This window comes from Alexandromys fortis, unplaced genomic scaffold, assembly GCF_014885135.2.
Source record: "Alexandromys fortis isolate MF-2015 unplaced genomic scaffold, M_Fortis_MF-2015_v1.1 scaffold_123, whole genome shotgun sequence".
NCBI classification, from domain to species: Eukaryota; Metazoa; Chordata; class Mammalia; order Rodentia; family Cricetidae; genus Alexandromys; species Alexandromys fortis.
The window spans coordinates 1,241,029-1,308,393 of record NW_026068003.1 but is presented as its reverse complement, the minus strand read 5'-3'; the positions used below and the strand labels follow the sequence as shown (position 1 = coordinate 1,308,393).

General features: G+C 45.0%; 2 protein-coding genes and 1 long non-coding RNA gene across 8 annotated transcripts; 1 reads left to right on the top strand and 2 right to left on the bottom strand.

Moving 5' to 3' along the window:
* Positions 1-6,617: 6,617 nt before the first annotated feature.
* Positions 6,618-18,537, bottom strand: LOC126513019 (uncharacterized). 2 transcript variants are annotated; one of them, XR_007595231.1, is made up of 3 exons: positions 18,353-18,537; positions 17,920-18,182; positions 6,618-7,365 (listed from the first exon to the last, which is right to left on the bottom strand). It is a non-coding gene; the product is annotated as an uncharacterized lncRNA (long non-coding RNA). The 2 variants fall into 2 exon arrangements; XR_007595230.1 differs by having other exon boundaries at positions 17,920-18,531.
* A 68-nt stretch (positions 18,538-18,605) lies between these two features.
* On the top strand, positions 18,606-49,102 carry Acox2 (acyl-CoA oxidase 2). Of its 2 annotated transcripts, XM_050161108.1 has the most exons (15): positions 18,606-18,699; positions 20,658-20,878; positions 21,475-21,637; positions 21,840-21,991; positions 22,340-22,447; positions 24,116-24,235; positions 24,999-25,114; positions 25,672-25,844; positions 27,539-27,701; positions 29,426-29,616; positions 31,279-31,458; positions 34,865-34,970; positions 38,221-38,438; positions 45,644-45,776; positions 48,782-49,102. In XM_050161108.1, exons 2-15 carry the CDS (start codon positions 20,719-20,721, stop codon positions 48,842-48,844), a joined length of 2,046 nt encoding a protein of 681 aa, XP_050017065.1. In that variant the 5' UTR covers positions 18,606-18,699; positions 20,658-20,718; the 3' UTR covers positions 48,845-49,102. The 2 variants fall into 2 exon arrangements, with proteins under 2 accessions (XP_050017065.1, XP_050017066.1); XM_050161109.1 differs by lacking the exons at positions 45,644-45,776; positions 48,782-49,102 and adding an exon at positions 35,730-35,839 and having other exon boundaries at positions 18,610-18,699.
* Positions 49,103-51,043: 1,941 nt separating this feature from the next.
* Kctd6 (potassium channel tetramerization domain containing 6) lies at positions 51,044-60,969 on the bottom strand. 4 transcript variants are annotated; one of them, XM_050161113.1, is made up of 4 exons: positions 60,710-60,969; positions 58,373-58,520; positions 54,459-54,530; positions 51,044-52,382 (listed from the first exon to the last, which is right to left on the bottom strand). In XM_050161113.1, the coding sequence occupies exons 3-4, from the start codon at positions 54,483-54,485 to the stop codon at positions 51,696-51,698; spliced, it is 714 nt and encodes a 237-aa protein (XP_050017070.1). In that variant the 5' UTR covers positions 54,486-54,530; positions 58,373-58,520; positions 60,710-60,969; the 3' UTR covers positions 51,044-51,695. The 4 variants fall into 4 exon arrangements, with proteins under 4 accessions (XP_050017070.1, XP_050017067.1, XP_050017069.1 ...); XM_050161110.1 differs by lacking the exon at positions 58,373-58,520 and having other exon boundaries at positions 60,710-60,968; XM_050161112.1 differs by lacking the exons at positions 58,373-58,520; positions 60,710-60,969 and adding an exon at positions 56,198-57,505.
* Positions 60,970-67,365: the final 6,396 nt, after the last annotated feature.

Sequence of the window (67,365 nt, the reverse complement as noted above, 5' to 3'; positions counted from 1 at the left end):
TGGATTATATAGAGAAGGGCAGTTGGGGAAAGGTCAATCCAGCTCCTGGGCTGGAGTTTAGGGTAGGGATTGGTATGCCAGCCAGGAGGACCCTGTAACAGGTAGGGACTGAGGGATACAGAGAGAACCTGGCAGCCAGGTCTGCTTTGATATGTTAAAAAGGCACCTGAACCAATTGTCCCAGGTTTGAAGCCTAACAACATTCAGGTGGTCTTTATTTGCCCTATAACCCATTCTGATACCCATATGCACTCTCCACCCTTCTGAGAGCTTCTCTCTCACCGGGCATGGTGGCGCACGCCTTTAATCCCAGCACTCAAGAGGTAGAAGCAGGTGGATCTTTATGAGTTCGAGGCCAGCGTGATCTGCAGACTGAGTTTAAGGACAGTCAGGGCTACACAGAGAAAACCCGTCCCAAAACAAAACAACAAAGAAACTACACACTTCTATCTGCTCCCTCCTCCTTCCTGCTAGCCCACTCCCCTCTGTGTGGGCACCTGGCCTGGTCCTGGGCTGCAAGCGGGAAGAATTAGCCTTTGCTTCTCCCACTGAAAAATTCCATGCTCACGCTAACTGAAGTTCCTCCAGGCCCGACCTCTAGATCAAAGTCAGGACCAAATTCTGGGCCCTGTGCTGAGAGATTCATTGCTGACTTACAGCTGTTTAAAACCAGGTTTTACTCCCCACAACAGTCAGACCAGGAGGCAAAGTCCCTCATTCCTTAGACCCCAGCCCCAGCCTGAGTTGCATTTTTAAAAACTAACCTATATGAAATTCTCAGATTTCTACAATGCTCCTCTAACATGATAAACTCCTTCACCCCTGCCTCTTCGCCTCCTCTCCCTACCTCCAAAGCTGAGTACCTGAGATGGAAACTCCAACCTCACCCTGTCTTCTCACCTGTAGTACAGCTCTTAGCCAGAGCACAAAAGGCTAAACTGAGCAGCGGGCTCCCAGCCACCCCCACCTTTACAACAGAACTCTGGCAAAGGTCCAGTCTGCCGCATGAGAAGTAGCAATCTGTCCTTCACCCTTCTCAGTGGCTCAATACATTCATATTATATGTTACTCCAAAGTACTGGCCAGCTGCCTTATGTCTTCCTAAGGATTTCATGTGATCTCTGTCATTTTACATTCAAAAAGCTGAGAGGCCTATAGCCACTACACAGTGACTTGTGTTTCTATTATTTTTAAGATGTATACATATCGTATATAGGAGTATGTGTTTATATATAAACTTTAAGGTATTTTAATTCTTCATTTTATTATTTTATGCACATGAATATTCGTGTCTTATGCTTGCAGAGGCCAGAAAAGGGTGTCAGATCCCATGGAACTGAAGTTCCATGTGGGTGCTAGAAATCGAACCTAGGTCCCCTTTAAGAGTAGGCAGTGTTTCTCACTCACGGACCCATCCCTCAGATTCGTAATCTTAAAACTATAACCTGTTTAAAGATATACAGTTCTTTTCACAGAATATTTAAGTTGATTACCATGCCCTGCCTGTACTTAAAAATGTTAAGATATTTGGAATACAGTATTCATGTTTCCTATGTTTCAAATACAGTTTATTAAGTTATAATTCAAAATATTATTAGTTTCAAGACATATAAACAAAAATCAAACATAAAAGTCATTAAATCAAAAATAAAAAAGGAGTTATGAGTATAGAGTGCATAGGTATTTAAAAATATTTAATAGGGGCTGGAGAGATGGCCCAGCAGCTGAGAGCACTGGCTGCTCTTCCAGTGGATGTCGGTCCGATCCCCAGCCTCCCCATGACAGCTTACAGTCCTTTGTAACTCCAGTTCCAGGGGGTTCAGCACCATTTTGCAGACTCACTGGGCACCAGGCAGGCAGGTGGCACACAGACACATGTACAAACAGAGCACCACACTTATGAAATAAAAGTAAACGTTTAAAAAATGCAACTAAATAAATTCTACCTTAAAATGTGTATATAGGGGCTGGAGAGATGAGTCAGCAGTTAAGGGCACTGGCTGCTCTTCCAGAGGACCTGGGTTCAATTCCCAGAACCCACACGGCCGCTCATAACTGTCCATGATTCCAGTTCCAGGGCTTCTGACCTCACACAGACAAACCTGAAGGCAAAACACCAATGCATTTAAAATAAAAGTAGACTATAATGGGCTGGAGAGATGGCTCAGAGGTTAAGAACACTGACTACTCTTCTAGAGGTCCTGAGTTCAATTGCCAGCAACCCACAAGGTGGCTCACAACCATCAGTAATGTGGTCTGGTGCCCTCTTCTGGCCTGAAGGTATACATGCAGGAAGAACCCTGTATATATAATTAATAAATAAGTCTTTTAAAAACAGTCGATTATAAAATAATTATATAAAATTGATTAAACTATTACAAATAGTGATTACATATTATATATATTACATAATCAATATATTTTATATAATTATAATTCCTAAAATCAATATTCTAATTGTAATTATAATTACATTGAGGGAAAACTGATGCCTGTTTTATATTGACAATGGTAGGTTTTCTTAAATATTAACCTTGTTTGATCATCGTACTAAATAAGATACTTAAAGCCTGTGCTTTCACCAAATGCTGTATATATATATTATATGTCCCTGTTGGGGAAAGCCTCCCTCGAGTCATAAAAATTGTGTTAGTACTTCTACTCGGGACATGCCTGCTAAACTACATAATAACCAGAGAACTTACATTGGTGGACAAGACTTAGATCTGTTTCTAAGCGTGACACATTATATACATTTCGCTGTGCCCATGACCCTTAGTTCTCTAGATGAATAAATAAGCCACTATCACTAACTAAAAATATTTCATATTAAGGCCCTAAAAAGTAAAGATCCACATTAATCTAAAAAGACTCCTTCCTGTTCATGGAGGAAGGTACCGCACTTTCTAAATCCTGTTAAATGTCAAAGGTATTTGAACTTTTACTGAATTATTTTTCAGTATAAAAATAATGCTGATCTTGATTCTGATAAGACTCAGATAAAGACAACATAAGATGCTTCTGTAACAATGTTTTTTTTACTCGGACTACCTGCCCCACTTAAGCCATTTTGGGGGTATGTATATTTAAACTATTCTAGACTAGAGTACCTATCTCCCTTATCTGTTATCTTTGCTTCTTTAAAACACACTACATTTTTATTATTTAAATATTAAATTTAGTTTGCTCAGGTCTAATGGAAAGATCCATCTACTGGCTTATAAAGGGGTTTCAACTTTGTTTTGTATGGGGAGAGGGCATGTTTATGTTTGCTCACAAAATAAAAATAAAACTCAATTGGTACAGTGTATAAAACAAAAAGATATTAATCCTGATGTTGCTGATGATAATCCAAAAAAGCCTGAGTTAAGACCAATTGAGCCTATGTTTCTGATCTACCTATTTACCATACTGCTGTTTGGAAAGGAAAGGAGATTGTGGTCACAGTCAACAATACACGACTTTTAGATCGACCTGCCACACAAGAGGCAGCTCAAAATTTTCTTATATTGGGTATGGTAAAAAACAAATTCCTTTATGTTTTGCAAAGAATATTGCTTTGGAGGAATGTCTTGGAGTGTTTCCAAAATTAATTATGGGACATGATAAACAATGTACTTATTTTACAAAGTTATTGCTTCCTCAAGGTAATTGGGTAAATGATATTTCACCCCTTCAAAGATTTCCTCCATGCACAAAGGAATCAGAGTCTAATAAAACTTTTTGTAGAGACAATACACTGGTATTATCCCATTAAAGTACAGCATCACATAGATATCATAGTATGTTCTTTACTGGTCTAAAAATCAAGAAGGTTATAGTGACTCATCCTTTGTCTACAGCATAATCTTGGGACCAAGGACTGCCAGCTGGAATTTGGTGATCCAATACAAAATTTCCACAGACTTATGTTTGGAAACTTGCTGCTGCCATAGGAAAAGTTGCAGGACAATCCATTCTTCAAAACCTGTTTGCCCCCTGAAAGAAACTGTTTTGGCTTGTATCAAAATGCCTTATGTTCTTTTGGTAGAAGAGATAGAGTTCTCTATAAATGGTATTGTGTTTAATGTATCAGGCCCTGATTGTAATTTGACTAATTGCATTTCTCAAGTAGATGATGATACCCGTGTATTGGTGTTAAAATAACATTCTTTTGTAATGTTACCAGTGCATGTAAATGATCCGTGGTTTAATGACAAAGGGTTACAAATAATTTTTTAAAAATTTTAAAAGCTTGAGGTAGACAAAAACATGCTGTTGGATTAGCTGGAGCAAGGATTTCAGCTCTTGTTATTATGCTTACTACTACTGCTAAAGTTGCTTCAGTGGCTTTGTCTCCGTCTATTCAAAATGCAGGGTTTGTTAATCAATTACCTAAGAATGTTATTCTATGATATTAGAGATACAAAAAGACAAAGATGTACAAACAAAACATAATTTAAATGCCATGCATGATGTGGTACAATCTTTAGGGGATAAGCTCCAAAGCTTAAAAACCAGAGTCCAGTTAAAATGTCACGCTAACCTAAATGGATTTGTTTACATCTTCTGCATATAATAAAAGTGTTATCCATTAAAAAAGAGTTAAAGCACATCTTAAGGGAATCTGGCATGATTCTAATGAGTCCTTAGATTTGGCTAAATTACATCAAAAAATACTAGATTTTAAAAAGGCTAAAATGGATTTTAATACATCAAAAGCAGTTGAGATATTTTGGAACAGTTTTAAAAGGCTGTCCCATCATGGTCAGCATTTATTTCACTTCTTAGTAGTATTGTAATTGTTGAAGCTTGTGTTCTTTTGGGCATAATTTGTTGATGACCTCTAAAACAACAGTAATTTACATTTCCAGAACTAATGCAACTTGTTTTCCTAAATTCTTACCACCCACTGAGTCAACCCCTAGTAAAAGACAGGAGAGAAAGTTGATGACCTGACATTCTTTACTCACTACCTTACCCCTGGTTACACCCAGCAGTCATCAATATCAGACTGGAGAGGAAAGTTTCCAATCTCCTTTCCACCCCATCATGAGCTCCATCATGACATAAACACAATGGTGGAACATGCCTGTAAGCCTAGCACACAGAAGGAGGTAGCAGGATATTCAGAACTTCAGAGTCAGCTTCAGTTACACAGAGAGATTTAAGTTAGGTTGGAGTACAAAAAAAGAAGAAAGGAAAAGGAAGAGGAGGAGGACGAAGAGGGAGGGGGAGGAGGAGGAGGAGCAGGAGAAGGAGGAGGAGGAGAAGGAGAAGAAGAGTAAGAGGAAGAGGAAGAGGAGGCATACCACTAGAGATGGAGAGATGGCTCAGGGGTTAAGAGTACTTGCTACTCTTGCAGAGGATAGCGCTGAAGACCAGCCTCGATGAAATTCATACATTCCAGGGTAGGAGTGTGAGGATTAGAATTATTAAGCAAAGGGAGCAGAGATATAAGAGAAATAAGAGATAGAAACACAAAACAGCATCGGGAAGAACAGTCAGTGAATACTGAATCTGCCTTGCTAATTTTCCACATACTTATATACTTCACTCCAAAAGGGGCAGAGAGAGAGAGGCAACAGACTTCATTAACATGATATAAAGAGCAGACTTGAGTTCTCTGACCTTTGGTCCAGGGGGAGCAGATCCACCTCGATATCCAAAACACTAACTAACCAAACCCTAAGTCAGAATCCCTTGTTTGTAGCCACATCTGTTGTCAACAACTCTGAAAGAACAAAAATAAGCTCAAACTGTGACCTCCAGTCAAGGTAGAACAGGCTCACATCTGCGGGCCCCCTCAATTCCTCCCCTCTGTGCTTTATTATTAAATAAAGGACCCCGGCTTTGGGGGTCCTTTTCTCATTTTCCAGACTTACCTGCCTTTTGTACATACATTTCATAATGTCCATTCTGTCTTAGATTTCCTGAGGGGAGAAAGATTTTACCGTCTCTGACTACCAACCTCTGTGAATAAAGGATTAAGAGAGAATGCATCTCTAGGCCCTGTGTACCTTGGAGCTAATTTTCTGTCAAGAGAGCTAATTATATGCAAACAGATAATATTTTGGGATACATATACTCCTATAGCTACAATATCTCCTAAGAAAGGAGTGGAGTGTGAACAGAGGTGGAACTGCCTTTTGTTAAATGGTCTAAGATCTCTTTAACAGTTTTCAGATACAATCTAAATCCAAATTTGTCTGATTAAAAGTATCAGACCTAAGGATTTATGATGTCAAAATTGTCTCAGACAAGCTCCAATCTTTTTCTAATCAGTAACATCTTCATAATGAACTAAAGCACTCACAAACATTAACAGATCAATACCATAATTTCAGCATAGAGATTAACAATAAATACAAAAAAATGTGATTTTTCAAATCACAATTCTCTTAAATCTATTCTTATCAAAAGACAAGAAAAGGTTTCTGTGATGGGTGAACTATGAGTCTTTTTCCTTTCCTATAGTCCAACTGCATTGCTGCTTCTAAGTTTTAAAGATAAGTTTGAACCGTCCCAGTCTCTGAGCAGCAATACATTGTGCCCCCTCCTCCTCATCTCTGAAGACAGGCTTCAGATGCTCTTGTAATGAGTCTTTTTTCCCCTAGAAGGAAAATTTTTCTGAGGTCTCAGTTCTCAGGCCCTTTATTTCAACAATAAATTGAACATCATACTGGCAAAAATTGAGTTCTGTGTCTCAAGATATAGTGTGGATAAACTGTCAAACATTCAGTCAGTGTTCTTGGGCCAGTTCCAAAGTAAACAGGACTCACTAAGGTCTGGAAGTTTGTGCAGTAGGTCCACCAAGAAATGGGAATCACCAACCATCACCACGATCTTCCTTCCCTTCTCAGACTGCAGCATTGATGTGGGAGTTCCCTCTGTGTGCTATCATTGCCATTGATGAATAAAGAGACTGCCTTGGCCTGTTGATAGGGCAGAACTTAGATAGGCGGGGAGGACAGAAGTGAATGCTGGGAGAAGGAAGGGTGGAACCAGAGAGACACCAGGGATCTGCCGAGACAGACCCTAGGAAGTTTACCTGGTAAGCCACTGCCATGTGGCGATACACAGATTAATAGATGTGGGTTAAATTGAGATGTAAGTAATCCAATGAGAAATTAAAGCTAATGGGCCAAGCAGTGATTTAATTAATACAGTTTCTATGTGGTTATTTTGATTCTTGGTGGCCAGGAACAAAAGAGTGGCTCCTCCTACAGATGTTAGCGGCCTTCCTCCTACAGATGTTACACAGTCAGGAACCTCACTCCAACTCTCCTGTGGGGGCATCAGTGGTTACCATGTCATCAGGCCTGGATCCTTCTGCTGTGCACATCAGACTAGACATTCTGAAAGTCATTGTGCTTCACCCTCCTTCTGTGGAAAAAAAAAAACAGACATGTCCTTGACCCCATATTAAGACAAGGTTATGTCCTTTCCATAATCAGTACTAAGGTCTTTCCACCTTGCTTTCATCCGAAGATGACCTTGGTGTTATCATGCCAAAATCTGCCCATGGCAGAGTGCTCACAGGCATCCATATTCAAGAAATTTAGATTAAAAGGGGTAGACTTAAGACATTATGTGGTGACTGGGGGTATATTTCCCCCACTTTTATCTTTTGAAGTTGTGATTTCAAGGAGCCATAGGCACGCTCCAAAATTCATTGTCCTTGAGGATTATAAGAAGTGCCAGTTTCGTGTTCAATATTCCATTGGGAACAAAATTGCTGAAATGCTTTACTAATATATCTGAACCTGTTGTCTCTCTTTATAATTTTAGAGGTTCCCATATATGAAAAGCACTTTAAGCATACCTAGTGGCTTGTCCAGTTTGTGTAGAGGCCATTAAGAAACCTGACTATGTATGGATTATCACATACACATATCTTAATTTGCTAAATTCTGCAATATGAGTAACATTCGTTTGCCATAAATGATTAGGAAGGAAGACTCAAGGATTTACTACCAAATAAGGTACAGGTAAATATTACAGTTTTATATCACATTGCTTAACAATCTGGCAAGCAATTTCTCTTGCTAATCTAAATTGCTTCCTTAAACTATTACTATTCTGATTATATAAAGCATGTGATCATTGAGCAAGCTCAACTGGAGAAAAAGCCATCAACTTTGTAAACTTATCGACTAAAACATTACCTTCAGCCAATAGACCAGGAAAATTTGAGAGTGCTCTGATATGAACCACAAAGCATGGCAATTTCCCTGATGAATGGCATCTTGACTGTGTTGGAACAGCATTTTAACTTGCTGATTAATAGTCCCTGTGCATGGAACAGTTTCCAATATCTGAAGAGCTTTAAAAATGTACTGACAGTCAGTATATAAATTAAATGCCTTATTTGCAAAAAGCTGAAATACTCTAGCAACAGCTCACAGCTCAACTATCTGAGCTGAGGCCAGTTCTGTTTGCACTACATGTCCCTTACCATCAATATACTGCTCTTGCCGGGCGTTGGTGGCACACGCCTTTAATCCCAGCACTTGGGAGGCAGAGGCAGGCGGATCTCTATGAGTTCGAGGCCAGCCTGGTCTACAAGAGCTAGTGCCAGGACAGGCTCCAAAGCTACAGAGAAACCCTGTCTCGAAAAACAAAACAAAACAAAACAAAACAAAACATATACTGCTCTTCCATGGGAAGAACCACAGCATCCTTTAAGGGATCTTTCACTACAACTTCAGGGAATATAATGGAATATAGTTGTATGAATTGCAGTAATCAATCATCTGGGAAAAGGTTATTAATCTGACCTTCAAACTGAGCAAACACAATTGCCCAAGATTCATTATTTTGAAATAATCTGTTTCTTACAAATCAATCTGTTGCTTAATATAAGGAACAATTAATCACAGTAGGTTCCCCTGCCAAAATATTACCAGCTGACTCTCACACCTGGACTATCCCATTTCTAATAATGTGTATAGCACCCCTAGGTGCGCTTACTGGGAAGATTCTAGCCTTCGTCCATCCTGGGTCGGAGCTTCATCGATCGCGTCTGCCCGGGAAGAGGGGAGCATGGCCTCTGAGCTCACTTCCTCTTTCTCCCAGCATTCTGTTCTGTTTACTCCTCCCACCTATGTTTTAAACTATCAGGGCCAAGCAGTTTCTTTATTGCTTAACCAGTGAAATCAACAGATTGATATATGACACTCCCACATCACCTAATCCTACCCTGGGAGGCCTTTTGCAAGGTATGATAGAATCAATTCTTCCTTCATTCTCCTTGTCCTTGATTGGGTAACAACATTTGCTGAAACATTTGATTAGCAACAGCTGTGTTGGGGGCACATAAATATACTCCCATTTGGGTCATTCTGTCACAGCCCCACAAATTTACAGGTAAATAAAAACAAGGCATAGCTGAAAAGTTCCTTCATGACCCTCTCCACCTTTTCCATCCAGGAAAGAGCATTACTACTTTGTTCAGGATTTTGAGTTTGACCAACCCCTTATAATTGTGTAATAGTCTCCATTTTAGGCCACCTAGAAGGCCATTGGCTGGGAGTTATAACAGAAATATCCACACCAGTATCCAGAAGACCAGAAAAACTTTTTTTGTTTATAAACAAAGTAAATTCTGGTTGCTATGAACCTATGGCTTATAAACAACAGGTATCAGTTGAATCAAATCCAGTCTTTCCTCTCTTATCTCCCTTAACTTGGTTTCTAGTTTGTACCACTGGTAGTAAAATTAATTGCGCAAGCCTCTGTCCTGTCTTTACTCCATTAGGAACTCCATTAGGAAACTCCATTAGGAACTCCACAGAAACTCCATTAGGAAAGTGAGTCTTAACCTTGATTTCTCCTTCAAAATGAGCATCAATTACTCCAGGAGCAACAAGGATTCTTTACATGGTGGTGCTACTTCTCCCCAGTAATAATCCTACAGTGCCTTCTGGTAAAGACCCATAAACTCCAGTGTGGAGACCCTGAATCCCCGTTTCAGGAGATAAAACTGTGTAGATGCAAGAGCTGAGATCAAGCCCTGCACTGCCTGGGGTTGCTCTGCAAAAGTCCTGATTTCCTTGTGAGGGAACAGGCTGCTGGATCAGACCTGAGGTGCGCCCTTCCTCTCATTTCCTGCCAGGGTATTCCCTTGATCATCTCTCTTTGATCTGCACTTGTTGGTCCAATGTTTTCCTCTCCTGCATCTCCAGCACATTTTGTTCTTTGCTTGCCCCTGGGCTCACTCTCCTATTGGGTCACTGCCTGATTTGATACCCCATTAGGCCACATCCGGAGCCTCCAGGAGGCCCTGTAACCCTCCTTATTGTATCTCTGTATATCAGCAGTTATAGCCAGTCCTGTGTATATGAGAGGCCAGTATCTGAACAGAACTGAACAGAACCGGAGATGTTAACTTTCTTTCTAAAAGACCTTAAAGCAGCTTTACATATAGCATTAGCGTTCTCAAAGGCTAGCTGTTTAACTATCAAAAGTCCTGCTTCTGCATCTCCAATCAACCTGCTTGCTGTCTGCATCAGCCTGGAAACAAAGTCCTGAAACAAGTCATCAGGTCCCTGACTTGTAGGCAATTCCTCAATCTGCTCTTTAGAAGATGGAAATTTATTCCCGGCATTTTTGGCAGCTGTGATGATTTGGGCATAGGCTGCTATATCAAAGTTTAACTGCTGATCTGTCCCTGGGTGCGGTTCCTCACCTAGAAGCATTTCATAAAAGATAGGAACCTGTTGAGCCCTATTTCTCTCAGTTGTGGTCTGACATTGTTCTGCCAACACAGTATCCCACAACAGATAACCCCCTTCCTGGCCAAGCAAGCTTTGGCCAACTGCTTCCCATCCCCTGGGGACAGAGCTTCCAGAGACGTATTTTCCCAGAGCATCTGGGTAAAGGGAGCCATGGGACCGTATTGCGCACAGGCAAAACTAAAAAGTTGTTTCTTTGAAAGAGCATTGATAATGTTGGCTAGATCGAGAAAAAAAGAAACCAGAAATAGAAAAAGGGGTCATGACAACTGAGATCACAGAAGCAGGAAGGGTCACGGGAGACAACAACAGACATGGACACTCTAACAAGTTACATAATCTAGGAGGAATAAAGATGTTTCTGCAAACAACACACAGAGGCTGGGTCATGAAGAAACAGAAAATCTAAACAGACTGTTAACGAGGTAAGGACAGTGAATCAAAAATTCGCAGTTGGTAGCACACACCTGTAATCCCAACAGCTGGGACAGCCGGGTGGTGGTGGCGCACGCCTTTAATCCCAGCACTTGAGAGGCAGAGGCAGGAGGATCTCTGTGAGTTCGAGGCCAGCCTAATGTACAGAGCGAGTTCCAGGACAGAGGAAACCCTGTCTTGAAAAAAAAAAAAAGCCAACAGCTGGGGGGAGGGGGTAAGCTATAAAGTAGACTAGATGAAAAGCATCTTAGGATCTGGTGCTCACCTGTGCATTCTGACAAATACTGAAGAACTAACTTCAAACTGTGAACGCGGTATTAATTGTTAACTCAGAAGACCACGAGTCACCTAGGAGACCAGCCTCCTGGGACACGTGTGAGTGATGATTACATATTTAGGCTAGCCCCTGGAAACCCCCCTGAAGGAGTAGCTTGACTAGATGAATTAAGCTGGAAAAACTCCCTAAAGGAGGGTGGCACCTGCCCTAAAGGAGGGTGGCACCATCCCCTGGACTTTGGATCCTAGGCTGCAAAAAAAGGAGACAGTCAACTGGGCACAAACTTTGTCCTTCCCTGCTTCCTAACCACGGACGTGTGGGCCAGAGACCGCAGGCTCCTGACACCAGGCTTTCCAGCCACTGAACTACAGCCCCTGTGAGCTAAATTGTACAGGTTTTTCTGGGATGAGACATGTAACTGATGCAACTGCCTGTTCACAATCAGGTGAATGAAACAAGGCCCTATGTCACACTTTACACAAAAGTCAAGTCAGAATAAATTAAGCATTTATGCACAAATCCAGAAGTTGCCAGAAGAACACATGAAGAAGATCTGTAGCACAGGTCTGGACAACTAAGGGCAGGGTGGAATGTGTAGTGACTATAAGCACGAACCAAAAAAGTAAAATAAAAAGCAAAAAATAGAATAGAACACTAATAGCACAGGCACCAAGAACAATTAACAAGTGGGCGCACATGAAACTGCAAAGCTTCTGTATGGCAAAGGACACCGTCTTTCAGACAAAGCCGCAGAATGGGAAAGACCTTTACCAAATACACATAAAATAATAAATAACAAAATTGGCTAATGCTAATATCCAAAATACATAAAGAACTCAAAAACGACATCAAGAAAACAAATATCCCAAGTAAAAAAATGGGGTACAGAACTAACCAGAGAGTTCTCAGAATATGAAACAGAAATGGCTAAGAAACACTTAAATGTTTAATATCCTTAGTCATCAGGGAAAAGCAAATTAAAACCACTTTGAGATCTCATCTTACACCAAGCAGAATGGTCAAGATCAATAAAATAAATGACAGGCAAGGATGGCAAGGAGGTGAGGAAGCGAGAACTCTCCTCCACTGCTGGTGGGAGTGCAGTTTTGTACACTCACTGTGGATATCAGTGTGGCTGTTCCTCAGAAAGATGGGAATCAATCCATCTCAAGATCCAGCTAGACCTCTTGTGGTGGTTTCAATGAAAATGGCCCCCTTAGACTCATTATTGTTCAGCCTCGTTGCAGGAAGTGTCACTGGAGGGTGAACTTTGAGGTTTCAGAAGCTAAAGCCAGTCCTAGCGGTTCATTTTCTCTTTTTACTGCCTGCCGATCTGTATGCAGAACTGTGAGCTACCTCTCCAGCACATCTGCCTGCCTGCCACTGTGTTTCCCTGCCTTCACGATAATGCACTAAACCTCTGAAATATAAGACAGCCCCGATTAAATGCTTTCTTTATAAGAGTTGCTGTGGTACTGGTGCCTCTTCACAGCAATAGAAACCCTAAGTAAAACAGCACTCTTGGGCAACATACACAAAGGCTGCTTCATCCTACTACAGAAACTCTGCTCAAACATGGTCACTGCTGCTCTATTCATAATAGCCAGAAATTGGAAACAACCTAGATATCTATTAACAGATGAATGGGTCAAGAAAAGATGGTATATTTACACAATGGAGTATTACTTGGCTGTTTAAAAAAAAAAGAAATAATGTAATTCACAGGCAATGGATGGAACTAAAAAAAAAAAAATATTCTGAGTGAGGTAACTCATGTTGGGTCCGGGGTCGCACAACGATGGGGCACAGACCACCAAAGTCCATGAAGCCAGAAGAAAACTTTATTCCAGAAAAAAAAAAAATATCACTGCAGGGCACAAAAAGCTTATCAAGTTAGTGGAGACCGTAGCCAGAGCTCAGGCTTTGAAACTGTGGCAATGAAGCTGGGCTCTGGCCCCCTTTTTACAGCAAGAAGTAAATGGTAAACATGGACAAAGGAATTTTTACGATTTCAAGGTAAAGTTTAGAGACATTTTGCATTTTAAGATTTACAATTTTTATTAAAAAGGTTTCAGTTAAAATGGTGTTTACAGAGGCCTGCAGATTTTCTTCATAGCCAATAGTATTTGTAAAGAACTTCACAAGTTTTCTGGCACAACAGGTTTCCCATAGCAAGGAAGGATACAAAAAAAACAAAAAAATGTGAAGCCGAAAGTCACATAGGAATATTTGGCTAAAATTTATGGGATGGGGTCTTGCACAAACCTTTATTAAAAGTTAACTTTGGTCGACAGAAGTTGTCAGTTATAAGTGGCAGGGGTTTATGTTAAAAGTTAACCCCTGGCTGTTGACAGAGGTGCTAGCTGTAAGGGTTTTAAAAGCCTTGGTTAAAAGTTAACCCCTTGCTGCTGACAAAGATGACGATGGTCTGTTGCCATTTCTTTTCGGTTTATATTTTTATGTTCCTGTTCCTGGACCTGTCACTCAGACCCAGAAAGACAAACACAGTATATATTCCCTTATAAATGGATGCTAGTTGTTAGGTCATTGATAAGCAAACTACAATCTGTAGAAGCACAGAGGTTAGGTAGAGAGTAAGGAAGTATGAGCTCTCTGATCTCTCTAGGAAAGGGAACTAGAACAGATAGTTATGGTTGGATGGGGTGGGGAAGGCTGAAATGGAAGGATCAAATAGAAAGAGGGAGGGAAGGGGAGCCAAGGAGAGGTTACAGGAAGGAGCTATTAAAATGAAGGGCTATTTGAAGGGCTGTATGGAAATCTAACATAGTGCAAGCTTCCTGTAATATATACATGTATGAAGGTGGTCTAAATGAAATTGACAAATAATGGGGGAGACAGAGCTCCAACTAGACATCTCTCATCACCAAATGAAACTTCTAGTACCAGGAATGGTTTATATCCAATCAAATTGTTGGCCAAAGGGGTCCCATGAAAATCTCCAAGCAAACCAGACTATTTCCAAGGCTCTCCATAAATTGACAGTAAGGTCCTATTGCTGAAGAAAGCGCCTACACAACTCACTGAACATGGAGAAGCTGAGCTAGTGCCTACCTAGAGCCTGCACAGGTCTGTACCAGATGGGGTCCTACGTTAAGAGAAGTGAACGAATACCCTCACCCCTGTGGTCTAGTATTCAAGGTACTAGAAGGCACTTTGTGTTCTAACAAAGGAGAAAGATAAACACCAACCTAGCTACCAACCCTTAAATCTACAAGAGTGACCTGCCAGCAAAATATGCTGGTGCAAAGCTTGTGGGAGTAGCCAAACAAGATCCCATTTAAGTGAAGGCCTACAGCATGAAATGGAACACATACCTGACACTGCTTGAGTGACCAAGACTAGATAGGCCAGGGACCTAGGAGAAAACCAAGAATGGAGCAATAAAATGATTCCTAAAGACATTCTGCTGTCCTCAAAGATCCATATCTTGTTCAGCTTCTGTGCCTCGCTGGTTTTACATTAACTTGACACAAGCGAAAGCCATCTGAAAAGAGGGAACCTTAAGAAAATGCTTCCAGCCAAGCGGTGGTGGCACAAGCCTTTAATGCCAATACTCAGAAGGCAGAGGTGGGTGGATCTCTGTGAGTTCAAGGCCAGCCTGGTCTACGAAGAGTTCCAGAACAGCCAGGACTACAAGAAAAAAAAAAAAAACCTGTCTAGGGGGTTGAGGGGGAAAACGACACACCTTCCATAAGATCAGGCTGTACACAAACCTGTAGAGCATTTCTTAATGATTGTGATTGATGCAGGAGGGCCCCGCCCATTGCGAGTGGTGGCATACCTGAGCTGGTTCTACAGGAAAGCAGGCTGAGCAATGAACAAGTCATGGGGAGCAAGCCAATAAAGCGATGCTCCTCCATGGCCTCTGCATCACCTCCTGCATCCAGGTTTCTGCCCTGCTTGAGTTCCTGCCCTGACTTCCTCCAGTGACGAACAGCAATGTGGAAGCATAAGCTCAATAAACCCTTTCCTCCCCAACTTGCTTTTTGGTCATGGTGTTTCATCACAGCAACAGAAATCCTAACTTAGATTAGTGACTACCCTAATTGTCATCATAGAACCTACATGCAGTTAACTGATGGAGGCAGATGCAGTGACCCACGGCCAAGCACTGGGCTGAGCTCCTGGAGTTCAGCTGAAGAAAGGGAGGAGAAATAATATTAACAAGCGGGGTCAAGAAGATGATGGGAAAACCGCAGAGACAGCTGACCCCAGCTAGCGTGAGCTCACGGACAATGGACTGACAGCTGACCTACATGGGAGTGAACTAGACCCTCTGAACGTGGGTAACAGTTATGTGGATTGATCTGTTGGGGGAGTGGGGCCTGACAGTGGCACAAGGACCTATCCTAGGTGCATGAACTAGCCTTTTGGATCCCATTCCCTATGGTGGGATACTTTGCTCGGCCTTGATACGGGGGTGGGGGAGGGTGTTGGTCCTGTCTCAAGTTGGTATGCCAGACCTTGTTGACTCCCCAAGGAAGGCCTTACCCCCTCTGAGGAGTTGATGGGGAATTAGAAGGGGTGAATGAGGGGGAGGGGAAGGGAGGATCTGGGCCTGGTATGTAAAATGAAAAGTAAATTTTTTTAAGGAAGAAAAAAAAAAAGAAATCCTAATTAAGACAGACTTTATCAGAGAAGCTTCCTCCTGCAGCAGACAGCAACTAATACAGACATCGTGCAGAGAGTGAGAGACCTTGAAACACTCATCCCTGAAAAGCTCATCTCAAATGTGCCCCCTCAGGGCTCAGGGAAAGCTGCTGAGGAGGAGACAGAAGCGTGTGAGAAACAGAGGGGTGGAGGACAAGGAATGACCACTTCCTAGCCACACAATAGGGCTGGCACACTATGAAGTCATAGACACTGCAGAGGCCTAGAGTCCTAGAACTGAGAGAAGCAGACTCACGCCCCCATCCCTAACTCGGAAGCTATCTCCAGCTGATAACCACTTGCAAAAGAGAAATTAGTTTTCTCCAAGGGCGTCTCGTTAGGAAAACAAACTACTCTTAGCAGTAGGCTTAACCCAGCAGTAGGACAACCAACACAAAAATAACTCAAAGGCATCTCCGGAGGCTCTTTGTGTCACACTGCTAAGTCAGAGCACTATTCTGTTTTTGTCTGTGTTTTTGTTTTTTTACTTCTAACTTACAGATCCTTTGGATATATATTATGGCTTCTGGTTTGAGGGTTTTATGAGATTTCTGTGTGTGTGAATGTGTCTCTATGTCTACATGTGCTTCTTGTACTTTTTCTTTGGATCTTTTTCCTGTCTTATTGTTTTGTTATATTCCAATATGTATATTTTTATTTATTTATTTATCCTATTTTATTCGTTGGGTGCCTATTTGTTTTCTAAGGAGAGACAGAAAGGGTGTGGATTCATATGGGAGGCGAGTTGTAGAGGAACTAGGAGGAACAGGGGTAAGGGAACTATAATCAGAAGATACTGTATGAAAAAAAAATCTATTTCCAATAAAAGGGGGAAAAAGCAAATAGGATTACATCACACCAAAAAGCTCCTGAAGAGCAGAAGGAACAATAACAGAATGAGAGACCATATTTGTGAATCAAATATCTAATAAGCAGTTAACATATAAAATATATAAAAAAGTACAATTCAGTAGCAAAAAAAAAAACCCAAATTACTCATTTTCAAATGGGAAAAGAAACTGAAAAAAAATTAAAAGGAGACATAGAAATGGTTAATATTTGAAAAATGCTTGACACTACTGATCATCAGGAAAATGAAAAAACTATAATGAAGTACACTTTTATCTTTTAGAATATCTATTATCAAAATAAATAAATAAATAAAAACCAAACATATTTGTTCAACAGAGAGTAACATTCCTGTGTTCACTGCAGCAACATTTAACAACTAACATACAGAATCACCTGAATACCCCGTTGATTGATAAATAAATATAAATATATAGCGAGAGGATTATCGCTCAGTTCTTTTATATTATTTTATTCTTATGTGCATGGGCATTTTTTCAGCATGCATATCTGTACACCATAAACACATAGTACATATGGAGTCCAGGAAAGGGTACTGGATCTCAAAGAGGATTTTGGATACTTTAGGATTGAAGTTACAGATGACTGGGAACAATTAGGTGCTGGGAATTGAACATAGAACCTCTGGAAAAACAGCCTGTTGAACCATCCCACTAGTCCTGGTCAAAACTATCTAACCTGAAACCATCACCTGTGTGTAGCTACCACCAACAGCCAGGGGTCCAGGCCACACAGTCCCATTATGACAGGTTAGGGGACTCTGGGTCACAGGAAACTTCATCTTCCTGTAGAACAAACTGGGCGCCCTTCTTGGGGATACACTGGGGAGCTGTACAGTCCCTTAGTGTGAGACTATACATGCATATGAACACACTCACACATATACACACATGCACATGTATGACCACAGAGAGGGAGAATGGACAAGGTCCCAGATGGAAAGACACCTACCCAGAATCAAGCTTCAGAAGTCCCACCAGGAGACCTGGCTCTTGTGCCTTCTTTCCCAATAATATACAAACGAAGCCAAGAGTTCGTCTTTGCCACCCGACATTCCGTTCAAACTTCAGGCTGGTAATTTACTTATTGCACCACCTGGGCACGCGGCATTATCTAGTTCTTCACTCAGAGCAGGAAGACTCCACCCTACCTCCCCCAGCAAAGGGTGGAGGTATAGGGCAATCTCACTTGTAGAGACCCGTTTTCCTAGGGACCTGAAATAACATAACTACAGTAGTCCTCAAATACTGAGCCAGGGTGTGTACACCAACGGTGAGCAAGACACAGACAAGGCCACATTTAGAGCGAAGCCATTCACTTGACAGAGCAGTCTTTTCCCTTAAGAACCACCTGGAAGCCTGCTCAGCTCACGTGACTAACTCACCTCCCTGCATACAGGACAGTGGGGGCCACTAGGACGGGTCCGGGATTGTCCTGTGGGAACACCACCGGGAAACATGGCTTTAGGTCATAGCACCTCTAAGGGAGCCCTAGCCCTGAGACTGCAGCCTGAATCTTGCCAAGGCCGCCTAGTACCTGACGCTGCACACCCCACTGGCCCTGGGTCGCTGGCAGGAAAGGGCTGGACTTCAAACTGTCCTCTGACTCGGCCTGTAAATCCCAGCCCTTGGGGGCGGAGAAAGGGGTGGAGCCAACAGTCTAAAGATTGGGCTTGTAGCAGAGACGCGAGGCCGGGCCTACAGAGCTGCCCCAGGACAGAAGTGAGACAAGGTGAGTCCCAGAGGGCTGACAGACCCTAGCAAGGGTTCAGGAGGAGCTTAGGCGTCCTTCAAGGCTCTGAGCGCTGCCTTCTTCCCTTCAGTCTTATCTACAAGCACCTCCTATAGGCAGCCAGTTTACACTGGCAAGGGGAAACCGGCAATGGCAATAAAAATGCAATGAGTTATTTATCCTGCCTCTTAGACGGTTAGGGAAAGGAGGGGGTATTAGCAATGCAGGCAGGAGCTTGGGCTGCTAAAGGGGGTGCAGGGAGCCATACTGAGGCCTGAAACCGAGGTGAGACAGAGGAAGCCACAGTGACATCTGAGGAAAGGGTGTCCAGGCAGAGGCAGAGCCCTGGCGAAGGCTGGCCATGGCAGAAGGCTGGACAGTTGGGGAACAGCAAGAACATCTGACATAGAAAAAAATAAAAAAAGCTAGAAGCAAGAAGAGGCAGCTAGGAAGCCTCCCAGGAAGGCAGGCAGACAAAGAGTCCCTGTACATGCCAGACCCGTCAGTACCCCACAGCCCCGCTTCAGAAGCTTGCCTGAGCTGTGGGCTGACAAGGGTACCTCCTTCCTCAGTCCTGTCCTCGCTAAGAAATGACTAGGCCCTTACTGTATTCTCAGGATCAGGAGAAGAAGGAAAAGAAAGCAGATGAGAGCCAGCAGGGAAGGTGGACAGCCACACTCTGGGATCAGGGAGACACAATGTCACCTTCCTAGCCCTCACTGCTTTGGGCAAGAGTGTACCAGAGGGATGCACAGTTCTTACAGGAATGCTCAGTTGGGAGGGTTGCGTTATTGTACAGTCACAAGAGGCTGGAGCTCACACTAGGGCACTGGGAAGCTGAGCCTTGGCCAGAGGGAATAGCAGGGCAAAGGTCAGGAAAAGAGGGCGTTGGGATTAAGGTGGCAGAGCAGGCGGGCTAGTTAGCTGGTGGGAAGTGTGTGGTCGTGCAAGGGCTCCTTTCTACAAACTGGACACTGAGGACCCATTTACAAGCAAGAAAAGAAAACATGATAAGAGAGACTGAGGCCAGGCGAGACATGGAGGTGGCTGAGCAGTGGCCAAGGAGATGGCAAGGAACACAGTTAGGATGCCCAAAGAAAGTAAAGGGATGAGTCTAAATGTTGACTCGCTGTGGGAGAACGGGGATTTCTAAAAGGCCAAGGGTTTGGTGTGAAGGAGGCAGGGGTCACCTTAGCTGTGGGGGTTACAGGGCCTCCAGGGGAACACTTCACAGGAAGAGAGCAGGCTCTATCCCTCTCTTTCTTCCTTCCACAAGCTTTCCTTCTTCCTCCTCTTCCCCTCCACCCCTTTCGTCTACAGTAATGGGAACTGGATCCGGGGCCTTGTGTAGGCTAGGCAAACACTCTCCCACTATTCCGCTACGACTTTGAGGCATGGTCTCACTAAGTTACCCAGACCATCCTAGAAACACGTTCTGAACTCCAGGTGGGTCTTCTGATCTCTGCCTCCCAAGTAGATGGAATTACAGGCCTATGCCAGCAGACCCCATTCCACAGTGCTCATTGGGTATCACAGAAGTAAAGATAAGAGGTGAGCGGGACCACAGAGTCCCTGCAGTGAGCCTCCCAGTACGGTAAAGTATGAACAGGGTATATGTTTCATGTCCGACCCCAGCCAGCTCTCAGCCACCTCTGGTGGTAGCCCCTCGCTCAACCTTCCTAGGACTGTTCTCTTCTGCTTGGTTCCCACTGACTTTTCATGAAGACTGTCCCAGGCATTGCAGTGACACAAGCCGCAGAGAACAGAATAGGAGCTCTGTGGTCAAATCATCCTGGCCTTGGCTACTGCAGACAGAGCAACGTGAACTGCATTCACTCGTGAGCAACGTGTGCACCACAGTCAGCAGCCATGAGGACAGAGTGCGAGCGTGGTGACCTTCTGGTAATCAAGTCAGCTTCTGGCTGACCCGAGCCCTGGGCAATGCCTTTTGTACGCAGGTTCTTGGCCCCTCCTAGTGCTCAGAACAGAGACTCGAGGCAGACGCCAGGCAGATCCAGGATGGGGAGCCGGGTGCACCGAGTGTCACTGGGGGACAACTGGAGCAGGCAAGTGCACCCTGACATAGACAGCGAAAGGCGCACACCATCCTTCAGCGTGGATCGGCTCACCAACATCCTTGACGGAGGCGTCCAAAACACTATGCTGAGGAGGAAAGTTGGTAAGCTGAGGCGGGAGGCCAAGGGCTGGCTTTGGACCCACATGTTTTTTTTTTTTTTTCTAGAACAGCCCGTTAACTAATTGTGTACTCCTTTAACTAACGGTCCTTTAACTAATGCTGTTGCTGTTGTTTTGAGACAGGGCCACGTGTAGCCCAGGCTGGCCTCAAACCGCTATGTAGCCAAGGATGATCTAGAACTTCCAATCTTCCTGCCTCCACCTCCCAAATGCTGGGATTGAGGGTGTAGGCCGGTTTCTGTAGTATTGGGGAACTGGTGGTGTGGATCAAACCCAGGGCTCTACGCATTCTGGGTAGCCATTCTACCAAATGAGCTCCATCTATAAGCTTAGTCTCTCTTTCAAGTAGCAAACTGGTCCTTGACACCAGACACCAGAAGATTCACATCCTGGTTCTGGTTCCACCAGAGCATAGTGGGAAAAGCACATTTCTTTCCTCAGAGGGTCTCACCTGTTTCAGCTGTTAAATGACAGTGACATGTGACTTCCTTCCCAAATCCATGAGGCCAGTGGGTGGGAAAATCGGAAGGTGTCAGGAACCTTATCCAAGCCACCGAAATCCTCTGTTCTCTGTTGCAGAGAGCATCCTCCAAAGTGACCCAGTGTTCAGCTTGCAGGACCATTACTTCCTGAGCCAAGATCAGCTCTATGAGGCTGCAGTTCAAAAGACATTCCACCTTGAGATGCTAGCCCGGCATCTGGGCTGGTCAGAAGACAGTCCTGAACGCAGTTATGCTAACAGGTGCTCATCCAGGGTAGACCCATCCACCAGAGAGGCTTGCCTGCAACCTCCAAGCCCAAAAGACATTTCCCTCAGCAAAGGAGGACTTACTGGAACCCTAGGGTGCCAGATGCCCCTTCCCTCCTACACCCCAGCCAGTTTGAAGGTTTATGCACCCATCTTCCAACAGGCTACTCATCTATAGCATCTCTTTCCCCCACAGAGCACTTTCTGGATATACCAACTTAAACTTGCATGGTATTGCCATGAACGCTCTCACAAGTCTGGGTTCAGATGAGCAGATTGCTAAATGGGGCCAACTCGGCAAAAACTTCCAAATCATCGCAACATATGCCCAGACAGAGCTGGGACACGGTGAGCCAGAGCTGCATTGCATTGCAGTGTTCAGACTGTGCAACTCCAGGGGGGCCCATTCATAGCTCATAGACATACATGTTAATTTGGAAACACCCCAGCAGATGGCAGTCACGGGTCTCGAGGAAGGAGTTCCTTTTCCTAATGTGGATACATACATTGCATGAGCTACCAAAGGAGCAAGACATTCCTTTTGGAAGCATCAGTATGCATTCCTATGTCCTCACACAGTCCACAGATAAAAGGGAGATAGGGCTGCAGTCCAGAGCTCACCTTGTCCCTAGGAGCTACTCCCCAGTGAGTACCCCACTTTGGCCCAAGAGTCTAACTCTCCCCCTTGATCCCAAGGGTCATATCTGAAGGGCCTGGAGACTGAAGCCACCTATGATGCTGCCACCCAGGAGTTTGTGATACACAGCCCTACAATGACTGCCACCAAGTGGTGGCCTGGGGACTGTGAGTATCCTCTTTCCTACTTTCCTGTCTCTCTGCCATGAAGACAAAGCTGGGGCTGAATAGCACTAACATTGGTGCCCAACAGACACCAGGTTGATTTTCCTGTTCTAGGCTGGTCACCTTGAAACCCACTGAAATAGGTAGGATGTGAAGAGTTTACTTAGTAGGTGACCGGAAGGTCCCAAGGGAACTTTGAGTAGATAAGGAAATGCACTCAACCTGTGGGTGATGAGGGCCAAGAACATCTCACATATGCACTGCCCCACACAACACGTGTGATGCGCAGAGCACACACACACTATCCCACAGAGAGCTATGCAAGCCAACAACATACACACACACTATCCCACAGAGAGCTATGCAAGCCCACAACATACACACACACACACTGCCCCCTACAGTCACAGATAAACACAGCACACACTGCCCCACAACACAAACTTTGCCCTGACCATCATGTACACCATTGCTCATACATAGACACCCTGTAGATGCAAACATACACATACTGCCCCTCCACATACATGCATGTACACAAGACACACTGTCCTCATGCAGACACACCTGTGCATATACATGCCACACACACACAATGTGTGTGCACATAACACAGACAGCCATTGGTGGGTACACAGCATAAAAACACATCTGTACACATACACAACACACAGACACTGCCTTTATTAGAAACATGTACACAAAAATATGCACACTGCCCCATCACAGACACTCATCCATGCATAGAACACATATATTGCTCTCCCAAGACAACATGTGTGCATATACACAATATACTGATAGTCATATACACACCACCTAGTCTTGTCCCAAGAGCTCCCCACACATCCTATGTTCTAGCCTCCCAATTTAACAATAAGCTTGTCACCTACAAAAGCACATGTCCTGGTACTAGTTAGTGGCTAAACATCCTCCCTGCCCCTGCCACTCCATACTCGGGCAAGCTCCAATCACGTGGATATCAGGTAGCAGCCACACAAATGTCTGTGAACTCAAAGACAGGGTTCTGCCGAAGACCCCTTTGAGAAATAATTTCTAAGGACTTCGCTGTAGCCCTTGGAGACCCAGTGAGAGAATGTCTGGTATGGGCATTGAATAAACAAATTATTTGAATTCAACTAAAGCAGGACAGGGAGCAGAATGGGGAAAACAAGGCAAGAAAGAGGAGGGGGCCAGGGAAACAAAGATGACTGGGTGATCAATATCAAATTTGCAGGCAAAAGAAATCCATCTTTAAGATCAGGCTGATGCGGTTTGAATTCCAGCTCTCCTCCGGGCCAGTGACAGTTTCCCTATCTGGAAAATAAGACCTGTCCTGCAAGAACTAAGAGACCTCAGCCAAGAGCTGGGCCCTAGCCGGGTTTTGACAGGGGATGGTTGTACTCAGTATGGGGCCGACTGACAGCAAGCAGACTGATTTATTAGCTGTTGTGGTAGGAAAGGTACAAAATTCTTTAAAAGTTGGTTCATTTTGAACTCCCTTGACAAGTCACTGTTGTACTCTAGCTGAGTTTTTTGGTGGCAATTCTTTCTGTCATCAGTGACTTTCTAAGAACTCAAAGGTGTCTATCAGCAACCCCAAGCCCAGGAAGCAGAGGCAAGACAAGGTACATAAGCTTCCTGTGATGGGCCTCTCATCTTTCCGCTCAGTGGGACGGTCAGTCACCCATGCTATAGTCTTTGCCCAGTTGATCTGCTCAGGAGCCCAGCATGGTATGCATGCCTTCATTGTGCCCATTCGGAGCCTACAGGATCACACCCCACTGCCAGGTAAGCTCTACTGCTTACTCAAGAACCCCTCTCCTACTGCTGAGAACTCAAGAACAATGGCACTGGGTTTTGATCCTACTCCACGTACTGGCTGTGTGTGAGCCTAGGCTGTTTGGATGTTCACCTTACTAGACCTGGAAGGAGGTGGGAGGTCCTTGGACTCCCCACAGGGCAGGGAACCCTGACTGTTCTTGGGGCTGATGAGAGAGGGGGGCTTGGTTGGGGGAAGGGGGGGGAATAGGAGGCGGTGACGGGAGAAGACAGAACTCTAATAAATAAATAATAAAAAAAGAACCCCTCTCATAAGATGCTCCTAACAACTTTCCCTGTCCTGAATCCCCTAAGAGAGATGTACAGAAGCTGGGACATATCCCCCTTGGCTAGAAGGAACCCAATTGACAGAGCTAATATAGTATGAGCTGGCTGTTTGACTGGTACAAGATTCAGCATCTGCCTGACTTTGGCTTGCTTACCTGAAGCCTGAATACCATGGTGTGTGTGTGTGTGTGTGTGTGTGTGTGTGTGTGTGTGTGTGTGTGTATGCCTTTGTGTCTCTGCGTGTGTGCCTATATGTGTCTCTATGCATGCCTGTGTGTGCACCTTAGTGTGTGTCTGTGTATACTCTGTGTGTGCATGTGTGTGCTTCTGTGTGTATAAACCTGTGCGTGCGCACGTGTGTGTGTGTGTGTGTGTGTGTGTGTGTGTGTGAATGCATACTGCATACACTCAACTGACAGGCCTTCTCATCTCTGCCCTCTTCTAGGAATCACAGTTGGGGACATAGGGCCCAAGATGGGCTTGGAACACGTAGACAATGGCTTCCTGAGACTGAACCACGTGAGGGTTCCCAGAGAGAACATGCTGAGTCGCTTTGCAGAGGTTAGATCCTGGGAAGGTTATGGCCCCAGACCACCTAGGCACTTACCCTTTGCATAGCTGCCACAGGCTCTGGTTTGCCTCAGCAAAGCTGCGTTTGGACTCCAAACCCCTTCCCCCAGAAAGAGGCTTAGGGGTCCCACAGATAAGGATAAGACCCAGCTTAGGAGCACAACAGTGTTGGGGAAATCCTGTCACTTTAAGCCTCAGACTCCCGATACTTAAATATGGTTTTAAATACTTAGCACATGGTTTTCAGAGTAGATCCCCAGAAGGGGAGGAGCTGAGGGTGAACATGCTATTTCCCTACAATCCATCGCAGAACAGGTATGGCCCAGGTGTTGGCAGAAGTCCCCAGTTAGCCAGCCTGTACCTGTTGAGGTGTAAAAGGTGGGGGTTTCTGGGGTGTCTCATGGAAGCACTTTCACGTGTTGGCAATCATGCTGCACAAGGGGTCTGCTTTCGGCGAGCAGAAGAGGGATGCCTGCAGGGATGGAGGCTCATGGGAGTGCAGCCTGGTAGCCTCGGCTCCAACCCAGACCTGTCTCTGTTACACACAGGTCTTGCCAGATGGTTCCTACCGGAGGCTCGGGATACCACAGAGCAATTATCTAGCCATGCTGGTGACACGGGTGTGGCTGCTGTTAAAAGGAATCCTACCCCACCTCCAGAAGTCGTGTGTCATTGCTGTGCGCTACTCGGTCATACGCCACCAGTCCCCTCTTCGGCCTAGGCAAGGAGCACCCGAAGGCTGATCCTGACAGAGACGGCTGACATTCAGTCCCACGGTGTCTGCATGGACACCACCTCTGCCAGAGTCCTGGTGCTGGGGCAGATCTCACACACATGCACACACCCACACATGCATGCAGTCCAGGTGGCGTCTTTAGTTCTCTCTACTCCATCACTAGACTGGCTGGTCTAACCTGTTTGTTAGTCTCTTATCAGGGTGTGGCCCCATCAGGCTCTGGGTGACCACATCTTCTACCCTGTGCCACCTGCTGTGACTCAGGCCTTTTGCTGAGTTCCCATTTGTCCTGCATGGCTGTGACTTAGCTAGTGAGTTGGTGTCTGCCAGTTGTCAAGGCTGGTTGGTTGTTGTCAAGTTGTGTCTGGTAAAAGCCAATTGCCCTAGTCTGCATGTGACTAAACTTGTGTTGCCTGGCTCAAACTCGGTGCCTAGCTGTGAGAAGGCTAAGTCTAGACCCCTTCTTTTCATTGTCTGTTGCATCTGGTTCCCATCCTCTCCATTCTATGACACAGAACAGCAAGGGCGGCTATATGACATCTGAGAGTATACGTGTGTATTTCCAGAAAGAATTTAAATCCAGGGAAACAAGTCTTTTGGGATAGGTCCCAAATGGACACACACTCTCAAGATGCAGCAAACTGCACTGAGAACAGGAAGCAGCGGCAGGGCACATCATAGCCTAATGGGGCTAAGGGGAGTTTCCATTCCCGCCCTACTGACTGGCCCTGGGCTTGAGGAGGCCCTCCCAGGTTCATGTCGGACCTGTGCATAGTGAAGTCACCAGGTCTGAGCATACTTGACGTGAAGGGCCCCAACCTGCCATAAACACGCTAAGGACTAGATGCCAGGCAGACCTGGGCATCACACACTTCTTTCTCCCTCAGCTTCCATGTCTGCAAAATAGAGGTAACAGGGGCAGAGTTTCAGGGTGGTGGTAAGGGTGGAATGTGAGAAGGGTAGCAAGCTTGAATCTCAGAGGCCCTTTAAAACTCGCAACAGCCTCAGAATGAGGCCTGGGCTTTTGAATTCCAGGCGGGGCACATCTTCCCTGGAGGACTGAATACTGGAGGCAAGAGGTGATAGTGCCTCTGTCTGGGCAGCAGAAGGGTCCCGAGGCTGGCTATGAGTGCACGCTGTGTGAGGAGGAGATCCCAGGTTCCTACCAACTTCAGCCGACTTTCCATGCACGCACCCTCTCCCAATCCCAAGACTCGGGTCTCCACATGCTGGAGGTAGCCCCAGGTACTGAAGACGCAGCAACGGACAGGGAAGCCACAGTTCCTTTCTTACATTATCTGTGGGCCCAAGTTTATACCCTAAGAGTTCTCACGCTCAATGCATTTCTCGTCACGCAGCAAGCACCTGGTCATGGGGCAGAGAAAGGTTCCCAACTCTAGTCATCAGTGGGGCAGGGCCACACCCCTTCACCTGGCCTTTGCGTCCAGACAACTTGGAGTTCAGAACCTCTCAGATTTTCAGATAAGATATTGGATGTATACGCTGAGGGTATTTTTAGAGGAAATTGAGTGAATGTTGGTGATGGGTGGGACTTAGAACATAGTAACCTCATGTTGGCCTTTCAATGGTCCAATGTTCCTTTCGGCTTTGACAGTATTAGGAATATGGAAAGCTGGCTTGGAGTGAAATTCTAAACCTTTTGCTTCTTTTCCCCTCAGTGAGCCAGAGGCAAAAATCCTGGACTACCAGACACAGCAGCAGAAACTCCTTCCCCAGCTTGCCATGAGTTACGCCTTTCATTTCGTGGCCACCAGCCTCTTAGAATTCTTCCACGGTGCCTACAGTGCCATTCTGAAAAGAGACTTCAGCCTCCTGCCTGAGGTATTCTGTGTGCTGAGAGCTGCTCCTGGCGGGTGACTAATGCTGTTCCAGTTGTTGGGAAGTGGCTACAGCCCGGCTCCCATAGGCCCTCTGTCTCCCAATGCCCCAGGACGTTAGGGTGATATGTAGATCCACAGACACCCGGCCCCTAGAGCGCTCCAAGAACGTTAGCAGTAATGTGAGCGTAGGGGGCACCGAGCCACAATCCCCAGTGCATGAGAGGAACCAAAACAACCCCAGACAAAGCCAACTGAATTCATTGGATGGCACAGTTTCACCTGGACTAACCTGATTTATTCTACCGGCCACAAAATAACAGAACCATCCATGTGTTCAATCAGGAAGATAACACACCTCAGAGGCTCTGCTTTGCCTTTCAAAAGCCCAAAATCGTATCCGGTCCAGAGAGGGCACCATGGTCCCAAGCTGTGCATTGATTCAATACTCCCAGAGTCTAGGATGAGGCTATGACTCACACACCTTCCGTCTGTGTAGGTCCTGGGCTCTCAAAGCATTGTTTCATTAACCCTCTCCATAGCATACACCATTTACATTCTTATTTGGCAAGGAAACTGAGATGGAAAGGGAAAAGGAGGCCTTCCTCCCATAGATGTGAAGATCTGAAAGGCGGATGGGGGCTTTCAAGAACCAAAACCTTAAACTAAGCCACTGCCTGACAACTTCTGCCCAGTTGTTCTGTCAAGCGTCTATGAAGTCAGCGGCTTGTGCACAACAGAAACTGATTTCTCACTCTTCTGGTGATATCCAGCCTCTGTCGTGGTGCTACTGTTTGCTAAGGGCCTTCCTGCTGTGTGGTAGCATGGCAGTGGATATCATACGAAAAAAGAGCGGGCAGGCACTGAGAAAAGGGACTCAGGTTCATAGCAAAGCAGCTTCCACAATAAGGAACTCAGTCCTACAAGGGCATGAACTCATCCATAACACAGGAACCCTCATGGCCCAGTCACCTCTTAAAACAGTTATGGTGGCAACTGTAGGACCAGCATGTAACATGGCTCGTGGATAAAGGCACTTGCTGCCAAGCCTGATGACCTGATTTCAATCCCTAGAACTCCCATGCTAGAAAGAGCAAGTTGGCTGCTGCTAGCTGTTCTCTGACATCCATAATGCACTGTGCCCCCCCCAACACACACACAGATGGTGGGGTGGAACGAAAGCTTTCAGAGGTAGCAATTGTTCAATTGTACTTCAACAGAAGTTTTGGAGAAGACATTCCAGCCATTGCAGCCACTAACATGCCTCATGAAGATTTCACCTTATGACACCATCCATGCCAAAGGTCTGCCTCCTGACACCATTGCTCTGGGATTCAGATTTCAACATAGGAGTTTGGATAGACAGTTGAAACATGGCACCCTCCTACAACCTGGGAAGATATATGCCTTCTTTGGCCACCTTTCCAAACTTCTGCCTGCTGGCAAGCGCCCATGACTCTTGTAGGATGGTGGACCCAATCCAGGAAGGCCCCTCTTCTGGAGATCCTGGAGACACTGGCTAGGACAGGTTTTCCTTCATTCTTACAGTCACACAGTCACACTAACTATGTGACTTTGCACAAGCCATAAACTCTGATTATTTGCTTTGTCTGATACCCTGAGAAGCAGTGGGCTAAGAACAGCATCAGCCGTGGCCAGCATGCAGCAGATACCAGGTGACAAGTCTGGACGGTCCTATAGGACCCTTACACTGCTTTATTCTTGCAGCTCCATGCACTGAGCACTGGCATGAAGGCCATGATTTCAGACTTCTGTACGCAGGGGGCAGAGATATGTCGCAGGGCCTGCGGTGGTCACGGCTACTCGAAGCTGAGCGGTCTGCCAACACTGGTCACTCAAGTGACAGCTTCTTGCACCTATGAGGGCGAGAACACAGTGCTCTACCTGCAAGTGGCCAGGTAAAGTCCAGAGTTGTCCAGACCTCTGCCCCTATCCTGGGGGGTCCCCTTAGCTTCCGCTTTAACGGAGGCTTCTGTTTCATGCCATGGAAGAAGAAAGCTTTGGAAAAGTACCATTTGAGGGCTGCCCAAATCTCAGTGTGTGCCTAATCTGCCCACTTTCCCCAAATTCCCCACTATTCCCAGCAAGGCCATCCCTCTGTCTTACCCAGAAAATAGCATCAGGTTACTGCCTGGGATCTTGCTTCTCTCCTGTCCCCACTTCTCCATAGGCACAGGGGGCTCTCTTCAAAGCCTAGAGAAAAATTACATCTTTGTTTTGTTTAAAATGGTTTATTAGCTTCTCTCTACTTGAAGGAAAATGCCACAGTATACACTATGTTCTTTCAGCCCTTATAACCCAGATGCTGCCTGACCAACCTGCTCTCAGGTCCTCCTGCCTCCGCTGATCATACTCTTCTTTCCTTGGCCCTCTGCCACTCAAAACCACATGTTTCCTTTGGAAGCTATCACAATCCATAATTGTCCACAACTTCTTGCTTAGCTTTCTTTTTTTTTTTCTCAGTTTTTCAAGACCGGGTTAGATAGGCTTTCTCTATGTAGCTTTGGAGCCTGTCCTGGAACTCTCTCTGTAGACCAGGCTGGCCTCAAACTCACAGAGATCCACCTGCCTCTGCCTCCAGAGTGCTGGGATTAAAGGCGTGCGCCACCACCGCCTGGCTTATGCTTAGCTTTTTGGTTCTTCTTCCTAGTTAAACCAGGATTTCCCTGAGGGCAGACACTTTTCTGCCTTGCTCATTGAGGAAACACAGAACAGGCTGTACCCTGAAGGACAGTTAGGCCTCACCAGCCTCCTCCAAATAGGCTGCTTCTTGCCAGCTGCCTCTGATGACTGACATTTTCATACTCATTTATTCTCTGGCAACTGAACAGAGTAGATGCTTCAGCATCCAAGAAAAAAAAAGGACCTCTCTGGCAAATATGACACATAGCGTTTACCAGGATTGCTTTTTCAAGTTATAAAAATGATACAATAGCATGCATTAGGCAACCTGCACCCGGCATTTGGCAACCAATTTGCGAGTATCTCATTCAGCTCCACGCACCCACCCTGCTAGACAAGAAAATTCATCCCCATTGTCATGAAGAAACTGAAGCCTAGGGAAGCGCAGACAATTGTAGAGCATCCCACAGTGGTGTCAGAAGAGCTACTGGGAGCCCAGGGTTGTCCGCGCACAGAACTCGTAACCCCTGGATTGTCGCACACAGGAGCAGCCTGGAGTCACTTTCCTTCTTCCTTATGTCGGTACTCTTTCACAGACGCTATACTTACATCCTAAGTCCCCACTCTATCCTGACGGTGCCACATCTGTTGGCACAAACCTCAAAAGGACTTGTGTTTAGGATCTCAGGGAGTCTAGCCCAGCTTTGCATGCTCCCATCACCTGCTAAAGAAATTAGTACTTTTGGTACATTTCACCGAGGGTCCTACAGAAGACGTGCGGGGTGGGTGAAGAGTGACTGGCGGGCAGAGGCCTGGAGCCCCTGGTTCTCTCCCCACTGGAGCACAGCGTGAATATGTGTGACCCTGGTAGTAAGGGAGGGGCTGAGGGTCCCACAGAGTCACACACTGCCTCATCTGTCTCTACCTTCACCTCCCAGGTTTCTGATGAAGAGCTACCTGCAGGCTCAGGTGTCCGCAGGCTCCACACCACAGAAGCATCTCCCTCCATCTGTTATGTATCTTGCCATACCAGGGCCAGCCAGGTGTGCAGTCCAGACAGCAGCTGACTTCCTTTGCCCCGACCTCTATACCACAGCCTGGGCACATGTATCTACCAGGTAAGCCAGTATGGAGAAGTCAGCATCCCACCCATGGTGGGTTCCTTCCCACACAAGGACAGCTGGACGGTCACTAGCAGACAGTGCTTTACCAACCACGGCCATCCCCTGCCTCTCCAGACCTCCAGCTCCTATGATTGTGGGTGTAGAAGAAGGAACACCTTACCCTTCAGCCATTAACCACCACCGTTTCTTTATCCCAGTCACAGTGGTAGAAATGTATCCCCTCTCTGGCTAGTGAGAGGAAGCCTTTAAACCTTTAGGTGCCTATGGTGAGTTCCAATCTAACAAATGTGCTCATACATGAATCACTGTCCATGAACGGATGTACAAATCAGTGCCATCAAGTAAAGTAGTGTTTTAAGTCTGAACTATCCCACAATCTACTAGTAATTTTCAGAGTCAAGTTGCTATCTGCACCCCTGTAAAACAGGCAGGCACAAGTTGTAAGTACTAGTAATGCCCACGCTGTGTGGGACAGAAACAGGGTGATCCCTGGGGCTTGCTGGCTGCCAGCCTGGATCCAAGTACACTGAGAGACTCTATCTCAGGGGAATAGGGCACAGATTGATAGAGGAGGATTTCTGACATCCTCTGGACTCTATGCAAGCACATGTACCTGCTAACATATGCATACACACATGTACATATATGCTACATACACACATATATATCATACACATTAAATAAACAAAGAAAGCATAAAGGCAATGTTCAGAAGTGTAGTTATACCTCAGAATAGAACTGGTTTAGGTCCAAATCAGGAGCAGAAAAAGAGAGAGCATGAGCAAGGAACTCAGGACCACAAGGGGTGCACCCACACACTGAGACAATGGGGATGTTCTATCGGGAACTCACCAAGGCCAGCTGGCCTGGGTCTGAAAAAGCCTGGGTCAAAACCGGTCTCGCTGAACATAGTGGACAATGAGGACTACTGAGAACTCAAGAACAATGGCACTGGGTTTTGATCCTACTGCACGTATTGGCTTTGTGGGAGCCTAGGCAGTTTGGATGCTCACCTTACTAGACCTGGATGGAGGAGGGTGGTCCTTGGACCTCCCACAGGGCAGTGAACCCTGATTGTTCTTTGGGCTGAGGAGGAGGGGGACTTGATTGGGGAAGGGGGAGGGGAAGGGGAGGCGGCGGTGGGGAAGAGACAGAAATCTTAAATAAATAAATAAATAAATAAATAAATAAATAAATAAATAAAGAATAGAACTGGTTTGTAGTCAGGGTCTAGTCAAGTCCAAGGCACATGATCAAAACTAAGGACTCAAAGCTAGAGAGAAGGCGCAACCATTAAGAGAGAGCTTACTGTTCTTGCAGAGGACTCAGGTTTGGTTACCAGGGAAACTGACATATTCTTCTAGCTTCCATGGGTACCTGCACATACATGGTACACATAAACACACACAAGTACGAAATACATGAAAATACATGGTTTTTTTTTAGAAAGAATATATATTATACTTTTGGTTGTGAGCCTAGCCTTTAATGGCTAAGCCATCTCTCCAGCCCAAGAACATATATTATTTGTTGTTCCTTTCTTAAGTAAGGGTCTCACTACGTAGTCATGGCTTGCCTGGAACTCACTGGGTAGACTGGGCTGTCCTCAAACTCATAGAGATCTACCTGCCTCTGCCTCTTGCCTCCTCAGTGCTAGAATTAAAGATGTGCATTGCCATGCCTAGCTTAAAACATTAATTTTTTTATTATTGATTTTAATTTTATGTGTTTGAGTGCTTATCTGTATATCTGTGCACCATAGAGAAGAGGTGCCCATGGATGCCAGAAGTGGGCATTGAATCTCTTGGAACTGGCGTTACAAACAGTTGTTAGCTACTGTGCAGAAGATGGGACTTGAACCTGGGTCCTCAAAAAGAGCAGCCAGTGCTCTTAATTGTTGAGCCATCTCTCCAACCCATAACATAAATTCTATGAAAAAACAGCTAGGCAGTGGTGGTGCACACCTTTAATTCCAGCACTCAAGAAGCACTCAAGAGGCAGAGGCAGGCAGGTCTCTGTGAGTTCCAGGCCAGCCTGGTCTATAGAGCAAGTTCTGGGACAGTCAGAGCTGTTAAATAGAGAAACCTTGTCTTGGAAAACTAAAAAACAAACTAACAAACCACCCAAGAATGTGCACATTCTGCTGGGCAGTGGTGGCGTCCGCCTTTAATCCCAGCACTCAGGAGGCAGAGACAGGCGGATCTCTGTGCGTTTGAGGCCAGCCTGATCTACAGAGGGAGTTCCGGAACAGTCTCCAAAGCAACAGAGAAACCCTGTCTCAAACTCCCTTCCCCCTAAAAAAGAATATGCCCGTTCTGTCATTTAACAATTACCACCAAATACTATGTGTCAGAAATGACTAAGTATTCCAGAGACTGGAAAAAGAAACACACCCTAACCAACCAAATACAAACACCATCACTGAAGAGATTTAACTATCTAGAAGGGAACTTTCTGAACTCTGTCCCAAAATGGAAAGCCAGAACCTGGAGAAAACATTTCCAGCATTTACCAAGAAAGCTTACATTCCAACTTGTGACCCGAGGAGGGTAGCAGCTTCCTTAGGATCAAAGGCAACTTGAGACATTTGCTTATTCATTCCACAGTACTTTTAAATGCCTGTAATATGCCAGGTAGTATGTTTAGAAATGGGGATCTATCTGTAAGCTAGCCTGATAAACACACAGGACACACAGGGCTGGGAAGGTTGGGGAAGGGAAAACAGGCTACTGGGGGATTAAAAGGCCATTCTGCATCTCCTACCTTGGAACTCAATGTACCATCTGCTTATCAAGTCCCTGACAAAGCAAACTCGGCATTGCTTAATAAACAGTTTGTTTTATGCCAGAATCCCAAAGGCCAGATAAACACTGTAGAAAACAGACTAAAGGTTATTATAACGGCAAACGGCTAAGTTAATGCTCAGAGGTCAGGAGGTGGGTCTCTGTTTTTGTATCTAGGTACCTCAGGTAGGAATTTGCAGCATGATTAGCCTTAGAAGAATAAACATTCTCCTTGCCCTGGCCATAAGAAGTCTATCAACAGGATGGCCTGAAGTAGATCTAAAGGCTTAAGAACTCCCGGAGGCTAAAGCAGGAGGATTTAAAGTTCTAGGTCACTCTGGACTATACAGCAATACTGTCTCAATGGAGAAAAAAAATATTAGCCCTATTCCTTATTAGCTGTGTGATCCTGGGCAAGTTAATTAACCTCTCTGGGACTCAGTTTTTCCCACTGTAAATTGGGAATGCCCGGAAATTAAAGAGATGCTTCTGAGTCTATAGCTTTATGGCATATAAGACATCAGTTGGATCATTTCCATTTTTGAGAGACCCCAGCAGCCCATCAGTTCTCTTTCCTGCTCATTCAGGATACTGAGCCTCTTTTCTTTGGTTCCCAGGCTCATAAAGGATGCAGCACACCACACACAGACCCTCATGAGATCTGGGGTTGACCAGCATGACGCCTGGAACCAGACTGCTACCATACACATCCAGGCTGCTAAGGTGAGATGTCTGTCAGCTGTAAGGGGCTTGTTCTGTTTCCCAGGTAGGCCACCATGCTATGAGAACACTCAAGGTCACATCCTTACCCACGCCTGCTCCTCAGAGACTGCCATCATCTTGCATCCAAGGCTGTGGTCCAGAGAATTTTAATGAAAGGACTTAACTCCAAAGCATCTTGCTGGCAGCCTTTAGGAAAATCTAATGAGGCATTGCTACTGGATTTGATTCAGGTCATTCAAATAGCTCCTCCCAGAGAGAAAAGCAGCTCAAGTCTTCCCTTAGCCCCACGGGCAATCCTAGGATGTCTGATCCAATTTACGTTCTCTTTTGTGTTTGTGCGTGTTTCACCACCAGTCGATAAATATTTGACTCTTCACCAGCCCTGGATACTAAACAGCAGAGACGCCACCGACAAACAGCTATAATCGGGGAAGCGCGGGAATGGGATGGGAAATGCCTGCTGGTTACACTCCCTGCAGAGCCCAAAAGATTCTCCAGAAGAAAGGGGTACAAGGGCTAAGATTTCAAGCAGCAGTTGGCGGTCTGAGGGTTGTGGCAGCTTGGGAGAGGTTTCCCAGCAAAGAGCGCAGGTGTCATCAAAGCAGGTAGGAAAGGCTAGTTGGCGGAGAAGCCAAAGCAAGAGAACTGAACTAAGGTGAGGCAGACAGGGGAGGGAGAGCAGGAGGGGGGGGGGTGAGGCCTGAGGCCTTAGGCCCTTCTAGAGCTTGGTAGGATGGCTGGTTCTTCCTTCCCTTGCAGGGGGAGAGTGCCACGCTTGGAAGGAGTAAAAAGAGTTTCCAGAAGAATCATGCATGCTGCAGGGGAAAGAAAGGGCCGGAAGCCAATCAGAAGAAAGCAGAGACAGTCTGGTCCGTCCTGAGGGTGACTCTACCACGAGCATGGTAGAGACAGAGTAAAACCGGAGAGATGCAGAGAGATACAGGGCACAGGTTACAGGACTCAAGGTCACGGGGTGGGGAGCAGTAAGAAGGCCTCCTAAGCCGAGGCAGCTGAGATGTTTCGCTTACCAACAACTGGAAGACGGGGAAGTGTTCATTCCCATTGTCAAAGTCCAGGCCTGAAAAGGGCTTTCTCAGAACAGGAGTCCTGAAAAGTACCTGCAGAGGCACGCCTAGGTCAGGCTGACAGGCAGACTGAGCACGAGCGCCACCTGGCGACCCAGCATTCAATCACACGCAACCGGGGCTGGCATGGAACCCTGCAGACCTCCGCCTCTGGGCATCGGAGTTCCACGTAGTCTTCAACCCGCTGTGCTGAGACCCCCTACCAACCACAGGGTTAGCCAGATCACAGGAAAGGAGACACACTTGCCCAGTGTCCATTTGTCTGTCTTTAAACCTTAGTGCCCTGACTTTAAACACACCAGCCAGGACTCCATCAGTTAGCATAGGGGAGGCTAACAGAATCCTTTCGAAGGTGAAGGAGAGAAACAGTGGAGACAAGACACCTTCATTTCCCATGTGCCACGGAGGCACAGATATGTCCGTCCTCAGGAAGGTTCCAGGAAGAGACCTGCCGCTGGCCTCTCACTCCCTGGTAGAACTCACTGGAAGAAAGCATTAGGAGAACCTTGCCGTAGTCCTCCCTCATAAAGGGATTCCTCCTGGCAGCAGCCCCACATTCCAGTCATCTAACAAACAATAGGGGCCCTGACGGCTTCCCACGGAGGCAGGCATCATCCTTTAGTTGTTGGGGTGAGGAGAGAGGGAGCCCCAAGGAAAACGCTCAAATGTCTAAGGTTAGTAGTGGTCATCTTGCTTACTGATCCCCACTCTTTATTAAGTGGTTATGAAACACAGTGTCCGGCCCTCCTCCACGGCACCGCGGCCTAGTGAACAACAGCACTGCTTACAATGCCCGCTAGTATACATTGCACACATACATTCCTCAGTGCACACATGTGCACACACACAGCCTTAACATGGCAGACAGTAAATAGCTGTTTTCTTGAGAAAAGGGGGGAGGGGGGCTGACACCCTCCAGGTACCCCAGGCTAGCCTTCAATCCTCCTATAGTCTTTCTACTGTCTTTTGTTGTTGTTTTCTGTAGTAAACAACAATTCTTTTATTTTTTTAATATCAAAAGGGAATACAATCACTTAAATGCATTTTTCAAGATTAAGCCATGAATAAGCCCATTTTGGGTACTCTTTGTTGTAGAGTCAGTGATTCTGACATAATCACGCACTTGACATCAGTGATGGAACTCTTACAGGTAGCAGGAGCGTAGCTGGTTTGATCTTGACACTGGGGAAATTTCCTAGCATTGCTGCACTTTATATGTATTTGAATTTCCTCAGACTTAGTACCATTACAGTCTGTGATATAACTAAGCACCTTCCCGACACACTTTCTAACATTTCAAAGAGCTCTGAGAAGAGGAATCTAAGTAAATATCAAAACACGGCAATTTATTCCTTCTCAGCGTCCTGCTTTTCATTTATTTCTTTATTCTGTTTTCCACATCATATATCTTGATCCCATTCATTCCCCATGTTTGCATCCCCTCTCAACCCCTGTGTACCCCCCAATAAAATGAAATTCAAGAGAAAAAAAAAGGAAGAAAATAAAATGAGAAAAATAAAAATACAGAAGAAATTAAAAATCTCGTAACGGAAGCTGCAGTGCAGTTGTGACACAAGTCATACATACATCTCTGCTGCTTGCAAGTGTTCATTGCAAAGAATCATTTTTCTGGTTTGAGGCCCCCGGGTTCACTACCTGTTTGATGCTGGGCCCCCACCAGGACGCTTCCTGGACACCCGTTAGTGCTCTGTGTTGTGGAGACCTGTCTGCAGCTTTGGGTGTGCGGGTCAGATCTTTCATATGATGGGGTAGATTTTGGAGCAGGCCAAGTCATAACCCTGGGTCTGGGCCTGGGCAGCTGGAGGGTTGGTTCCCCATAAGGGAGCGAGGGACAGCTCTCCTGGCCTTATGACCACAGGGCCAGCTCTCCCACCTGCCCCAGGAGTTTCTTTCTATTTTCTAATGCTCTTAAAGATAGCTCACCTAAATGAGGAATCCAAAGGCCCAGTTTCACAGTCCACCTCGTCCCCAGTACCCATATACAGAGATGCATATTCACACCACCAAAAAGCTTCCATCAGACAAGAAATAGCCACCAGTCCTCTAGAAGGCACACTTACTCCAAACATCTTGCCATGCCTCCAGAATGACCCATGGAGCTGGGAATGAGAGTTGGTGGCCTATGCATCTTTGTGTCTTCATAGGCCCACTGCTACTACATCACTGTGAGGAATTTTAAGGAAGCCGTGGAGAAACTGGGCAACGAACCAGAGATTCAGCGGGTGCTCCAACGCCTCTGTGACCTCTATGCGCTACATGGTATTCTGACTAACTCAGGTGACTTTCTTCATGATGGCTTCCTGTCTGGGGCCCAGGTGGACATGGCTAGAACAGCCTTTCTCGACCTGCTTCCCATGATCCGGTGAGTGACTGGGACTTGAAATCATGTTAGACCCTGGTGTCCAGGTTTCTTCCCATTCTAAGACCTTGTAAACGTGGGGTCTAGACAGGCTAGTGCCCAGCACAATTATACCAACAGAAAGCACTGGGCTTAACGAAAGAATCATTAGAGGAATTAGGAGAAAATTAGAATAAAAGTGCTAAAGAATAAATTAGCTACCTCAGTTGAACTCTCCAACACTGGCAAGGATCAGTGTCTAAGAAATGTGTCTAAAATCAAGGTTCCTATATATGGGCATGTTAATAATAACAATTTCAATCATAAGCAGTGTTTAATGAGGATGTGTGTGCTAGGAGCTTTTATATGCATCATCTCGTTTAATTCATTCAGCCTTTGAATTGGATTTTATCTTCCTGTGCAACTGAGCAAGCTTAGGTGTGTGAGAGTGAACTTTTGTACCTTTGCATGATTAGGCAGAGGAGGAGCTGGGGACATTCAGAGCTTCTGGCCACTGGGCATGCTCTCTTCACCAGTGTGGTAAGGAGCCCAGGGAGTTTATTATCATGTGTGTGGTATGCATATCCAGGTCTTTGTTGACTTTGCCTTGAGCAAATTCTCACCAAGTTTCAAAAGTGTATTTTATTACTCCTTTACATCCCTTAAAGATGATTTTTTAGACTCAATAATTTATGTTTTGTAAAGCAATAATACAGATACTTTTTAAATGTAGAGCTGATCCTGACATCTAGAGTCATGAATACTAGTGACATTCATCCTGCTGTTTTATACATAAAGTAAATATTGCTTTAAGAACACATCAAAACTAAAGTCTGTCCTGACCAGATAACTAGAAGAAACAGGTATTAAAACACTATGAATTATTTATTAGTGTCATATATATATGCATATTTTTAAGGTAACTTGAGAACACAATATTTTTTAAACCTTTCTGGGCAAGCTGGGCAGTGGTGGCGCACGCCTTTAATCCCAGCACTCGGGAGGCAGAGGCAGGCGGATCTCTGTGAGTTCGAGACCAGCCTGGTCTACAAGAGCTAGTTCCAGGATAGGCTCCAAAACCACAGAGAAACCCTGTCTCGAAAAAAAAAAAAAAAAAACCTTTCTGGGCAAAAAATATGATGCCTTTATGTGTGGAGGGAAGTGACTTTTCTCCTGGGATCTTCAGTAGTTCTCATTATTAGTAAAAAGATTTTAAATTGGTGCAGGGTTTCATAAGAGGCTAAAAAAATTCAATCAAATGTTTTTTTTTGTTTCTAATATGCAGTATTAACATGCCCCTGTGGCTATATATCAGCACGTGACAGATAGCTAGTCGCTAGTAAATGTTTGTTCAATTAAACCATCAAATATGGGGCCAGAGAGATGGCCTGTGGGCCAAAGTGTCCCCCACCAAACCTGACAATCTGAGTTTGATCCCAAACAGCAGAAGGCTAGTACCAGCTTCTATAAAGGTATCCTCTAACCTCCAAACACAAACCATACATCCCCACCAAAGTAAACGAGTAATAATACCAACAAAAATGGTCAGATGTACACTGAATACACTTATACCAGGTGTTAAATTTATCTTAATGCAGGATGATCCAGTATGGGACCTCTAAGGGTATAATTAGTACTACAGAGGGCAAGTTGCCTGTCTTTCTGAAATGATTAGCATTTTTAAAACACACGAAAAAAAAAAAACACTTGGGCCTGGCTGGTGATCATCATACATAAAAGAGAACCATAACAGCCATAACACCTCATAAGCATGGTATGTGCATGCGTGCGTGCGTGCACGCATACGTGCCTTGGCTCCACAGACATAAGCTCCCAACACACACCTCGAAACCACAAACTGATTTATTTACATTGGGTCCTAAGTTTCCTTTCCTACTGCAGTAATTGTTTATGAAACAGACCCACGCTCTCATCAGTTCAGAGTCACGGTTCTCTGCCTAGATTAGCCACTATCACCCTCAGCTTTCGGAGATGACAAATCAGGACAGGACAATTCTAAAAGGCACCAAAACTAGCTCTCACTGTGAGGCCAATGAACTGCCTGGCTCAGTCGGAGTATCTTAAGTGGTGCTAAAAACCTCCACTAGGGACTTCTGAGTAAAGGTGGCAGATTCAACACACACATTCATTTCTGAAGCCCCACTAAAACACCAGGATAAACATCAAATATATACCTGACTTGAGACTACATCTCATGTAGCACTGGCTTTGAACTTGCTATATAGCCAAGGATAGCCTTGAACCTCTGGTGGCCCTGCCCCTATATTCCCAGTGATGGGATTACCAGCATTAGCCAACACACCCAGTTTTTATGGAGTGCTCCAGTTTGAACCCGGGATTTTGCTTCACACACACTGGGCAAGCACTCTACCAACTGAGCTAAGGGCTACACCCTTAGCCCTGAAAACACTCAAAAACTTAAAGGTATCCACCCACAAAGAGGAAGACAGAAGAAACAGGAAAGTCGGAGGACATGTGGACACGGACTGGCAGACAGGTTCAGCAGAGAACTTGGAAGGACATTGTGTTTCCGGCAGTGGGGTAAAGGTGAAATGACAGAACGCACTGGATTCCCAGTTTCCTCCTTCCTCTTGACCCAGTTCTGTGAAAAGAGTAAACAGCAAGGCAGCGTACTGGAGAGCACTGCGCACAGCCCAGGATGAGACCATCCTACAAAATCACGTTACACGCCCTTCCCAGCACGTTTCCCATTGGCTCCTTGAAGGCGGGCAGCCTGTATGTATGAAGATGACAAGACAGTCCCTCAAGCAGCCAAAGAGAAGGAGCTAAAGATGCAAACCACTTATAACCCATCCAGCTCACCCCACAGTGACCCCACTAAAAAGTAATCCCAGGCTTCTCCTAGTGTGGCTAGTTAACACCCCACTATCCGCTAAGATTGGACACCCAGGTACACAAGAACAAGACGATGTGAAGGATACAAATAAACCTGCAGAGAAAAATCAAACTTGAAAACAGAAAAGAAACATTTTTTAAAAAAATCACCAATATCTTCAAAGAGCTAAGAAGGTCAAGATATTGCCATCAGCAGTCAGAGGGCAGAAGAAAAAGGTTCTGAAATTTTAAAAATGATAATAGAAATGAAACATCAGTGGATGGATTGGAAGATAGAGTTGTGGTGACCTTAGAGAAAGTCAGAGACAAAAATAAAATAAAATGATTTTTAAAAAGAGGACCAAGCAATAAAAATTTTTTAAATATATTTTAAAGAAAACCCATATTCTCACTGGCCTGGAACTCACAAGCAAGCTAGATAAATTGGCTATTGAGCCCAGCAGTGATCTGCCTGTCCCCACCTGCCCAGTCTAGGATTACAAACACCCATGCTAAATGGTGGTGCATACCTTTAAACCCAGGACTCAGAAGCAGGTGGATCTCTGTGATTTCTAGGCCAATCTGGTCTACAGAAAGAGTTCCAGGACAGCCAGAGCTGTCACACAGTGAAACCCTCTCTCAGAAACAAAATAAAATTAAAACAAGACATGGCTGGCTGGGTTTGGCTACAAAGAATGCTGGCTAAAGCAGCCGGGCGGTGGTGGCGCACGCCTTTAATCAGCAGGCAGATCTTTGTGAGTTCGAGGCCAGCCTGGTCTACAAGAGCTAGTTCCAGGACAGGCTCCAAAGCTACAGAAAAACCCTGTCTTGAAAAACCTAACTAAATAAATAAATAAATAAAAATTAAAACAAAACTCAACATAACACTCAGTACTACACACACACACACACACACACACACACACACACAAATAAATTCTAGGAATCAAACTTAGGTCCTCAAGCAGTTTATCAACCAAGCCACCGCCATATATATATATATATATATATGAATAAGATAAAGCAGGGGCTGGGAGTACAGCTCTGAGGTAGAACACTTGCTAAGTGTGCGGGATGCCATTGGTTTAACCTGTGTCCCCAAAATGAATCATTATAAATAAATTAATAAATAGCACCAAGGAGATGGATCTAGAAGCTAATGCAATAATCCAGGTGAGAGATGACCACAGATTGGACCAGAGTGCAGCACTAACTGCTGTGGTGGGAAAGAGGCAAATGGGGACATGCTTTGAAAACAGAATAGTGTTTGCTGACAATTAGATATGATACAAGACAGAAAGAAAAAGTCAGGCCATTTATCATAAAGGGGAAATCTATAGGAGGGCCAGGTTTGTATAAGACAGACAAGATCAGGAGTTTGTTTTAGGAATTCGGTGCAGTTGAAAAGCCTGTTAGCAATCTAATACAGAAGCCAGCAAGCAGGTGACATAAAGGAAGGATAAATTTGGAAGTCAGTGGCATGTGGCTGGTATTTAAAGCCATGAGAAAGATGATGTCATCTAGGAGTGAGTGAATGAGAAGGGTTAGGACCCTCCAAAAACAGTAAGGAGACACAGACAAGAGTTATTTCAGGGAAGTGCTTGAGGTAAGAGCAAAGCGAATCCAGTCCTCCAGAAAGAGCAGAAGAACTGGACATAAACAAACAAAATGCTCCCAAATTCAGTCAAAAGAGAAGCCAAGATCTAGGGTAGGTGAGGGAAATGAGGGGAGCCAAATGCCTGTTTGCTTTTAAATTTTTTAAAGTTTTGCAAACATGCCTCCATATATGTAAGTGCGCAATGCCTGGGGAGCTAGAGACAGCTGTGAACCACCCAGTGTTGCCAGCTAAACCACGGTCCTCTAAGAGCAGCAAGTGTTATTAGTGCTGAGCCATCTCTCCAGCCACCCCCACCAGCTTGTCTTAAGAGAGGTGATAGCAACACCAATGGAATGACCCCAAAGGGTTTCTGACACCGCACAGGAAAGAAAATGTATCCTTCTCCTGTAGGTAAGGGGTAGAAGAATCTAGCAGACCAAGGACTGGATAGACCAGAAGCAGGAGTTGGAGCTGACGGGTGTAATGGAGGGCTGTGCACAATGCTCAGAGGTGGGAGCTAATGGGAAACCTGATGACTTCCACCTGATCAGTGAAATAAGATGCAAAGTCACTCTGGGAAGGAAGGGGAGGTGGGTGCTGTAGACTTGAAGACTGAAAAATCACAAGGTGAGTGAGTCGGTGAAGCAAAGCAATGGAGCACGATAGCTAGGCTGTGTGGCTCAGCTGCCTGAACTCTTAGGACAGCAGCGTGTAGGCTGGTTTTTCCAGTCACATATAGTCACACAGGTGGTGGCAGAAAAGCCCTGCAAACAAGGAGTGAGCTGGGCTCTACATCAGCATGGCAAAAGAAGAAAAACTGCTGAATGTTATTTTCAGGGGGGAGAATATAATGGCCTATGGAATTTCAGCTGACTACAGAGAAAGCTGAGACCATCAGGGTCATTAACAGACTTTAAACAAGAAGTACAGCTCATTAGCTCTTGTCAAAACAGGAGGCTTGCTGGGCACTGGTGGCTCACGCCTTTAATCCCAGCACTCAGGAAGCAGAGGCAGGTGGATCTCTGTGAGTTCGAGGCCAGCGTGATCTACAGAGTGAGTCCCAGGACAGGCTCCAAAGCTACAAAGAGAAAATCTGTCTTGAAAAACCAACCAACCAAACAAACAAACAAAAAACCCAGAAGGCTCATTAGTTGTCAAAACAGGATTAAAGGCCAACAAGATGACTTGTTGGGCAAACATACTTGAAGCCAATACTGACAACGTGAGTTCAGTCCCTAGGATGATGATGTAAGCTTGATCCAGAGACCCACAAGTGAAAGGACTGACTCTGGCATCTTGTCCTCTGACCTCCATAAGGACTGCACAGTTCTAGACCAGCCGGAACTACAGTGACACAACCAAGACCAAGCTGATCTACGCAGACCTTCAGAGCAACCAGACTTGACACAAGACCTTACCTCAAAACAAAACAAAAAATTAAAATACAAAATATAATTAGGTTTATTATCCTAGCCACCTCAAATGTTTTGATGTCACACAGTCATCATAATGTCAACACTGAACATTACCTAATCTTGTCAAAATTACAACCTGGCCAGAAAGCCAAGGGGAAGAAACCTGGGGATTGAGGAGACAGAAGCAAAGAGAAAACTGTTCAGTCCAGCCAACTGTGTGGAATGTGCCTGTAATCCCAGCATCAGGAGTCTGGGGATGGGGCACTGAGGGCAGTGTTGCATGCCAGCCTGGGATGCAAAGAGTTCCAGGCCAACCTGGACTGCGTGGTAAAATTTGTCCCTTTTACTTGCCCAAAAGGCAATTCTCATTTTTATTACAGTGAGTAACATCTAAAACCAAAGCATCAAGAAGTTACTAGCGTTACAAAAAAATTAGGAGATATTTGTGCAAATATCAGCTAAAAGACCAATTATGTCTCTAAGGAGAAGACAGGAATGGAGAAGCAAGGTGCATTCTATTATAATAAAACACTGGGCAAAACCAGCTTGGTGAGGAAAGGGTTTATTTGGTTCTCAGGTCATAGTCAACCATTGAAAGAAGCCAAGGCAGCGTCTGGAGGCGGGAACTGAAGCGACCATGGAGGAATGCTGTTTACTGGCTTGCTCCAGTTGCTTTTTTATACAACCCAAGACCACCTGCCCAAGAGCACCACCCACAGTGGGCTGTGCTCCCCACATCAACCCATTAATCAGGAAAATGCTCCAACACGTCTACCCGTCAACCTGATGGAGGCAGTTCCTCAATTGGCGCTCCCTCTTCCCAAGTGGCTCTAGTTTGTGTCAGCTGACAAAAATCAACTAGTACACTGGGAGATTAGGCTTTTTTTTTTTTAATCCAATGTTGGGAATTGGATCCCGAACTTTACACCCAGTAGACAAGGCCTAATTTTTTAAATAACAAGTCTTAAAGAACTTAATGATTCTTTAAGATGTATTCTGTGCATACATAACTGATAAAAAATAAAACCCAGGGGGCTGGAGAGGTGGCTCAGCAGTTAAGAGCACTGACTGCTCTTCCAGAGAAGCCAGATTCGATCCCCAGCACCCACATGTCAGGTCAGATGTCTTTGACTCTTGTTTCAGGGGATCCAACACCCTCACACAGACATACAGGTGGACAAAACACAACATAAAATATAAACAAAGTTTTAAAAAAAGAATGGTTTATAAAAAATAAAACCCAAATAATAAAGATGAATTGTTCAAACAGCAGATTGTGATGCAACCTATAATTACTTCCTGTGGATCAATTCGATTCTTAAGACTAAGGTGAAATGCTCACAGTTTGTCTCCTCTCCCAGGAAGGATGCAATCTTGTTAACTGATGCTTTTGACTTCACGGATAATTGTTTAAATTCGGCACTCGGCTGTTATGATGGACATGTCTACGAACGTCTGTTTGAGTGGGCTCAGAAGTCACCGGCCAATAATCAGGTAGTTGAGTGGAACTCATTATAAATTATGTAAAAGGGCAGAGAACAAGCAGTAAATACATCTCCATGTTTTCCCATTTTAATCAGTTCTGCTTAGGTTGAAAATTACTTGGCATAGAGCATCTGCTTAAAACACTTGTAGAGAGCACATAAAAGAAACCAAGGGTGCAGTTTGGCAGGAACTGAAATCAGCAAAATACACAGTTCAGAATGTAGAAAGGACATTAAGAGAAAAGCTTGACATACACATACAGCAGCAAGCAAAACTAAGATAAATCATAGCAGTGGTAAACCATCTTACTTTCAGCTTTTTAGCTCCATCCTATGTAGACCCAGAGGTGATTTGAGGTACTGTCTTAGGTGGGCAGGAAGGCACATATATTATAAGGGGGGGTGATAGCAAGACTGTCCTCAGAGGGAAGACGAGAATTCCAGTTATCCCAGCCTCACTGGGCAAAGTTAAGAATTCAAAGGACTGTACTTTGAATTTAGGGAGCCTGTAGTAAAGAGCAGATTTGACAAGGACAACCCCAACAAAGGACGCATCTATCTATAGGCACACACAAGGCGTTTCACAGTGTTGGGCGTATTAGACTTTATAAACATGTTTTTCAGGTGGTGAAACTTTCTCTTTAGTCCCCCTTCAGGAAGGCATCTTACAATGCAGTGGCCAACACTTGGGCTTGCACGCATACTTTACAGGTGTTATTAGACTTGCTCTTGGCAGGATGTATCCTGCCACACATCAGAGCTGAGCTTCCCACGATCATCTAAAGTCATAACCTCCAGAATGGCTGCCAGACAGGTCAGCCCACTTCAGTCAAGAGCCATCCACAAGATGACCTGGTTTTAGCTCAAGGAAATATAACTAATTTTCCTAGTCACTGTTCCTATGGTTAACCTGCTTCTAATATGTTACTTATCTAATGATCATTTCTCTGTCCTTGCTCAAGTTTAAATCCTGGCATAAAAGCAAAGCAGTCCTTCCCAAAACAGCCTGCTTCCATGGTCTCGAGAGAGACCTGCGTCCTTTGGTGCTCCATAGAGCTGCCGCACCTCTCCCTGTGCACCAGTCGGCAAATGCCGAGACACAGAAAATATTCCACTCCCCTAGATTCCTCAGGATCACTGAAGACTGTAGTGGGCCATCTTGTCTTTCTTCATTCTTAAACACTTTAATCTGGAAACCATAGCAGGTTTGTAGAAACGAGACGTGACTGACCCGTCATCTCTCTGATTCTGTAAAATGCTGACATACTTCAAACTGTTCTTCTGTCTCTACTTCCTTCTACTTGACCAAGGATAGAGCTTCTTAGGACCTAAGAACGATACGAAAGCAGTCGTGACAGACACTCATCAACCGGCCGTATGTGACCTTGTTAAGTCACAGGTGTGGTCTTTTCACACAGGGAAGTTTAGGAAAGGGGGTCAAAACGATAGCTGGTGGACCGGTAACATACAGCCACGTGATCTTATACTTTCAACTCCTTTGAAAAGCTTCAACATTTTTAAAGTCTCTCTCTCTCTTTTTTTTTTTTTATCTGTAATAGTTCTGAAGTGCAGCAGACATTTTAATAGAAAAAGGCACATTGCGGGTATTTTAAATAAGTTAAAACAGCAGCTATACTGAAACATGCCCTGCGGACACAAAAGTACAAATGAGAATATATGTACAGTGTTCTCATGCCGGAAGTAAAGTGCTATGTGCTAGGCTGCACCTCTTAGCTCCACAGGAGTCTCTCCTGTCTGCAGCAGGTTGTGCTTGAGACTTCTCCTATCAGGATGACACGCTACCCTGGTGTACTCTGTGATGTCTGCTTTGGGCTGACTGATCTAGAAAACTGCCACAGAAGATCCCCCCAGCCCCATGAAATCACATCCAAGCCATTCCCAATGGAAGCAAGAAGGAATGATCACGGGTTAATTTAGATCAGGAACCCCCCCCTTTTTAGTGCTTGTCTCTCAGGGCCTTGTGTGGCCAGGCTGGCCTTCAGCTCCTACCTCCCAAATGCCAGGATTACGTGTGTACATCATCGCACCCCGTTCTATTCTCTCAATAACTATATTGTAAAGATATGCCCAAGGAATAGTTCATTCATTCAAAGAACAATTACTGTGCAATGGCGGTGTGCTGGGATTGGAGAAACAGTGAAGAACAGGGTGTAAACCTATGTTAGGACTTTATAGGCTTTTTTTTGCTTAAGATTTATTTATTATGTATACAGTATTCTGCATGTAGGACTGCATGACAAAAGAAGGCACCAGATCTCATTATAGATGGTTATAAGCCACCATGTGGTTGCTGGAAATTAAACTTAGCATCTCTGGAAGAACAGCCAGTGCTCTTGACCTCTAAGCCATCTCTCCAGTCCCCAGAACTTTATAGTTTTACTGTAAAAGAAATTAAAATAGTATGGAAGACTAGAGTTTAGCTATGAAGAAAAGAACTCAGACATGGCACTAGAGAATGATGGAAAAGCTGATCTGGACACAGAATATTGCCTACCTGATTCAACTTTCTGGTTGCTTGCTTTATGGTTCGTGTTCAAAATTTCAAAGAGTCTCAAAAAGTGAAGGATTACATTTGTATTCAATTCTGAAAAAAATAAATAAGCTGTAGACTTTTCTCTTAATCAGCCACCTGCATGCGGTTTAAAATCTGCCTAAGAAAGGAGACTTGTTGGAAAAGTGTTTACCATATGTTCACACAAAACGAACTTTAAAAGTAATTTTAAAAATTAAGAATCTTAGGTAACTGAAAGGTGGTAGTGACACATGCCTGTAATCTCATCACTTGGGAGGCAGAAACAGGCAGATTTCTGTAAATTCAAAGCCATCTTGGTTTACAAATTACAAAGTGAGTTCCGGGACAGCCAAAGCTGTTCTACAGGGAAACCCTGTCTCGAAAAACAAAACAAAACAGGATCTTAGGTAATGCTACTCTTTTAAAGTGAAGCCATTAATTCTAGAAGTATTCTTCTAATAATGTGATTCCTATAAACACAGAAAAACCCTGCCTATGAGAAATATATCCGACCACTGCTACAAAGCTGGAGATCCAAGCTGTGAAAAGCCAACAGTACTCAGGATCAAGAAGCATCATGGTGGCACAGCATATACAGACCAAGAATTAAAGTCAAAGCAAAGGGTGGAGTGACTAGTTCTTCAAATTGCTTAGTAAGTTGGTACGTGAATGAAATGCTCATCACTTTATTCTACTTTTGAGTATGTTTGAAGTTTCCCTTTGTCCGTTTATAGCATATATTTGGTTAAATGCTGGAACTTTGCTTTAAGTGTAGCAAAAGCCAATAAACACATTAGCTGCTATTTGTGTGGTGTATTTATCTAGGGTGTACCAGGATCGACCAGTCTGAGGGATGTCAGCAGGCATTCTACCACGGAGCTACCTCATGGTCCACAACTTACCTTTAGCATTTACCCTCAGGTTTACAAAGACACACAAGCAGCCCTTCAAAGGTACTTGGATGTGCTATAATCTAAATAAAATATAAAGGCTCAGAATGTAACGTATCATTTTTTAAAAGTAAAAATGATTTAAAATTTTATAAAGAGACAGAATTGTCTCAATATATCCAAATATAACCAAACTACATTTTTCTTTTTTTTTTTGAATGATTTATTTATTATGTATACAAATTCTGTCCATATGTATGCTTGCAGGCCAGAAGAGGACACCAGATCTCATTAGAGATGGTTGTGAGCCACCATATGGTTGCTGGGAATTGAACCCATAACCTCTGGAAGAGCAGCCAGTGCTCTTAACCTCTGAGCCATCTCTCCGGTCCCCCAAATGATGTTTTTCATTTCATTTTCAACTCCACAACAACATAAAACAGTTACAGCATGGACTTCAGCTAAGTGACAAGCACTTACCTAACATGAATAATACCCAGGTCGATCCCCAGGAGTGAGGGAAAAAAACAAACAAGCCTTAAAAATCCTGCTGGCTGCTTTTATTTAAATAAGCAATCATTTACCTACTAATAATTAGTAAACCAGAGAAAATTTGCCAAAAGCAATCTTCCCTTTAGGGAGAATGGGGACAAGGAAGAAAATTCAGAAGTTTTCCTTTTTCCTAAACTTAAAACTAGTATTACTCCTACTTCCACAACTTTTATATATATATATATATTTTAAGTGTAAGTGTGTGTGTGTGTGTGTGTGTGTGTGTGTGTGTGTGTGTAAGCCAGTGGTGTCAGATCTGCCTAGAGCTGGCGTTACAGGCAGCTGTGAGCTGGTGACATAGGTGTTGGGTACCAAATTCCTATGCAAGAGCAACAAGTGCTCTTAACTAAAAGCCCTCCACGAGAGTTCTGAACCCAAATCATCTTTCTTCATGTTGGCTTCAGCTAGCTCCATAGCACAGGACTGATCTGGGTCTTTATTAGGAAACTACAGATCAATTTACAACAGAAGCCAATGTTTCTAACAGTAGCCTGTTCTCACCTGTCCATCAATACAATGAAACTACAGCAACCTGTCAATAATATTGAAGAATCCTTGTTTGAAGATGAGATAATTATGGGTTTCTTGTGTATGTGTGTGTGTGTGTGTATGTGTAATTTGTCAAATCTTAAATTTTCAAAGAGATATATAAGTAAATATTTTAATCTTCCTTTCAAAGGGAGAATTTTGGAATAGTCTCAAGAGAAGAGGAAAAGAGTGTTTCGTCTGCCATAGGGCCAACACCACAGAAGTCCACTGTTCCCTTAAAGCAGGGACGTTTTTTATCCGATGCTCACAAACTAGAAAGTCTCACTGTAGTTAACACACTCCTTCCTATGAGAAACTTTCAAGCAACAGAATCCTATCAACTCTGAAACAAGACAACAATGAAATAAGCAAATGTACATACATTTTCTATTTCACTGCAACTTATCCTTCTCGGAGTTGAACTTACATCCGACAAAAACATACCTTTGTGGCTACCACAATACATAAGAGTAAGGTGGCTAGAGTCATTTTGTCCCCCACATGCCACAGAAGCTGGAGTGAGTCATAGTCATAGCTGTGGCAGTTGAAAACCCTGTAATATTCCCTGAAAATCCGATCTGAACATGGCTTTGCACTCTTTAGACAAAACTGCTTACCTCTGATGGCACAGCTGGCTTTATGAACTAAAATCTAAGGCTCCACTGAGTTCTGGCAACTCCATCACAAATGTGCTATAAGCAGTCTGAGACACAAGCAATGCATACTTCTGATAGAGAATATGACTTTCCCCTTATATAGCAATAAATACAACCCTTAATGTTCATACTCCATTTTTTATTAGATTTTTCTTTCCTGGTAGACAGTACACTTGGGAATGAAACTGTACCAGGCATAAGGTTTTTACCACAGGGATATTTTGTATTGAGAATCCAATATAAATATTTCTAGTCAGACATTTCAATGGCTACAGATATTTGGTTGCTTGATTTATATGCATAGAAAGAAACAGTCCTTACAAGGATCGGCAGATGATTGGCCAGTCTTCCTTTAATACACTACTGCCTATTGGTCTGGAATCGAGGTCACCCTACATGATATTCTGATTTTCCTCAAAGACATGAATACTCTGCTTAATCTTTCATTACTGTATTTTTAGCCTTCCAGTTGAGTTAGGGACCACGTTACCAAAAATCATTTTAGCATTGTTAAGGATAGATTATATATCATAATGATTTTCAGCTCTCTTTTTATAAAAAAGGTTTCTGGAGACTCTGAACAGGCACATGCATATTTGGAACAAAACAAGAAGGCTGCTCACACACGGAACTTCCTTCTGGTCCTCGAGGCCTTCAAATAAATACAAATATTAAAAAGGGGGTACACTATGATTTAGAAAACAAGAACAGTCTCTTCCACGTCCCCAGACAAACGTGAGCTTACAGGAAGTCCTCCCCAGCACTGGCAATCAGTCATCTGTTTTCCGGGCCAGTCTACAGAAAGTCCAGTTGTGCTCTACCGTGTTCTCATTGGCCCGCTCGCTCATGTGATGCACCCGAGTATTGCGGATTGTGAAACCTTGCTTTGTAATGTATTCCATCAGGTGGACCCGGAGAGAAACTTCCTGGTGATAATCGCATGGTCCAAAGGTGAAGGAAACCTGGCAGTCTCTGGTGTCCATCATGTGCTTATTCCACTTGGTGAAATAATTTGAGATGCCTTCTAGTAAGGAATGGACCTTGGTGGTGATGGTTAACTGGGTTATGATGACGGCCACAGGATTGGAATATTTAGAAAGCTTCCGAGTACTAGACAGCTCTACAACTTCTTCAAAAGTATCCATAGGATACAAAGGCTTAGGGTCATTGAGACACTGAATCAAGGGTTCAATCTGGTAAAAGTCAGCTTCTTTCCGAAGAAGATCAAATTCCTTAAAATCCAGGGGCAGGGTCAATTCTGAAGTTCGTAAGAAGTTGAGGACATAGCGGAAAAGAGGTCCATCTCGATCGATGAAGTAATTGCCTTGCGGGTCTCGGGCTGTGGGGAAGTCCCCCCCAAACATAGCTCCAAGCATGGAATCTGGGTAACGTGTCAATGTGGTAAGGGACGTCGTGTACAAGTGTCCGCCTACATTCAACGTGACTGGGTCAGTCATCTGAAATCAAAGAAACAGTCACCTGAAACCATAAAATCGCAACTTCGACAAATTAACAAGATCAATACCGATCAGCCAGTATAAGACCCCTTTCCGCTGTAATGTATTTGGCAGTTCTAGGGAGGAAATGGTCTTACTTTCAATAATAACTCACCAGGAGAAGGCCTTCAACATTTGTTTTCAAATCAAATAAATCCAATCTTTTAAAAGTTACTCCACTCCTGCTGGGTGTGACCTTTAGTGTCATAGAGTCAAGTCCAGAATCTAAAGAGATTCTGAGTCAGGTCTGCCTGCCTCTACCTCCCCTAGTGGGATTAAAGGTGGGTGCCACCTCACTTGACAAGACCTTCAGCTTTTTTAAATTTAACGGAAGCTAGAATAAAAGTAATCTGAGAGTGTAGCAATAATGAACTTTGGGATTTTCTCCTCAAAGGAGTCATGAGATGTAATTTTTTTTTTTTGAGACAAAGTTTCACATAACTTCGACTGGCCTCATATTCACTATGTAGCTACGAATGGTCTAGAATTCCTGATCCTCCTGCCTCTCCCCAGTGCTAAGATCTCAGGAGTGCATCATCACACCCAGAGTGAAATATATGTATGTACTTATGTGTGTGCGTGTTTTGCCAGCATGTATGTATGTGTGCCTCATGTAAGCCAAGGGTATGGATTGCCTAGGGATTGGAGTTACAGGTGATTGTGACTCTTAGGCTGGATGCTAGGAACCAAACCCAGGTCCTCTGCACGAGCAGAAGTGTTCTTAACTGCTGAGCCGTCTCTCCAACTACAAAATGCATCCTCCCTCTGCCCCCCGCCCCCGAGAAAGGGTTTCTCTGTGTAACAGTCCTGGTTGTCCTTGAACTCAGTCTGTAGACCAGGCTGGCCTCAAACTCACAGAGATTCACCAGCCTTTGCCTCCCAAGTGGTGGGACTAAAGGTGTGTGCCACCACCCCCCAGTCCCAAAATGTATCTTAAAGACAAAAATTTATTTAGAATTAATCTTAGTAATTTTTTTTTTATGGAAGCAACAATTCCCTTTTCCTTTCTGGTTTTTCTTTTTATTGTTGTTGAGACAGCATCTTACTACGTAGATAAAGCAAGTCAAAAATGCACAAACCTTCTGCGTCTACCTCCCAAGTGTTGTTGACATTACAGGCCTGCACCACCATGCCCAGGAAATAAGTTCCTAACACTAAACTAAGAAATAGAAGGTTTGTGGACACAATCTAGCCTATGTTCTAGCCCCAAACTACCACATACCCAAGGGCTAATAGCAGCTTCAAATGTCATAGTCTGATTGTATATTCACTTTAGTAACATTAATGCTGCAATCTGACCTTTAATTCTGAGAAGGAAGCTTCTCAAAATAACACACCCCAGCCTTAGAAATCCTATTTAAGGAAAAAAAAAAAAAAAGACAAAGACAGTCTTCAGGTTCTAAGAAAGCAAAGTATTTCTTACCTGATGAGGAAGAAAACAGGCAGACATGGACACATGTGAAAACTACACGTGAGAAGAAAACCCTTCTACCTATTAACTCCTTTACTACAACAAAGCATCCTCCACTCCATTCTCCCCGGGCCCTTTGGACGTTCCATTCTATGAACAGAGAATTTAAACATACCCCATAGACCAAAACATCATGGTCTACCTGACGTTCGTGGTTATAAATAGCTACTAGGTGGGCAGAGATATGTCAGGAGTTAAAAGCAATGTATGACTATAGTGGAACTGAGTTCCACTTCCAGTAACCATGTCTGGGTGGCCCACAGCATCTCCAGGGACCATATGCCCGCCCTCTTCTGGCCCCTAAGAACACTGCACTCACCGCTTCACCCACACATAATTAAAATAAATAATATGAAATAAAAATGTTAAGTTATTTGGAGAATATGTACTGAGTCTTTCACTAAAACGTCAAACCAAATAAAGATCCACACTCCAAACACATCCACACAAAGTGGATGGAGCTGCACAAATTCACAGTTTCATCCTTGTAAGATAAGCCTATGACCATGCAGAGAAAGTCGTCCAAATGACTCGCCAGCCTTCCAAGCGCAGCAAGGACCACTCACCATATAGCCCCAGTCTCCATTATCCATCTGCTCCAGCACCAGTCCGTCAGGAGCCCAGGAACCAGGAAGACTCTGGAGGAAGAAGACAAGCACGTAACCATGACAATGGAGAATAAGAGCTATTCTGCCCAATGCAGTAGCTCAGACCTCACAAGGACCGCTCACACATGGCCCGTTGGAACCTACATCAGGGCAAAACTGTGAGGAAGAAAGCCATGCCATGCTTGTTCTTACCCCTGGAGCCCACTGGGCACAAAGGACTAGACTACTTGGAGAAGGAGGGAAGAGTCTGTCACTCTGGGCTGGCAAGACAACCCAGTAGGTAAAGCAGCTTACCTGAAAACCTGACTTTGATCCCAGGACCCTCCCTCATGGTGGAAAGAGAAAAGAAACTTACTTCCACAAGTTGCCCTCTGACCTTTGTCCTCTGACCTCCATATACACAGTCACAACCACAAGTAATAAAAAAATCTGACCAATTCTGCCACTATTTTCTAAAAATGTAATATTTAGATTTTCAGAGAACATTATGATTAGGTCTATAACCTTACATTGATTCTGACCTATAAGATGCTCTACATCAGCCGGGCGGTGGTGGCGCACGCCTTTAATCTCAGCACTCAGGAGGCAGAGGCAGGCGGATCTCTGTGAGTTTGAAACCAGCCTGGTCGACAAGAGCTAGTTCCAGGACAGGCTCCAAAGCCAAAGAGAAACCCTGTCTCGAAAAAACAAAACAAAACAAAACAAAACAAAAAGATGCTCTACATCAAAAAGGTCACTTGAGGGAGAAAGGGGAAATTCCTTTGGATCAGCATACCAGCTGTATAAACTAAGTATCTGAGAAAGCATTTAAAATCATGGGCTTCAGGGCTGGAGAGATGGCTCAGAGGTTAAGAGCATTGCCTGCTCTTCCAAAGGTCCTGAGTTCAATTCCCAGCAACCACATGGTGGCTCACAACCATCTGTAATGGGGTCTAGTGCCCTCTTCTGGCCAGCAGGCATACACACAGACAGAATATTGTATACATAATAAATAAATAAATAAATATTTAAGAAAAAACTAAAATGCTTTAAAAAAAAATCATGGGCTTCAAAAGTAATGGTCACTTTCCAAGAGAAAAAAAAAACAATATTATTACCTTATAGTGTAAAAAAACCAATCAGGTTTAATAATGAAGTATTTCTCTTTGTACATTAATCAAAACAAACAGAAGCAATTCAAATGTCAAACTGGTAAGGCACAATTTGGTACAAAAAGAGCCTCACAGACCTGGCTGAGGTCACTCAGGCAGCACCATGGAGAGCCAGTCTTAGGTCACTGGCAAAGGCCCATGTACTAATGAAGCCAGCTTCAATCTGCTTTTTCCTCCTATTCAAGAACATGCCACAGTTCTCCAGCGACTTAACTGCCTTCGTCAGTTCCCTCTCACTCACTCTATTCTCCAAATCAACCTGCAAAGCAAACTGCAGAGCCAATTTCAAAATCACTAGCAGAGATGCCAAGAAACACGGACATACCTACGGGTCCTTTCCCCGGAAAAGAACCAGCTTTGTATGTGGCCTTTGAAGGCCCATTTTTCCACTTTAGTGGAATCTGGTCCCCATTTCCAGGACAAGAACAAGCCCTGGCTACAAAAGATCACAAAGGCTCTTTCTCAAAAGGTCACTCAGGCTTGTCGAGAGCATTTGCATAGCACAGCAGGGGCTGAAATCAGAGCCGGCAGAAGCTAGTTCTCTACCTTTACAAATTCTTCAAAGCAAACAAGCTAAAATGTGGACCCGAGGAGTGCGTGCGGCCATCATTCTTTACTCTCAGCCATAGGGTACAGACGGTCAGCCTTCAGCGTACTATAGAGAGACGGAACAAAAGTAACACCAGAGGCCTTTTACCTTTTCTCTCTTGACTCACTCCACACCCCATCTGATGTAAACGGAAGACACGAGCTTTAGCAATTTTTGACTTCATTACCGATAACAACAAATCCATGATGCAGTGAGTTAAAGGGCATTTCCCAAAACTCAAAGTACTCTTTCCCCACGGCCTCAATAATCACTCAACCAAACTTATTTTAGGTCCAGTATCACAGGGCAGGGGAGCCCACGTGAAATACGGATACACAGGAATACGATAGTGAACCCTGACCTCGTGGAGCTTCCGGTCCACAAAGGGAGGCAATGCGCAACAGATAAAGTCACAATATAATCCCAAACTGCCATTAACAGAACAGACTGGGGGAGACCTCAGGAGGAAGAGACCTAGACTCCAACTGGGAAAATGTCGGGCTTCAGAGAAGGGCTCCTGGGTGAACACCGGAAGACAATGTGCCCAACCTGAGCAGGGATTCCAGAATCAAGCCAATATAGCAGTCTTTCTGCTCATGAGCACACCCCTGTTCAGTTATACAATAGAGAGGCAGGGATGCCTGGACAAGAACTTGTGTTTTCTGACTCCTGGTCAAGATTTTTCCAAAAGCACCTCCTAGAGTAGAAATTCAAAGGACAAAATCCAAACAACAAACTGAAAAGCATCAACTTTATACTCCCCATAGCCAGCTATTAACCCCATCCAACTGGCGCTTTATTTACAACCTCACAAAAACTTAGGCTAATTAACTAGTCATAATGAGTCATAAAAGAATTTCTACCACTAAATAAAAATGGCAAGACCCTGCTCATTAGTTACTAATGGCTGCTGTCCCATATCAGGCGACAGGAAGAATTCCAGTTCAGGAACATACAAATGGCTAATGAAGAATGGAAGCCCAAAGCCGGAAGAAAATCACCAGACAGCAACGCCACCGCTATATGCCAGGACTAACCTTGCATATTTATGTCTTCACTTCTACATCAAAACAAGATAACTTCTTGTGCAAACATTAAAACAAGCAAAAAAAAAAAAAAATTAGACGTTTCGAATCTCTTCCATAGCAAAAGTCAAGGTCTGGCTACAAACATATAACGAACCTCAAGCTTAATAATTTAGAAAAGCGGTCATGGAAACCTATGTACCTACCTTCCTTCCTTCCTTCCTTCCTTCCTCCATCCCTTCCTTCTTCCCTCTCTCCCTCCCTCTCTCCCTCCTTCCCTCCCTCTCTCCCTCCTTCCCTCCCTCCGTCCCTCCCTTTGTGTGTGGGAGTTAGAGGCTGGGCCCCTCATGCCATGATGTGTGCCTTTACTAAGGAGCTAGCTCCGTGATCTAAGCCCAGGTCTCTTAAAAAGCACCTCAAGGCCTTATACTTGTATGTAAGATACACGAAAATAAAATGAGACAGTCACTACTAGTCACTTCCAATATAACTAAGCTACCTAAAAAAACAGTAATAATAAATTGTTCACTACTAAACTCAACGAGCAATAAAAGGCAATCTTGATTCATCTAAAGTTGATCTCCTCACCTTGCTTGTAAACACCTGCTACAGCATAGCATCTCTACAAAAATCTAGAGAAACAGGGAGGGGCAAGATTCTTGCTTCTCCAACAGTCGCGTTCTGAACTGATGACTATCAGGGACACCTCAGACGTAGACGCAATAAAACACAACCCAAGACCTCACAGAACAGCTTCGGTCTCTTCCAGTGAACCCTTTCCCAGGGGTGCTAACAATTCATTTCCTTTTCATCTTCTCTCCCATCCGGCACCATCCAGTGGAGGACTTAATGAGAAGTTTAAATAATCACAAGCCAGGCAACAGAAGGCCTTCAAGTGGGGCATCAAACAGGTCTGTTTTACTTGAGGGGTAAATAAAGGAATACTTTTTCATAAAATCTGTGAGACATTTCTCATAAAATTCCTTTAAAGGTATTTCCCTCGCTAAAGATCACTTTTAGGGCAGTGACCACAACCAAACAATAACTATAAGGTTCAAAGAAAGGCTTTCTGACTTTGCAAAATCAGTTCACCTGAAAATATCTGACCTTTAATACAAATAAATCCACGTCCCAAAGACTCTACGGCAACGCTGAGGTCCCACGCTTAGGCTTCAAAGGTTATAACTAGTGTGGAACTCTGACGGCAGGCTAGCAGGGAGTTGCGAAAAACAAATCCTGAAGAATTCCTAGAAGCCTGAAAGAAATTATGAACTTACTGACCTAGCGAATCCGAAGAATGCACAATTCAGTAAGCTAACAACTTAAAAGCATGTGAGAACCCTCAGTGGTATCTTTCTTATCATAGCAAAGCTGCTTTAGGGGCTACAATACATTAACACAATATTCTAGACTCACTGCTGCTGTAGACTGGGACGCCCCCAGAGCAAAAGTCCTTCTCCCACGCAACAGTCTATATGCTGTAATGGAAACCTCCAAATTTGAAGGAGTAATGAATGAGACAACGGCAATCACTTCCTTCCCAGGGGTTCTGGGTAGCTTTTTTTTTTTTTCCTACTGAGACCCTTGTGCCTGCTATCCCAAAAAGAAGACTCAGTGAATTTTCTCCACCTATACTTACCTTCCAAATTGCCTTTGTACTCACTTTCTCTGTTCTGGGAAACGTGGGAGTTTGAAAGTGAAATACTTTTTATAGCACTTGGTTCAGTGGCATCTAAAGGAGTCGTCTGAGTTAAAGTCCACATGCAGGCCAGCACAAGCAGCCAGGCACACAAGGATAATGGGATTATAAAGCTAAATTACCAACAACTAAACCAGAGATGGATTTTTTTCTCTTCCTCCCTCTCTCTCAACCATGTGGGCTAGAAGAAAGGAGATGAAGGCAGAAAAGTAGAAAGACTTTTACAAGAAGTTAGGAAATTTCTAAAGTATCAAATCAGAAGCATACACACTCTCCAGCGAAATTGTTGTCAGAGTCAAATTAAAAACAAACAAACAAACATGAAATTCCACTTTCCCTCAGTTTCCACTAAAATGGGCTATTATGGCCTTCGCAAAAGTAAACACAGCATAGGTAAAACGGGCTGACGGGCAGTGAAAAGGAACGGAGTTCTGAAGTCACTGTGCGGCCTTCCAGAAGAGAGTAAGTAAGAACCTGATAAATGGCCCTTTACTCCTGGAAGCATCAACAAAATTTAAGCGGTAAAGTCGGGCACAGTGGGCAAACATGGAGGTGAAAGGCAGCCTGTGCACGTCCCAGGAGTTCCCACAGCGACTACAATAGGAAGTACTAAACGTAAAGATGTCCCAGCACTGACAGAACAGACACGTGAGCTCTCGGAACTTCTAGAAAGCATGACTCAGGGTTGTCTCCAAGATAAGCAGAACACAAATATATGTGTTCCATTTAAAATAGACCCCAGCTATAAAAATCCAAGACACATCAAAAGATACATACGAATGACCATAAGATTGCTTTATGTGATAGTGTTTCCGCTCAATATGCTTTAAGAGAATTCGAACCACAAACCTTATTGATGCCATCATCTATGGCTTTCTTTCAATCTAAGGCATCACAACTAAAAAAGCGTGCGGGCACCTGGTTTTCAAGGGCTATTCTCCCAGCCTACCTACCTGCCCACCTGGACCTGTGCTCTTTTGAAAACACTTCTCGGTATCAGGCCTGTGATACCGCAACATTATTCCCATACTAGAATAGAGAAAAAGATGAGCCAGCCAAGGAGATACGCTGGAGACAGATGCTTGGGATATCCCAAACATTCTCAGCCAAGCCACATCACCCCAGGTCTACTTGTGCGGCAAACACCTTGCATCACCGAATACTACAACTGGGTTTATCAACTTGCTATGTGAACTGCTGTACTGGACAGAAACGCGACAACTTCAGCAGAATATCCAAACAGGATCTCAGTCACGTTTCGTTTCTCCGTCCCACCCCAGGCACAGCCTCCTCTGCCACAGCCCAGCAGGTGCTGCAGGGGCTCCTCACGACCACACCATGGGTCACCTTTGACACCCAGCACTAAAACGCCCTGACATCCCAAAACCCCAGCAGAAAGCTGCAATCTGTGCAGAAAACCCCAAAGGCAAGGCTTTAAAACTAGGACAGTGGCGGCCAAAAAGCACCACTCCCCAAAGAACAATCCTTTCCCCGCAGAACCCGCGGGTCCCGGGCCTGGCCGCACTCCTCGGTCGCCCGCAAGCCAAGCCCGGCCGGCCACGCGCACCGAGCCCCGAACCTGAGCCGGAGCCCGCGGCGCCGGGCCGCGCGTCCCCGGAGTCCCCCGCCCAGGCCCGGCCGCGAGCTCGTGCCAGCCCCGGGACGCGCGCCCGCCACCCGCCGTCCGCCTCAGCCCGACTTCCCCGCAGCCCCGGCCCCACAGGCCCGGCTCCCGCCCCACTCACTGCGCGAGCGCAACGGCGACCCGGCCGGGAGACGCCGGCGGCCCGAGAGCGCGAGCGCGGGGACGAGCGAGCCTGCGCCCGGCGGCGGCGGCAGCAGCAGCAGCAACAGCAGCAGCAGCGGCGGGGACGACTGAGCCGGCGCTCGGAGTTGCGGCTCCTGCTGCCCGGCGCGGGCGGCGCCTTCTCAGCGGAGTCGCGGCGCCGAGAGCGCGGACGCCCCCTATCGGCGGCACTGGGCGGAGGCCGGGCGGGCGCGGGCGGGCGCTCGCTCTGGGCGCTGCCGGGTCGGCGTGGTCAGGCGGGCTCTGCAGCAGTCCCGAAGCCCCGCCTCTGGCCCGCCCAAGCCCCGCCCCTCCGAGGAGCTCCGCCCGGATCACGCCCTTACTCCGCCCCCGCCCCAGGCTGTGCTCCTCGCGGCCACCGGCGGTTCCTTCCGTGCGGGCCACAGCCATCGTAGGTCTCTAATGCTGTTTCTCCTCCGCTGTTTCCCTTGAGTTGATAGAACGCATCGAATGCCGGGCTTGGGGAGGACAGCAGCCTCCCAGACTCAAGAAAGCAACCAATAGACAAAATAAGACAAGTTCGAATCCTGTTGGGAGGGGCCTGATTAGAAGGCTGCGGTGAAGAATTAGGGAAGAGGGGCTCCTGCTTTTCAGATGTGAGGCTCGAAATGGCCAGAGCCCCTCCTGGCCTTAAAAGGTAGGCAGACCATTCTGTAAATTAATGGCTGTGAAGGACCACCTATCCGGTCTTTAGGGGTGGAAGCGAAGAATTGCCATGTATAAGGGCAGAGCTAACATCATCCTGAGCAAAGCCTCTGAGGAGGTTTGACCTGGATGGTGCTGGCAAGGATACTGTCCCCCACTTCAAGAGGGAGGCCAAGGCTGCAAAACTAATTGGACTTCGTGCAAAGACGAGTTCCAAAAGCCATTCACTTCTAGCTAGCCGGATCGGATCGCGGTCCACTTCTACACGGGTGAAAAACCACTGGTCTTAGAAACTCCTTTAATCCCAGCACTCAAAGGCAGAGGCAAGCAGGTCTCTCGTGAGTTCTAAATTAGCCTGGCCTACATAGAAAGCTCCAGGCCAGCCAGGCTACATAATGAGACTTTATCTTAAAAAAAAAAAACCAAAAAAAAAAAAAAAGAAAGAAAAAAAGAAATGAGACTCACTTAGTTTACACATCCGCATGTTGCTTAGATGTTCTAGAATCTAGTTTTTATGAACATGATCATCAGGGTCATATCTAATATTTGGTTTTTCTTCAAAAATCTAGTTGATAGGTATAAGTAACATGGGCTTCAGCCTAATGAAGGGCTATGCTGACATGTTCACTAAGGGAAAATAGAAACGAAGTAAGGACACAGGGAAATGCTTCTGCAAATACACAAAATACTGTATGCAGCATCCTAATGTTGATTTTCATTTGTTTGGGGGGTTGGTTTGGTTTGGCTTTGATTTTCTTGAGACAAGGTTTCTCTGTGTAGCCCTGGCTGTCCTAGAATGCACTCTGTAATGACTGACTTCAAGAGATCCGCTTGCCTCTACCTCGAGAGTGCTGGGATTAAAGGTCTGCACTACCAATGCCTGGGTAATGTTAATTTTTTTAATGACAAAATTTTGAAGGATAAACCATTAAACATAATGTTCCAAGGTAATAGACTAAGAATGTCCGTGATCAGTGACTTACTCTTTTCTTTTTAAAGATTTTCTCAGAAATTTTATGTGTACAGGTGTTTTGCTTGCCTCCAAGCTTTATACAAGATGATGTTAGCTCTACCCTTCTAATTGGCTATTCTTCACTTCCCGAAAGGCCAGATAGGTGGTCCCTCAAAGTCGTTAATTTACAGAATGGCCTGCCTAACGTATAAGGCCAGAAGGGGCTCTGACCATAGATAGATCCTCATATAGAGGGATCGCTACCTGTGTACAGTGCTCATGGAGGCCAGAAAAGGGAGTTGCATCCCTTGGGATTGGCCTTATAGATTGTGGTTAGCTACTATGTGTGTGTTAGGAATAGAACCCTGGGCCTCTGGAAGAGCAGCCAGTGCTCTTAACTGTTGAGCCACCTCCTCAGTTCCTATTTATTACTTCTTAATGTTCTTCTGAATTTTATTTATTTTCTAGAATATGTAGATATTGTATTTATAGTCAGAAAAAAAATACAAGGAGTATGGATGCTTGTCTTTGAGGCACTAAGGATTGAAGTCAGGACCATACAAACTAAACAAACCTCTATGTGCTGAACTATACCACCAGTCCAACAATATACGAAAGAAAGAAAGAAAGAAAGAAAGAAAGAAAGAAAGAAAGAAAGAAAGAAAGAAAGAAAGAAAGAAAGAGCGAGCTGGGCAGTGCTTCCACACGCCTTTAATCTCAGCACTTGGGAGGCAGAGGCAAGTGGATCTCAGTGAGTTTGAGGCCATCCTGGTCTACAAAGTGAATTCCAGGACAGCCAGGATTGTTACACAGAGAAACCCCATCTCTAAAAATAAAATAAAATAACCATAGAGTCCAAAAGCAGTGGCAATTCACAGCCCCTGTCTGGCCTTTATCTAATTGTTTCCTTTTTCTGATTAAATTCACCCACTTTGAGCTGAGTACCACTGGTGATAATAGGCATCATTATGTTGTTCTTCTGCATCTAACGTGTCACTAAGTTTGGGGTTGGCTATCAGTTCTGACGGAGAAATCTTCGTAGAGTAGGGAAGCATCGGCTTTATTGTGAATGGGTGTCAAGAGAATGAGTTCCAGTCTTGAATTGTTAAACCATCCATGCATTCTTGACGACATATTATTTTTTTCACTATACTGCTGGATTTTGTTGGGTAATGTATTGTTAGGACTTTCTTTTTTTTTGGATCTGGATGGCCTCTAACTCACCTGCCTCTGCATCCCAAGTGCTGGGATTAAAGGGGTGAACCACTACCGCTTGGCTAACCTGAGACTCTTAAACTAAGAAATGGCTATGTGTATCTGAACAGCTTCTCTAGGACTAGGGGTTTTCTGTAGTTTAGTTCTCCTATAAGTCCCATCCAGAGTGCTTGGTTAGGGGCTGAGAATGAATGGTTACCCCGGAAACTAGTGTGGACAGTTCAGGGTTGCCAGCCTATAGGGGAACACCCACTCCTGGCTGGCACATCCCCACCCATGCACCCACACTCTCTCCAGTGATTCCTAGGACTCTATTTTCCCGGTAACCTCTAGGTTATGCTGAAGAGAGTCTGGATGGTCTTGTGTGCACCATGGCTGGGCTAGCCTGAAAGAGGCCACTACTGTGGCAGCTACAAATGCTACAGGAGGGAACCAGACCAACAGGCTCTGAGAAGATAGGTGGGGAAAGAAAGTCACAGCTGACAAACCTGACTAATGGGATTCAGCCTCCCGTTCTGAGTTATCCCTTACCCCACTGTGGCTTGCTTGACCTCAGGTCCCACATGTCAAAGAATGCTGCATCTTCAGTGGAGCACTCAGGACCCCTCCTCTACCCGCTCTGGATTGATTTGCCTGCCTTTCACTGTCCTGTCTAGCTAGGGTAGCTAAGGGAGTCTCTTTCCTGGCCAGGTGATGCCCACCTAAGGTCCATCCCTGTTTCTAGCCCTTACTCTCCCTAGAATGAGCTCTTCCACTCTGCCTCTGCCGACTTTCTCCAGACAAACAGCCACAGAACTCTATCAGATGCTGACCAACAGACCTCTCCTTTGACCTAGGGACCCCTCCCCTTATTCTTTTGTGATACATCTTCCTGTTATGAATCCATGACCCACAATATTCAATCTGGTCCTAGGGACCACCTCTTACCTAAACGAGTCTTGCTAAAACTAGTAGGACCTTCCTTGGTATTGAATAAACATGACCCAGGCCTCTACAGAGGTGTAGGTACCCAGCACTTCGAGTGCCATGCTCTGTTTTTCTTCCCTTTGTATCTCCTCCTCTCAAGATGGAGAGGCTACCTCTGCTTTTTCCATCCTTGACACCTGCATTTCAATGGCAACCTTCCCTCTCTCCCCATCATTCTTCCCGGACTGGCTCAGCCATTTCTATGACGTTCATGGATGTTTCTAAGCTAAACAATCCCAGGTCCATACCTCCAGCCAAGCTCCTTCTGACCTCTAGAGTGGAAGAACCTGCATGTATGACAGCCCCAACATGTGCCAAGCCCTATGGCAGTGCTTTCATCCCCTGCAACAGTTAGTCATCTCTCATTTGGTAACAAAGCATCTCAAAATGTAGGGTGCTGTGGGACAGTGGTCTTGTACCCTGTCGCTTATATTGTATTGCTTTAATAAAACGCTGATTGGCCTGTAGCCAGGCAGGAAGTATAAGCAGGGTGACCAAGCAGGAAATAGAGGCTGGGCGACGAGAACAGGAGAATTCTGGAAAGAGGAAAGGTTGAGTCCACTGTCGTCACCCAGACCAAGAGGAAGCAAGATGAAAATGCCTCGCTGGTAAAAGGTACCAAGCTACATGGCGAACACAGGCAAGAATTATGGCTTAAGATGTAAAATATGAGTTAATTAGAAGCCTGAGCTAATAGGCCAACCAGTTTATAATTAATGTAGACCTCTGTGTGTTTCTTTGGGACTGAATGGCTGCAGGACCAGGCGGGACAGAAAGCTCTGTTAACAATAGGGGTTGACAGCAAGTATTTATTGTTTGTGGTTTCTGGGCTGAGAGCTAACAGTCCAACTGTCCTCAGGGGTTACAGTCATCAGAAGACTAGAGAATTCACCCCTTCACTCATGTGACTTTTAGCACAAAGCATTCGTTCTTTGTCACATGAACAAAGGGTGACCAGCATCCTCAGCATAAGTGACCTGCCTGACAGTAGCCCTGTAAGCCAAGCTCAAAAGTGACATGCCCATACTGTTTTGGTCTCACAGATCAAACCTTTTGCAGTATGGGAGGTGTGAATAGCAGGAAGCGAAGGTCCTTAGGGCCCACTCTGCAGGCTGCCACCCCTGCCCTGAGGATCGGCTGGCCTCCCCTTCCCACCCTACACATTAGAAAACTACATGGGAGGGGTGAAAACATGGATGATGCCACTGTACAAGGTACATGAAGGGAGGTTCACACGTGCCACTGCCTAGCTCCCCGTGGTTCCTCCTTGCTCACAGCCCACCATTTGCCAATCCACCCCCAGCTTCATCCTTGATAACTTCAAACCACACTCTCCCACTACCTTCCAACCTCCTCAGCCCCAACTCAGCTCAGCAAATGGCACCACCGTCCTACCATCTGCCCAAACCAACAGCTTTGAGTCATGCCTGCTCCTCCTTCCCCCTCACTCCCCAGTGCCAGGAAGCACAGGCTTGCCAAGTCTCCCCATAAGCACAGCCAGGATCCATCTCTCCTCCTCCCCCTGCCTCTGCATCACCAATTGCGCCAGGCCATGCCACCAACAGTTCCATTACGGACATCTGCGGAAGTGTTCTCGCTGGTCTTCCTCGTTTTCTCTCTGCCTCACACCTCCATCTGTCCTCTCTCTTCGGTGTGAGTCATTCAGAGCTGGCTGTGTCTTCCTGCTTCATACCCTGCAGTGGTTCCCAGCCCCAGCCCCCTGGTATATAGTATGGTCCCTTGTCCAGCCTCCTCTCCCCTGATCCTCTTCCTTCTGGTTGGGCCCTCGCCTCTCTCATAGTTCAGTTCGGAGACCTACTGCCCAGATGTCCATGCCAGGGACATCATGGGCTAATCTGCAGTCCCCTGTCTCCAGAACACTGTATCCCAGCATTTGAATTTGTTTCCTCCTTCTCCCTTGAGCATGCTGTCACTTGCTGACCTTCCCTAAGAGGCTCGGGTCCTCCAGTTTTAAGTTGCAATGAGCCTGCCTTCCCTCTCTTTGCCTCCCTGCTTTTCGGTTGGACTGTGAACTCCCTAAAGGAAAGGCAGCATCTGTGTGACTTAGGACAGCACCACACAAACAGATTAAGCCACACAAGTGCCGAGTACTTAGCACATACTCGGCAGTGACCCGACCATTTGAGGAGTTTTGGGCATTGCTCTTCTCTGCCAGGTGCCTCACACCCCCGCAGAGTAGACAGTGCCCTTTCGTTAGATGTGTCCTGGGCCACCCCACCACTCCCACTTCCGGGTCTTTGCAGATGTACCCTTCCCTCTGTTCATTCGGGTGACTCCTGTCCGTTCATCAGCAGTGTGGACCACCAGATTTAGCAAATGAAGACAGGACACTCAGTTCAATTTGGAGTTGAGCTAAACAACCTTTGTAACACAGGTATGCCCAACTACTGTACTAAATACATCCTGTCTTCCGTCTGGCAGCCGCCTCAGGAATCAGCAACTCTCCAGTCCTCCAAAACAGCAGCTTGCTAATATCATGGCAGTAGAGGTAAAGAGGAAGAAGAAAAATGGATCCTCTGCTCGCTCTACTAACCCCCTGGCTTGCCCCTGCCAAGCCCAAACTCTGCCTATGAGCTGACATCATCTGTTCCCAGTGAGATCCGATAGCCTGGATTCCCTGTTCAGTCTCCCTCAGAGCTTCTTTCATCCAGGACAACCTGGTCCATAGAGGGGAAGCGTAAACAAGCAACACGAAGCAAAATAAACAAGCAAACAAAATAAAAGATAAACAAAAGCAAAAAGGACGAAGTTAAGGAGATGGGAAAGAACCCACAAATGAAACGCTGCCAAGAAGA

What these genes read in the sequence shown, in the direction of transcription:
- Acox2 (XM_050161108.1), top strand. Translation starts at nt 20,719, where the DNA reads ATGGGGAGCCGGGTGCACCGAGTGTCACTGGGGGACAACTGGAGCAGG. An exon ending in ACTTCAGCCTCCTGCCTGAG is followed by an intron (nt 27,702 to 29,425) that starts GTATTCTGTGTG and finishes TTATTCTTGCAG; the next exon opens with CTCCATGCACTGAGCACTGG. An exon ending in AGTCACCGGCCAATAATCAG is followed by an intron (nt 45,777 to 48,781) that starts GTAGTTGAGTGG and finishes CTATAAACACAG; the next exon opens with AAAAACCCTGCCTATGAGAA.
- Kctd6 (XM_050161113.1), bottom strand. Translation starts at nt 54,485, where the DNA reads ATGGATAATGGAGACTGGGGCTATATG. An exon ending in ATGGAGACTGGGGCTATATG is followed by an intron (nt 52,383 to 54,458) that starts GTGAGTGGTCCT and finishes CTTTGATTTCAG; the next exon opens with ATGACTGACCCAGTCACGTT.